Source organism: Ceratosolen solmsi, unplaced genomic scaffold (assembly GCF_000503995.2).
Source record: "Ceratosolen solmsi marchali unplaced genomic scaffold, CerSol_1.0 scaffold10, whole genome shotgun sequence".
Taxonomy (NCBI): Eukaryota; Metazoa; Arthropoda; class Insecta; order Hymenoptera; family Agaonidae; genus Ceratosolen; species Ceratosolen solmsi.
In genome coordinates, this window is record NW_011948412.1 from 9,719,813 (window position 1) to 9,791,901 (window position 72,089).

The 72,089-nt window shown below is 39.3% G+C and overlaps 3 protein-coding genes across 5 annotated transcripts in view; all 3 read left to right on the forward strand.

Annotated features, from left to right (window-relative positions):
• Window positions 1-6,162: 6,162 nt before the first annotated feature.
• On the forward strand, window positions 6,163-14,294 carry Sara (Smad anchor for receptor activation). The gene is made up of 16 exons (XM_011502893.1): window positions 6,163-6,581; window positions 6,698-6,960; window positions 7,034-9,424; window positions 9,501-9,721; window positions 9,790-9,889; window positions 9,980-10,050; window positions 10,631-10,808; window positions 11,227-11,430; window positions 12,079-12,201; window positions 12,291-12,455; window positions 12,537-12,696; window positions 12,788-13,203; window positions 13,292-13,535; window positions 13,620-13,740; window positions 13,803-13,952; window positions 14,090-14,294. Exons 2-16 carry the CDS (start codon window positions 6,903-6,905, stop codon window positions 14,249-14,251), a joined length of 4,764 nt encoding a protein of 1,587 aa, XP_011501195.1. The 5' UTR covers window positions 6,163-6,581; window positions 6,698-6,902; the 3' UTR covers window positions 14,252-14,294.
• A 4,845-nt stretch (window positions 14,295-19,139) lies between these two features.
• Window positions 19,140-30,857, forward strand: LOC105359220 (cysteine string protein). Of its 3 annotated transcripts, none has more exons than XM_011495754.1 (7): window positions 19,140-19,565; window positions 20,706-20,844; window positions 20,906-21,052; window positions 21,217-21,336; window positions 24,317-24,367; window positions 25,617-25,794; window positions 26,875-27,088. In XM_011495754.1, exons 1-7 carry the CDS (start codon window positions 19,546-19,548, stop codon window positions 26,892-26,894), a joined length of 675 nt encoding a protein of 224 aa, XP_011494056.1. In that variant the 5' UTR covers window positions 19,140-19,545; the 3' UTR covers window positions 26,895-27,088. The 3 variants fall into 3 exon arrangements, with proteins under 3 accessions (XP_011494056.1, XP_011494046.1, XP_011494064.1); XM_011495744.1 differs by lacking the exon at window positions 26,875-27,088 and adding an exon at window positions 30,394-30,857 and having other exon boundaries at window positions 19,154-19,565; XM_011495762.1 differs by lacking the exons at window positions 24,317-24,367; window positions 26,875-27,088 and adding an exon at window positions 30,394-30,856 and having other exon boundaries at window positions 19,159-19,565.
• A 27,931-nt stretch (window positions 30,858-58,788) lies between these two features.
• The window catches only part of rau (RA domain-containing protein rau), a 31,067-nt gene continuing 17,766 nt past the window's right edge, over window positions 58,789-72,089 (forward strand). Inside the window, exons 1-2 of the mRNA XM_011495774.1 lie at window positions 58,789-59,033; window positions 59,632-59,884. Of these exons, the coding sequence (XP_011494076.1) occupies window positions 59,681-59,884 (204 nt within the window). The 5' untranslated portion in view covers window positions 58,789-59,033; window positions 59,632-59,680. The remainder of the gene's footprint in view (window positions 59,034-59,631; window positions 59,885-72,089) is intronic.

A 72,089-nucleotide genomic window follows, 5' to 3' on the forward strand; every position in this document is an offset into this window, starting at 1 on the left:
GAAATATTGACGGTAAGAATTGACACAAATGAATTGACGCGACTATAAGGCTATAAGTTACTACACGCGAGTAAAACTGCACACGAAAAGAATGAAAAAAAAAAAAAAAAAAAAAACAGAAAAATATCGACAAGATACGTATATAAATTTGATAGAGCTAAGTAAAGATCGCAATAGCAGAGTAGCAGTAAATAAATGAGTTATCTGTAAAAAAAAAATTAAAAAAAATTAAGAGAGAAGAAAAAAAAATAAAAGAAAAAGAATAGGCATTGCAAATAATCTACAGTTAAGAAAAAGGAGAGACTCACTAGTGTTACCGCATTTCGAATTTCTTTACACTTCTTACAGCTCTTATGCTTAAATTATCGTCTATTACGTGTCAATGAAAGTGTTTTTTTTTTCCTATTTTTCATTTGCTTCTTCAAAATTCCTGCAAGTTTCGCGAATAATACAAAAATTCTCGGCAGAGTATTTAAGTATTTAACACTGTTACCGCAAATATCAATATAAATAAAGTAATAACTAACTGTTTGTTTGTCGAAATATGAAAAGAGCGAATGTCAATTGTAGATGCTAAATCGTGCTGAAAATGGATTACAAGAATAACAACAATTAGTATAGCAATAAAAATAATTCTATCTTAAATGAATCAGACGATCAATCATATAACAATGGCCACCGACTTAACATAAATAAACAATAACGCTATTAGTATGCCTACTTTAATTTATGCCCAAGTTATAAAAATCATCAACGCCGAGCAGATTAAGACTATATCACTATAAAAATCATTTCTTTAATAACAATAGTAATTAGAAAAGACAGTTTTAAAAGAGCTAGAAAATAAACCACGCTAATCATTACGTAAATAAAAGTCGTAGATAATTGTTCTTAATGAGTATAAATAATGTTGACTTTATCGAGATCATTATTGATTTTATCGAGATCATTATCTCCTCTTAATGCACACTTTAATGAGATACAATTTTAAGCGACTAAATAAATTTGAAAAACATCACACTTTAATAGAATTTTTCTTTTAATTTGGTATTCAAAATTATGCCCGCTTGAGTTTACAAATAATAATAATAATAATAATAATAATAATAATAATAACAACAACAATAACAACAATAATAATAATAACGATAACAACAACAATAACAATAATAATAATAATAATGACGATAACAACAACAATAACAATAATAATAATAATGACGATAACAATAACATTAACAATAATAATAATAATAATAAAATATTTAAAAATAAAAAAAATAAAAAAAAAAAAATGATAAAATTGGCAAAAAGAATTTGATACTCAGCAAAACAGTAATAATGAAAAGGCAAAAGAATATAATTATTTTTTTTTTCCATCATCGTGATTGTAGAGATACAAAAATATTCTAGAGAAACTATAATATTTATTATTAACTGTTAGAAAATTAAGATAATAAGCAAAATGAATAGTAAACATAGGGCATCGGTCAATTTAAAACGCCATTATTAGCTTCTTTTATTAAAATTTTAATTTATTGAATAATTCTTTGAAATTACGAGGTTTGAAGAATATATTGTTATATAATATCGAGAATAAGCGAATTATTTTAGATTTGAATAAAATTTGCTTTAAAAAATTTCACATAACATTGAAAAACAAGTAATGACTGTGAGCTCGATTTTAACGAACTGTCGATTCGTTAAAATAATATTTTGACATTCTGTCGTTTAATAATAATTAAACAAATACTTAATTTCATGAGAATATCTTCATGAGAATGATGCTGATATTTAAGAATTGTTGTAAGATTTGTAGAAAACTCTCTCGGCCGTTAATCTACTTAAAAACAAAAAACATAAAACACTGACTTTGTTCCTATCATTTTTTTTCATTTAAATACAAATATATTTTAAACATAGTGGAGTTCAAAAACCAGAGTATTTTAATGTGAGTAATTATATAATTTTTTACTACCGACATGTTTAAAATCCAAATTTGCACGAGTTATTTTGAATAATGATCTAGTGATGCGTTAAAAATTACTTGGCTATGAAGAATGAAATATTTTAATGGAAATATCGCTTAGATAAAAATGAGATTTATTAAATTTATTAAAAAGTAAAATCAAACGCATTAATGTAAAATATACTCGAAATATTAATGCCCCTATTATTGAAAAAAATAAGAATAATGCTCCATGTGATTTTTTTACTCTCTATATTGTTAGTAATTAAGATGAAAAGAACAATATTATATTTAACAATATTTTAAAAATGTACAATGAAAATATTTGCAATAATTTTCGTTATGACACATAATATTTGTAAATTCAAGAGCTGCAGTGAAGACGACAAGTATTTCAAATTCAAGTATCTCCGAACTGCTCCGAACGTGCAATTTTTTTTCTGCAATTATCTCACCTCTGTATTATTATTAATAATGCGTATATAATATATCCATTATAAATAATAAAATATTAATGCGAAAGTGAAGGTGAAGCAAAGGTTAATAAGTTTTGCATAGATGCCAGTGGAGGATATTTAATGCGATTGTTAACCGCTTGACGTTAGAAAATGTGTAAAATATAAAAATATCATTTTACAATCTAATGGCACATAGTGTATGTAAAATTATTTTATCCTAAAAATTCTTCTCCGAAACATTGATTTCTTCGCTATTAAGGAATATGCCAGTAAAATATAATATGTTTATTAATAATTGTTCGGATTAATGAAAATTAGACGGGAAGGTAAGGTAAATTATTTAACAGCTTGTGATATCTTCAGATTTAATTGATAATTAAGATTTGGCAACGACATAACGCTTGTCTGATTGGTTCTGCTGGATTGGTCGAACGTTGAAAAAATCGTTATGTATCTTAGAAATATTTATGTTATAATTAATATGCCAAATTTTGCATAGAAGGCCGAGATATTTATCAGCGGTGGTGTATAAATATTCGATTACACGCAACTTTAATTACAATTATAAACATTATAAATATATAGTGATTAAAGTTTAATAAAAATATCTATTAAAAAAATTATAGACGCACGTAGTTCTTTAGGAGATTGTTGAAAAATGTATGATTACTTAATTAATTAGTTTATTTGACTTGACTAAAAATATTTATACAATTGCTGATAATTGTAATTATAAATTACAAATTCGATTGTTGAGAGCATTCGGATGAACAAAGGACAGGGCGTCTAGATATTTTTCTCGATTGACGCGACTTTCCTTAATCTTGCGAGCTTTGATGTAAGTAATAAGCGAGTTATAATGGACTTTAATATGCACGCTATCTATAATTAATTATTAGTATGTAATTAGTGCGAATTAATGATTAATATCACAAAAGTGCTTAATGAGCTTGGAGTATCGTAATTTAAGTCCTCTAATGGCAAATCTCGTGTGCTTAATTGACAAATTAATATCTCACACAAGTTGTAAGAAATTTATAACAATTCGAGATTTCAAATTCAAGTAGTCAATTGAATCGATCCATTTCTTAATATTATATGTTCTTCAAGCGAAAGCAATTAAATTTTTTTTTGAATCTATAATCGAGCTCTTACACTGCGGCTTTAACTTTTTTTACGGCATAATATTGTTACGCGCGAAGAGCACACTCAGAGCTCAATATACAATTATCTTATCTGTATAGGCTTTAGATCACGCGTCAATGTGATCTATGAAACTAACTTAACAGGGAAAATGGCAAAGAAGCCGATGTAAACATAATGCAGTCCAAGATGGCGCAGTATAATGTTGTGCCCTATAAGTGAGAAAAGCTGTAAGGAGCGATCGAAATAAGTAGTGCAATTTGTTTATTGGCCGGCGTAGATTTATTTGAAAAGCGAGAATAGAGATAGATAAAGTGGCTAGAAAGAAAAATATGAGTGAGATAGCGAGAAAGTCAAGTTATCATCTCTGGTAAGAGATAGCGTAAGAGAGATGGAGAAACAACAGAGCAAACTTCGTTTGTAAATAGCTAAAAATTATTATTAACTTTCTGAAATAATAAATCACAATACTCCGTGCTTATTGAGATAATAATTATAAGTATTTAACATTGAAAAGAATTCTAAAATTTACGAAAAATAGGATTTATTCGCCATATGAACGTAATGTAACCTACAAATATAAAATACAATAATTTAAATTTTTTACTCCAAGTTTAAATTAACTATAATATTTATGTTATATTTATGACACTAATCGTATGTGTTAAATTAAAGCCATAAACAATAGAGAAATTTTCAATTTACTTTTTTTTCTAAGAATTTGTTTTATAAACATTTATAATAATTAAGACTACGATCAAAATTTCAGTTGGTAATGATGATTTTTCGAAATTTTTTAATTATACAAATAGCTCTTGCTAAATTATAGTAAACGAGCGTGTTAATTAAATTATACTATTATAAATTCTATTTAAGTCTTACTTGGGCAATACATTAAAAAATTCCTGTATTATTTAATAACATTTATTAGATTATAATATCATAAGACAAATAATAATATATTCATAATACTCGCATTGTACATACACCAATGATACAAACAATGTCTAGATCATATGAGAGATAAATGCAAAATAAAATTAAAATATAATCTGAGAATATCGTTAATGATAATAATGATAAAATATTGAAACCTATACTCGATAACATTATTTCAAATGCTATAAAAATTGATTATTAATAGCTATAATTGTTTCAAATATTAAAATTTTGGTATATTAAATGATTTTATGTAATGTTTTAACAAATACAATTATTATATTTATGACCTATGGAACAAAACAATCTTATTAACACTATACATTTAATGATATTTATAAATAGTGTTATAAAAATACTTGTATTCTGTACTTGGATCTTGCATCTTATCGATGCAATTATATTTTTTAATAAAGGAGAATTTAAATCATTATAATAATGAGAATTAGACAAACTCCATAAATTCAATGATAATAAATAAGCTGAAAATAAGCATATTACAATAGATACAAACCATGATAAGTCTTGAATATTAGATGAAGTATTTCAATTTCTTAACGGCTGTCTATTAATTGATAAAAAAAAGAATAAAAAAAAAAAAAAAAATTAAAAAAACTAACAACGAGCGAATATTTGTTAATTAATTGTTATATTTGTGTTTTGTATAATTATTGAATATTATAATTTAATATAATTTAATATTTATTATGTATAAAACATATCATTGAAATCATCAAATGATATATCATATGCTTTACGATATAAGAATATATGAAATGTAATAAAGTTGAAGATAAGTTTTTAAGATTGACATTAATTTTTCTAAATGTTTAGGTATATTTAGTAGCATTTGTGTAAATGCGAATAAATGCTTTCATTTGACATGTTTTTGAAAATAAAATTGAATATTATATTTGATATTATACATATATATATATATATATATATATATATATATATATATATATTGTTGAAAAGATTGAAATATTAAACAAAATCATTATTAATGTTATCTTAATCTTTCTTTAAAAAAATAACGATTTTAATAATTAAATTAACTTGAATTAATATATGAATTCAATTACCATTATCTACTCTATATGCATTTGTTTATGTGCGCGAGCGTGCATTTACATATATGCATGCATACGAACACATTAACATATATCTTATGTAGCAGATGAGACAATTAAGCGTATGAAAATGTACGTTAAAGATTTTCTAAGAAATTTTAATTACGATATTAATGAATAAGAATGTTGTAATAAATTACCAACTTATTGCAAATATATGCATTTTATTAATGAACAAATGTCTTGAATATATTTTTATAAATTACAATTATACGCACGGATTATAAATACATGCAACTTATTTTAAGATTATAGGCTTTCCATATATTTGCACAAATACTGAAAGAATTTTAGTTTCATAAAGTGCTATACAATTTAATTTGACAGTAATCATCAAACTCATGCTTTTATCGCATTATCAATCATTGAAATAAAACGTGATATATAAGACGGTCGATTATTAATAAAATATTTACAATTGTATAATGTGCAGAAATATGAATATAAATGCGTTGGAATATGAAATAACATTTCCGAGGTGAATGTATATTATGTTAATGAAAGAATTCAAATTTTACCGCTAGACAAAGCATTTCCGGTTCTGATAAAAATGGCGACGGGTATTCCGATCACTCCCTGGAGGATCATCACGCTCCGGAGAGACAAAGTAACGACTTATGACGAATTGGCAGCTTGCAAGTCGTAGTTGCCAGATTCTTGACTCCGTACGGATGCGCTGCTGCTCGTTGTCGTCAAACATCATCCGTGAAATTTCTCGCCAATGACGTTCCCGGACATTCTTTGAATTTCTGAGGGCGATCTGGACGAAAGTTGAAGTAACCCACCGGTTTGCCGAGCTCAAGAACAGCGAGAAATAGATCGAGGACTCGCAAATCCCTGCTCTGAGCTATTACATTATTACACGTAAGTGCAAGTGACTGTCAAAAGGATACTCTTGGCTTTCGAGACAACAATCGCACGCACAGCTGATGTCACGAGGTATAAATAAGTTTTTGACAACTTTACTCTCATTTTTATTTATTTTTCCTATTTCCGTGCGCTTCGACGATATCCCCGAGCCTTTTCATGATACTTCGTTCGATCGTTCGTTTTAGAAACGACGTGGATGATACGGGCGCTCCTTAATAAAGGCTTCAGATGCATTTGACTGGGAGTAAGATTTTTTCTAAATGCTGTTGCCCCCGTCATTTTCTTGTTCGTTATATTATTTAACGACAAGTTTCTGGAAAGCTTGTAGCCGTCTAGGTTAAATGACAGCACTGTTTAGTAAATAATCGCTGCTCTGTTATCTGTCCAATAATGGAGAAATTCACTGTCGATTTGGACAAAGCCTTCGATGAATTTGAATTTAACAATGGTAATGTAACTTGATCGTTCGTTATTAATATTCGCAATTGTACGTTATGTCTCATTTTGAATATGCGTTCTAGATCAAGCGGAACAAATGGCATCGGTCGCCGATGTCCCAGGGCACGTTAGATTATCTCTGCAGCGTGGTACGTCAAATGTTTTTCATCAACCTTCGGCACCCAGTACAACGAGTGAGTTAGGAGCAGGAAATATTATAGATGGCACGGACGTAAAGAGCGAGGAATTTGATATTACAAAAGAACAAGAATCTATATCTATGAGTATTGATAATATAAGAAAATCAGAGATTATACCAGACAGCCTAGATTCTATAAATCACTTTTATACACATGACAGCCTACATAATGATAAAATACTACATAAGCAAAGCATAAATATCGAAGGAGCTGAATCATCTTCTTTAATCGTACACAATGACATATCTCAAAAATTATTACAAAAGCAAGTTAATGATAATGTTGGACCGAACCAAAACAGTTGTAATAATAAACTAAATCAACCAAACGTCAACCCTAGCGCTAGTAATGTTTTTAATAATCTCAACGAATTCATTCATAATCCAAATGTTAGTTTAGTTAATTTAGATATAACGAGTGATTCGAAAGAAGTACAAGAGAGTAGACAGAATAATGATATAATTGATGTAACGGATTCATTTATAAAAAGTTTTGTAAAAAGCGACGGCCCCGTTGAAAAACTCTCGATCGATGAACTACTCACAACTCAAGAAGAATTTATCGAAGAGAAAAAGGACAACAATACTGTACCTCCAAAATATCAGAATATTTTATTACCTATTATATTAGATCCTTGTACCCCAGAGAAGTCTAGCGAAATTAATACTAATAAGCTTGATCAAAATATAATATTTCCAGACTTATTAATAGAAAGTAGTTGTACTGCAGATGTTTTTGATAAGCCGGAAAAAATTATTAAAAATATTTTAGACGAACCGGAGCACGTATATGAGAATGTATATATTGGAACTGATATTCCCAAAACTCAAGAATTTTATCCCCCAATTAATACAACCAGGCAATTGTATTCTGATTTTGAACATACTTATGAAAATGTTAATTTTGGAACTCGCAATGTTATGCCAATGCAACAGCGCAACAATGATGGAGTGTACGAATGTATTTACACAAGTAAGTGTCAAAATTTACCAGAAACCAATACTGAGTTAGAAATAGCAGCAAAAAAAATGTCGGATCAATTGTTTCTATTGGAATCCGAAGTTCAGAATGCATGTGCAAATATAAATATAAGTGCAAGTGAAAATGCAAGTACAAGTACAAGTACGATTACGAGTGCAGGCGCAGGTGCAGGTGCAGGTGCGAGTGCGAGTGCGAGTGCGAGTTTAAATACAAGTACAGGTACAGGCGCAAGTACGAGTACCAGTAGGAGTACGAATACCAATACGAATACAAAACTCTTCAAGCCCGTTCAGTTTGAAAATGCTCAACTTCAAGCTCAAGATCCGAAACACACTGTTGGGTTTAACACAATTGATGATATGTCGGAGGAGGAATTAAATAAGTATTTAGCAGATCTTGAAGCGGAGGAAAGAGTAAACGAAAAAAGTTCGTCCACCTATCAGAATATTTCTATTAATAATCCAACAGAAAATCTTAAATCAAAATTATTACCAATTCAGCCCGACGATGAAGATGCTAACGAAGCACCAATATTCGAAGCGGTAATCATAGGTGAATTACCTCAAGTTCCACAAGAAGACCTTCAAGAAAAAGCAAAAAAATTCCCCGTAATTGATTATAGTAAACAACATTTATGTGGAGAAACGTCGAAAGAACTTTCATCTATTGTAAAAATATCTGAAACAAATAAGATTAGTTCCCAATTAAAAGATGATGAAACTAAAATAAATAAGAATATAAAAGCCCAAGAAAATGTGAAGAAAAATTCAGATAACATAGAATCCGCATCTCAAAGTTCTAGTCATAGAGATGAAATTAAGATAAATAAAGAGGATGATAATGAAAAAGATAAAGAAAATAGTAGTTATGGGTGTACAAGTAAAACAGATAATAAACAAAAGAGAAAGGACATTCAAAATATCGTATCAGTGGAAAATAAGAATTTAAGTGATATTGAAAGTACCGCTGTATCAGAGGGCGATATTGATAATAAGAATTTGGCAATTAGCGAACAAAGTACCGATAATTCTTCGGATGATAAAGAATTAGCGATTTTGAGAACACCGATTAGGAATACCGAGACAATTTCAAGGTTTTCAGTTACGAGGAATGTCGACGTTAATGATAAACTAGGTGGTAGAATTAAACCTAATCACTCGCATAGTAGAGAAAAAAGTAGAGATAATAATGCGGAACATACGGAAAGTGGCGATGACGATCCTAATCGACCAACCAGACCTCAAACTCTAGATGTTGTCTCTGCAGTTAATATGACAGATTCGTCATCAGCAGGTTGATATATTAAGCACGAACGCGCGCGCGCGCGCGCACACATAATTATATAAGTAATGATTTTCGGTATGCTTAGGAGCTGCGTACAGTCAAGAGACGTCGGATGTCGAAGGTGATAAAGATAGCGGAAGGGCTCCATCTCCGGATGTATCAGAGAATTCTTCCATGGAATCTGGCACCGTCCTTGGAAAGCAGCCACCATTTTGGGTGCCCGATAGCGATGCCCCAAACTGTATGCTTTGCGACATAAAGTTTACCGTTATGAAAAGAAGACACCACTGTAGAGCTTGCGGAAAGGTAAAAATGTCAAAATCAATATATTTACAATGACGAATGCATTTACAATGACATTTATGCTGTTTAAGGTGTTGTGTAACAAATGCTGCAACATGAGATATCGACTAGAGTTCCAAAGTAATGCCGATTCCAGAGTTTGTATACCGTGTCATCAACTTCTTACCAAAGGTTTTGCTTTATTATTAATTATTGCATAATAATCGTACGATCGGCTGTTTTTAACAATCTTTTCAACCGATCCCCGTTGCTTCCTTTTAGCTGAAAGTGATACGGGATCGGGAGACTACGCGGGATTCTTAAACGCCAGTGCTGGGATAAATTCACCCCAGGTAATTTCCCATTAGACTCGCATTACACTTACATTTTGTAACTCGTGCGTTGCAGTTGACACTGCAAATTGCATAATTATTTAATTAAATAGTAGCTAGAGAATGCACAAGCATACACCTGTAACAACTTGTTGAATACCTCATATCTCACAGTGCTAGTCATTCGAGCATGAACAATTAAATCCAACTATTACCTAAAAGTCTATAAGTTTATTTTATTGACTATCCAGACGATTAAATTACGAATTATTATTATCGCGATGAAAGGCTAATAATGCCCCTTTAGCGCGTTGTCAGTATAACGATTGCCCGAGCATTGTTAATCGTAGAAATTGCAAGTAACGCGCTGGTCTGGATAGGTAATACAAATAAGTTGATTTTGAAGAAATGCATGCATGACAAGACTTCCATTAAACGTAAAGAAATGAAAAAAATAAATAAATAAAAATAAAAAAAAAAAAGTAAATAAAAATTAAAAAATCGATAATAATATCTCTATGATAATTGCAAGTCTAAATTATCCACTAATTTATAAAAGCGAAAGTATCAGAGTTCTGGAGTATTCGACAAATGGTTATAGGGGAGACAGCCTAACCCAAATAATCCAATGGAGTACTGTTCAACAATACCACCTTTGCAACAGTTGGCAGGTGGCTTGCCACCACCTCCTACAGTCATGGTGCCCGTAGGTGTTCTGAAGCGAGAAAGTAGCACGAAGCAGCGTTCCGAGGGATCCAAGTCTGTGATGTTCAGCGACGGTAAGTTTTGATAAAAGACTGCGTGGGGCGGAGTGAGGGGCGGGGGAGTGGGGGAGTTGTTTACCGCCGTGCTCCTACTTATCTATTAATTGATTGATTTTCAATGCGCGTCTTATAAAAACCCCAAATAAATACAAGAGTTACGTATTGCGTATTTGCGCCATTTTATATACGGCATATAAATATATAAATAAGTAGTAAGCGTATTGGCGCGCGTATACTAACACGACGCATACACAACACATACACGCACTCACAATTTTCAAAATCTTTTTTTGTTAGTTTTATGTTTTATTAAATCTCCTATACAATACAAGATTAATTTTTATTTACTTCCCTCGGAGCGTGTAAAAGTGCTTCGAGCCCTCTTCCATCCCGTATGTTTTGTTTTCACACGCGTCTAATAAAAAAAAAACAGGAATAAGGCCTGGCTGTGACCTGACAGAGCTCGATACAACCTGGGACTGGATGCCGCCGTCCGTAAGAAATAGCAGACGAATGGTGGGTGGTTACATGCTAGCATCCACTAATAAAAATTGTCCACGACTTGACGCCGTAACAAACAGTTACATACCTCAGGACCCCGCGGCTCTACCACCCACGGTTACCGTACACAAAGGACGTGAGTATTATATCCCATTATATACCACGTTATTTATATTCAATCCATATATTGAGGATTAATTTGCAATAATCGAGTGTGCATCGAAGTTATTATGAAATTGCTGATAGATCGGTAGGATTGTAAGATTTTTTGTTATAAGTGCATCGGGTAGGTGATTGTTTTGAGCGAGTGCAAGGATCTCGTCTGGCATATTCATTATAACAATGTGAATATTGTGGAAAATTTGTTCGAGTATGCGTAGGGCGCGTTAACCTGTTAAATTTGAAACTTTTGAAATTAAATGTATAAATGGTTATAATGATTTGTCGTTATGAATTAATACGTCATAATTGATTGTTTATGTAACTTTCAAATCTACTTAAATGACCATTGAATAGCGAGAGCTTAAGGGGTTAACCGATTTGCATTCAAATTAATTAAAAGCAATTAATCCGCGCTCCCCTCCCTACCTCCCTCCCTACCTACCTACCTACCTACCTACCTACCTCCTACCTACCTACCTACCTACCTACCTACCTACCTACCTACCTACCTACCTACCTACCTACCTACCTACCTACCTACCTACCTACCTACCACCCTCCCTCATCCATCACCCCAGTTTTACCTTTCATATCGTTCACTAATTTTATCTATTATTTGTAGAGGTTACTTATCACGAAATTCTCGATACTGCCAGCCTATACGTATCATTGAAAAACGAATGTGAGCCTTCGACTATGTTCGCAATCAATCGCAATCTATATGCATACGTAAAAATAGTGAATTGTGAGTTTGAAGATGAAATTACCGTATGAATTCCGTAGGACGACGTTAAGAGGACGAATTAATTAATTTTGAGTTGTTATTCATTACAGTAAACTGCTGCGTCAACAGAATATGTTGGAACGTAACGTCCAAAGGTCTGGCTTGTTTTGGCCAAGATGAAGTGGTTTTTTTGGTTGAAATGCTACCGGATGAAACTCTAGTGCCAAAAGATCTGTTATTGCACATTAATCAGCTCTATCATGAAGCTATTAGAGGTTATACATTAAGGCTATCTAACGAATTTAATAATTAAACATTACGATTGATTTGTTTTTATCGCTTGATGTTGAACGCAGGTAACCAACTATCCGAATATGGTATGTCGATACATCAGAATGGAAATTTATTGGGATCTCGTGAACACGCCGGATTTCTGTTTATAAGACAGACTCTACAGTGCTTACAGAAGATCGTCGTGCCGCCAATTCCCTTTCTCATTGGTCTTTTAGTCCACAGGTAGAACGAAATAATTATAAAAACAAAAAACAAAGAACCTAAACTTCTGCAAATTACTATGTTATTAATGAAATGTTGCACGATCATGCAGATGGGAGACACCGTGGGCGAAAATATTTCCCTTGCGACTTGTTTTACGCTTGGGAGCTGAGTATCGCTATTATCCGTGTCCTTTGGTATCCGTTCGATTTCGAGAAGCCGTGTATTTTGAACTTGGTCATACGATTATAAGAGTACTGGCTGATTTTCGTAACTTCGCCTACTCTTTGCCCAAAGTGCAAGGCTTGACCATTCATATGCAAGATAATACTACACACGTACGATTCCCGAAAAATCGATATAATCAAGTAATTAAGGGCTTAAATAATTCAAACGATCATGTATTAGCGTTTGCGTCAAATTTTAGTATTCAAGCCGATTCGCACTTTGTATGTATGCAAACAAATTCTGAGGTTGAAAGTACTTATCAAACTCAGGCCATAAATATACAAAATAAGCCAAGAAAAGGTGATTATTTATTATCTTTCATTTTTATACGAATGATTACGAAGTGATTTTAACGATTATCACTATTACAAAATCTTACCGGTTCTAGTTACCGGTGCAAGCTTTATCGTTATTAATGGTGCCCTCAAATCATCTATGGGTCTTTCGGCAAAATCAAGGATCGTAGAAGATGGTATAACTGTTCAAATAATGCCCGAGAAAATGGAAGCATTAAAAGCTGCTCTTAAAAATATGCAAGACTTTACGATTGGTTGCGGTCAACAAGGTGCTCCAGAGCCAGATGAAATTGTGAATATTAAATGGGTCGAAAATGATACGCAGTTCAATCTTGGGTAAGCAAATTTATATTACATGTATGCACGTCGTGCGCGCACATACGTATACACAAAATTGATAATTATTATTATTATTTTTAGGGTTAAAAGTCCTATCGATGGTAAGCCTATGGATGGAATACCGTCAATACGAGTTCATAGAATAACCAATTGTGTGGGAATGAGTAGGTTTATACGTTGGACGGAATTGTTTATAATTAAGGTGAATATTTTTAATATAATGTATAATAGATGAATTGGTTTATTAAAATGTTGATAATTTAGTCGGATGATGACCAAGCGTTTGGAATGCATTATAAATTGTCGGAGAGTATAGCTCGAGCCACTTGCGTGGCACTCGTTAAATTATTAGATTTATTGGCAAATGCAGGACTTACGAAAATTGCTGTGCGAACTACCATTCATCCTGATAATGTAAGAAAAATAAACATATTAAAGAGAAATAGAGTTAAAGAAATGAATAATCAAGAAAGCAATAGAGTATTATGAAATATATTGTATCAAAACACCGTATATTTTACATTTTACATATTATTATTTTGCAATTTTAGGTTGGTTATGAAGCAGGAAGCGAGGGAACACGTTTACCACCGATTTATATGAATAGCTTAGATAACGAACTCATTAAAGTTTTACAAAAAGCTGTACAAGGCTGTGAGGATACACAAACTGTACTAGAATTAATATTTTATATACTAGAGGATGAAATCTAGTAAGTTCGATTATTTTCTCAATCTCTGATTTTCAAAACGTAGATTCCACGTATAAAAAAAAAAAAAATTATTTATGAAAAAAGAAATTCATTTATTCACTAATAAAAATAATAATTTTATACAAAAATGTTATATAATCGTGCTTTATCTTTATGAGAACAAAAGAAAAAAAAACAAAAATAATAATAATACAATAGTCTACATCTTTCAAAAGGTCAAATAGTCGAAGCAGAAGTATAAATTATGCTTTTTGGATGTCATGTTTTTTTTTTTTTTTTTTTTTGTAAAACAAAATTCTTGTGGCAAGTGCAATGTAGCGTTTTTATTGATATATTTATGGTATCAAATGTACGTTACCTATATTTATTAGTAGAAGAAAAAAAAACCATAACATACACGCTTCTCAGTACAGTATAAGCATGTTTCTGTGACTAGTAAGACCTTACATATTATAAACATACGCATACACAGAGTGTAATGATATATATATATATATATATATATATATCAACACAATTTCTACATATTATAGATGGAAAAAGACAACATGTTCAAAAATTTATCTATAAAAACAGGGTCACTTTTTAAATTTAACCTTAATTTTCATCATTTTCTTTATTTTTTTTTAAGTTTTACACTTAGACAATTAAATTGTAAAATACAGTGAATTATTTGATATCAAGATTTTTTTATGATATGCCATATGTAACTAATTTTTCTAGTAAATATCAATATGTATATTTTTATTTTTTCCTCTATACGACCAGTGTTGTACAGCTTTTCGATATTTTTTAAATTATAAATATAGTAAAAACAAAAACGAACGAAAAAAAATTTTAGAAAGTCTAAAGGTTCGTCAGTACGAAGGGTAAAAGGTTTGACAAGTTAACGATATTATTAATAAGTACAATCGTTAAAGAAAATAATGTACAAAATAGAAGTCTTACCTTTTTCTGCGAAAAGCTTTAATTTGCCAAAGACTTGCAGAAAGATTGTTGTATAATCATAATTATGTATATTTCAAAGCAGGATAGTTTCTTGGTAAAACCATTTTGAAAGTTAAGTACTTGAAATTACTTGAATACGATATGCATAATATTTATGTAAATTAAAAAAAAAAAGTAGGTATTTTAAGGTAAGATTCTTTCTTTTTTTTTCCTTTTTTTTTCCTCTTTTTTTAACCAATGTAAAATGTTTAACGGCGTGACAAGAAATCAGATCAATTTATATGAAGAAAATTTGTTATGTATAATTTGTTTAAATATATTAATTCTAAAATAATTATTTTTAGAACTAAGCAGAATTTTGTAACTTTAAATACTCAATTTTTTATGTAATTTTTAAAAGCAGCAGATTTCTTGACTTGCTGTGTTTAGATGATTAATTATGTACAGTTGTTTAAGAATTTCACGTATGTATTCGTTATAATGTTAAATTACTGTAGTTATTATACTGTTATTGATAATTGTTGGAACAAAAGATATTGTAAACTGTTACTTAACAATGAAGAAAAGATTGTTTAAATCATGTAATGTTAATTCTTGCAAAAAATTTCTTGTAAATTTAACTTTTGAATGCACGAGCTTTACTATTAAATATTGTATCATTTTCACCTTTTTATGATTGTCATTGTTGGCAAAAAATTATAGATTTTATATTACTTCTTTTTTTTTTTTTTTGTTTTGTTTCTTATTTACATTTTATTATTATATTTATGCGGTGACGAAGAAATCGCCTCGTTATAAAACTCTCCTCCAGGTCTCAGAATATTGTGTATCATTAATACTATTTCGTTACAGTACTAGCGCATAAGAGATAGAGATAGAGATAGAGAGAGAGAGAGAGAGCAAATGATACGGAGAAAGAGCAAAACCAATGTGAAATATCTTGAAACAAGTAGCTTAATTTTTAATATATTAACCGTCATACATTTATGTTTCTTAAAGTGTTTCCAGATTGCACGAATTCATGCAAATATATTATGTGCACGTTCCGAGTATCGTATAAATCTCCTCCCCCTCCTCACCTCCATCGCGCCTATCCTTCTCCTACACTCTTCTACTCACCTTCTTCCTCCCCAACTTATTTTCTCTCTCTCTCTCTCTCTCTCTCTCTCTCTCTCTCTCTTACCGTACCCAACATGAGTGCACCGTGCAAGATCCGTACATATTATTACTTTATCTTCTGTTATCGTGTATGGTTTTTTTTCTTTTTTTCTTTTATAAAGAAGAGCAAGTTCAATCCGATTTCAATTTTGTTTAGGCAGTAAAATAAGATGCTCGAATAATTATGGAATAAGAATGAGTCGATATTAGCTTAGAGTCGATAGAGTAGACGACAACAAGATCTAGGAAAAAGGAGAGTCGAGCCTCTAATAATATTTAGCCTCACATAATCAATTAAATGATTATTATGTTCGAGAAACACATTGCGTGAAGCAACCAATTTAGGGAAATTACGATTGGATCTCGCATTTAATGTTAAATAAGCGCATAAATTATTGAAGTTTAAACGCTTAAAAAAAAAAAAAAAAAACATTCTATCGAATAAATCAATGAAAATGATTTGTTTTTCTTTTTTTTTTTTCTTATTGCTTTATAACCGAGAAGGAAGGTACGTTATTATTGTATTTATTTAAATTTGTCAGATATTATAATGAATTCACATAATATGTGTTAACGGGTGATTGAAATGTAAATATTGAACAATTTAAGAATTCTTATTGTTTTAGCTTCCACAAACGAAGTAACTTTTATGTAAAAATATCAAATTAATCAATGAATATATATATATATATATATATATATATATATATATTATACATGAAATGTATAGTTAAAACCATTTACATTATGTATTTTAAAAATAAATAAATAAATAAATTGTATATATAAAATTATATATACGTAAATACACTCACGTAAATATTTTATTACTTTTTAGAACATAAATACGTTAATATGTTTCACGAGTACAATAACATTAATGTACGATAATGTTTTTGCATTTCATTTGTAATTTTGCGCATAACATTTAAAATGATAATTGTCGTTATTGTATTTTTTTCTACCAAATTAGGTGTAATTGCTTTGTAATATACTCAAAACGAATAATTTCCAATCCTATTGCACGCTATTGTTTTGACTTGATTTCTTAAGTCGAATTCACATAAAATAAATATAATATATTTATTTATTATACAATCAAACTCATTTTAAAATATTTGAGGTATTTTTTTCCTTTTTTAATATACGACATTAAATAGTGTAGTGTATTAAAAAAATATATAAAAAAGCGGTGAAGAAAAAATTCGAATAGAATAGAAAATGATCAAACGTGGAATGAGAGTATTTAACGAAGGCGATTGTAAATGTATTATTTCATTTAAATGCAATAATATTTTGTCTATTATCCTCTTAATTATTTTTCTCAAACGTGTTAAATGTCGTTCGACTTATAGGCTGTATGATAGTGCATGCTGAAATGAAGTGAGAAGAAAGAAGAAAAATGACGAGGATAAACGCATGAACAATACAGACAGACAGGATAAGAAAGACGAAGATGTTTAATCGACGCTGCAGTTACATACCAACAAGTGCAAATGTAAAAGCACATAGATTTATAGAAAAAGGATTGCTGGGCTTGACGATAGAGTAAAGAATGTAACATAATGCAGCTCTTGGAAGAAAAATATGAGATTATTGACACGAACGACGAATTGGTATAGGCGATAAATACAATTGCGCTCGCTCGTACATAAAATATTTCACATTCCCGTGCTCTTTGGGTTTGCTCTTCTGACTCTCGCCCCACATATATAACGCTATTGTTTGTACGCTGCCAACCGTCTAATTTGTATTTATTTTCTCTTTAGTGCCCATTAAACTACACTACTTTATCATTAAACGCATTTTCTGTTATTTTATTACCAATGAGACTGATATTGTCGTCGTATCTACAATCGCCCTTTCTCATATCAGGCTTGGAAATAAAATAGCCGAACGATAATTTTCGTCCAAATTTACGATTAGATATATATATATATATATATATATATATATATATATATATATATAAAAAAAAAAAATGAAATATCAATTAGACACTAGATTTTCTCCATAGCCATATTTCCTAACCAGGAAGTGGTGAATCATCTGAAATATAAAAAGGTTTTTTTTGTCTTTTGATTTAATTATTGAAAACTTGATGCCGTCCAATGGCAACCCCGAAAGTCTAATGTGAATATAAATCGATGCGTAAAAAGCCATTGGAACGTCAAAGTTTTTGGGTCGAGGAGAGTCTCGCAAAAGGTCTCTCGTCATTCCAATGTAGCAGCATCGAAGTACGTCAAAGTACGAAAAATTCCAAAGTATTTTGTTTTACCATTTCGCTGGCGTCAATCCTCGCCACGATTTCGTATTAAATGTCCCGTGCAACGATGCAATTATTTTATCTGGATAGAGCCACCGGGGCGCCACGACCGTCACATCAAAACTTCTTCATATCCATCGCAATTTAATAGGCTGTCTACCACCTGCAGCAATGCCAGCCTTCATCGGTCTATCGACTAAGCGTTAAAAATTACAAATTCACTAGGAATTTAATAACGCCCGACCGCGACCGCCACCGCCACCTTAACATCGCCTCCTCTCAGCCCCAACAATCCCCTAACCGCCTAACCGTCGCCACCACCCCCACCCCCAACCCCACCCTTTCGTGGCCAATTTAAGAAGTCGCAAGGCAACCGCATTACAATTAATCAATCGTCCGTTCACCATTGTACTAAGCAACTACGTGCAGCCTGTACGGTAGGGATTTCATGAGAGATTAAAGTGAGCAGGAGCGGATTAACCGTAGTCGTGGAGCGCGTCGTAGCCGCGACAACGTTGATATAATATTGAAACGGGGTTCGAGAGGGCAGGGGCGGAGGTGGTGCCGCGCGCGGCGTCATCTCGTACTAAAATATTGAATGGGTCCGTTGGCTCATTGACGTTGCTGCTCATCGCGTGCGTATATGCGTTAACGAAAGTGAGGAGACAGACGACAGTGACGAGCCGATAGGAGGACTGGTGGTCGTGCTCGTCTATGCTCGCGAACACACATTTTCTCAGGAGCACGAAGCCCACGTTCCAAGATGTTCGCGTAACCGAGCGAAGCCCCGAGGCCGTCTGTGTGTGCGCGCGCGATAACCGCATCAGCTTCGTCGAACGAATTCCAACATTACACATCGTGTAGGCAGATAAACCACAGGGAACGAGTGAAGCTGCCCTTGAGCCACCCTGGCGACCGAAGAAATGGATAAGAGAAAATTGTCGTAAGTATGCGGGTTTTGCGTGGTCGAGGGCGAGGGGGAGTTAAGGATTCCGTGGAGGCTAATTCTCCTCGCGGGAGCAGCGCGAGAGTGTTCGTTTAATAGGGTAATTGGTTTTGCTCGACCAGCACCTTGGGCATCATCGTTCTGAAGTCGGCTCGTAGCTCGAAACCGCTTATTACAGACGTGGATGGTTGGTCGCGACGATTCGGTCCGAAATAACGAGTAACCCCTACCTGTTTATCTACTAACGGTCGATGCGATTTACGTGACTCCGCCCGTATTTACTGCTTCATTCCACTTACCTTTTAATTGATTGATACGTACGGCTTTCTATTTGCTCTATATGCTGTGGTACGTGTGAAATGCTTTTCTCATTATAGCGCTGTGACACTTTATCTCTTATTGTACATGGGGGCATGGCTTAACAATTGATTGATACGGTAAACACGAGACATGTATACTTTAAGAGCTCCAAGTCTTTTAGAGAATCAACGAAACATGCTAAAGAATTTAGCATTACGAGTAACACGTTCCAAAACTCCCACTTTATTCCTCTTGTCTTGCTTTCTGCAACTCTTATCTATGATTAATCAAATATTTGTGTATCTGTAAGTAATAGAGAACCGTGGGTATAAGTTGTCAATCAATTATAGCCAAGAGTTTTAACGTTTGTTCTTTCGACGCTTACCCAGGGACCCAAAACCTCGATTACTTCCTTATCAGTCACGAACATTGAAATTTTCTTTATCTAAGATTAATTGACAAATAATGTTTCTTGTTAGTGGTATGTCTGTATTTTTTTATATTACACGACTTGAATGCCAATTTCATTAAATAGTTTAATGGTATGTGGAAATCTTTTTTGTTAAGGTATACGCACTTTCGACGGTACGTGTAATCTATTTAGACAGAAATAATATTTTATGGAATTGTAGTTCAAAAATTCTTGGACGTTTAATTGTATTTTTTTAATTGTTTAAAGCATATTAAACTTAGTAAATTATTTATGATAGATAAAGCTTCGAGGGGAAAGGAAATTTACAGCGTGTCTAAGTAATTGTTGAAGTGAAATTTAATTAATCGCAACTTAGATGGACTGCTTATGGATAATTTCTTAAAATTTTGCTTTGCTTTTTACAGAACATCGGGGGACTCCCTGTACGCTATACTAGAAATTCCAAAAACTGCAACAGCCGAAGACATAAAGAAGACTTATAGGAAACTTGCGCTTAAATATCATCCCGATAAGAATCCCAATAATCCAGAAGCAGCTGAAAAGGTAGGTCGATTAATCTAATATTCGCTTCTGCTTTAAAGTAATAATATGTTTTGCTTTGCAGTTTAAAGAAATTAATAGGGCAAAGAGAATCTTAACCGACTTAAGCAAACGCAACATATATGATAATTATGGATCCCTTGGACTTTACGTTGCCGAACAATTTGGAGAAGAAAGTTGTTTCTTCTTCCTTACATCCATGTGGGCTAAGGTATGACACCTGTTTATTACTTCATTATCATCTAAATTAAATTACTGATATTATTATTATTAATATTTTACTTTTATTTTATATATTTATTTACTTTTCTTTTTTTTTTTTATTTCTATTATTGTACGAAAATTTGGTTTTCATGAAAAATCTTTCAATTCTAGTTCCTCTTAGTATTCTGTTGCTGCGTCACCGGTTGCTGTTGCTGTTGCTGCTGCAACTTCTGTTGTGGCAAATGTAAACCAACGCCGCCAGAAGATAGCGGATCGTATCACAATCTACAGGTTGGATCATATATTTTATAATTTCTTTTGTCATTAAGTAATTTATTTTTTATTTGGTAGCTGATGGCACGTTTTCACTACTCGAAGTAGTATTTTATTGTATTTTTTTTTTCTTTTCTTTTAAACCAAATTCAATAAAGTTTTGACAAGTTTCAAAAATAATTATGAAATTTTAAGGTACTGGATACTGCACCAGAAATTTATTAAAAAATGAAAAATTTATGAAAACTAATGTTTTCACTTGCATGTATCTATTCCTTAATATTACTTTACAGATAACAGTTTAATAATAGTCGTTGTTAGGTTAATCGTTACAGATTTATTTCTTAAATTATGATCCGATATAAAGTTTATTATTTTATTAGGAAGACTTACATATGCACGCATTACCATATTTGTTTAGTGTTGTGTTTTTTTTTATTTGTTGTAAGTTACAGTGGATTCGTAGGAAACAATTATGAATTATACATCGATAATGGGGAAGATCCGTATGTATAAATAATTATTGCTTTTATCAATGGTTTTTCGGCTATGCATGTTAATCGATTTTTTCAAAAATATGCTAAAGAACAAATATAATTTTACAATTTGAATAATTAACAGTAATTAACTTTCATTAAACAAAATGATCAAGTTTATTTTAAAAATTAATCATACACAATACATGTGATTTAATAAAGGGATGCGGAGAGACAGAGAAAGAGTGAGAGAGAGAGAGAGAGAGAGTGAGAGAGAGAGAGAGAGAGAGAGAGAGAGGAGATGGGAGTGCATATGTAAGAATTTAAAGTTACCGATTGAAATTCAAACATCACATGAAAAGAATTAATGAAAATATATTGCATATGTTGAAAAAAGATTTTTCAAAGAGTTTTCCAAATATTCATTAAGCATGCAAAGCTATAAAGACACGATTCAACCTTCTGCTTTATTTGAGAAAGTTTCACTTCAAGTTTTCTAATACACTGCACCATTATCGACACTGTATTTATCATTGATTTTAATTTCTCTTTCATATGCTACAAATGGAAATCATTTCTACAATTTCTACAATTTCTTCTATATTATAAGCTACGGCGTCAATGCCACCAGACGCAAGACACAGCATAATATAATAAATCAATTAAATGAATCGAAATTTAGAGATTTGTCCGCCATTAGGCTATTCTTTATTCAATATTATAATGACAATAATTGTATTGACCGAGTTGAAATGTTAAAGCAGAAATCTATTATTACTCGATTTGTATTTAGAAGGCGTTTCGTTTATTATGGTGAGTATTCTCCTCGCCTATTATTTCCATATTTACAATTATCATTATAATAGTTGTAAAATGTAGATTTTTGCACATTGTATTGTTGAAAATTGCTATCACTGTTCTTTATTACTTCATTACGCCTTTAGGATTATCAAATTTTTTTAGTATTTATTTTTTTCACCTGTATACTCTTATACATTTTACCATTAATTATACGCATTATTATAAAATATATTTCCTCTATTCGTTACTACATTATATTTCGTCACCATTTCATTTCTGCATAATCAATTAGCTGAAGTCACCGACAAATTTGTTGAAATATATTCAATTTCAGAGTGACACAATGAGATGTTGCATACGTGTGCGTGCGTGCGTGCGTTTGCGCGCTTTCTGTACACAAATCGTATCGATCTTATTTCACTTTTTCATACATTTCTACATTATTGCATTGTTTCGTATTTCATAATGAAATATAGGGGAAAAAAATTTGTCAATTATATGTTTCATAATAATTAAGATTTGTTACAATGATTGAATATTTATTTAAATTTTCTTCCAGTCCCAAACACTTGTACATTACTTCTTACATCTTACGACTTTTAATTTATGTCATTATTATCATTACATTTATTTCAATATGAATCTTGATAATCCTTTCACTTAACTTAAAGAATCAAGTACGATTAAATATATTATATTTGAATTGTATTCGCATTTTGTAATTATACTTCGTGCCTTAGCAGCAAATAATTTATAAATGTCATTGCTGCATCAATTATAAATGCATAATCATGTAATAATAAATTACATGCACATGTTTGGTCGAGTAGAACGTAAATTTTTTTAATATTATAATCGAATTAAGTATGTGTCAATTCAATGACCGAATTAAGTACAAGAAGAAATAATTAATTTAATTATTGATGACAGAGATCATTCAACATTTTCCAAATAAATAGCGTTGATTTAATATTGATACGATATTATAATGCAAGAACTTTACATTCTATCTCCGAAGGATTAAATTTTTTTGGCAATGCATTCTTGGCACTGAATTATCGAATTGACGATTAAATTACAACCTTAAGTCACATCACTTAAGCATATGGACAATCACATACAATCAATCATGTTTATATTTATATTTTCTCTTATAAATAGAATCGTTCCCATAAGTAACATATAATCTCGACAACATTAAATTTAACAAATATTTTTTAATTTTTTTTTTTTTTTTTTTTTTCTGTTTTTGCATATTACAATCATCGTATTAGTATTTTTGCATATGATCACCATAAAATTCAACATAATTTGGAGAGAAAGAAAAAAGAAATTAGATAGAATCAGAGAGAGAGAGAGAGAGAGAGAGAGAGAGAGAGAGAGAAGAGAGAGAGAGAAAGAGAAAGAGAAAATTAGTAGTAGAAAAGAAATGCTTGAGATGTATCGATGTATCGATGTAACGCAAGGAAAATTATATTTTGTTCTATTTCAGGGTACCGCTTTCTTGTTGCATATTTGTAAGAAATGTGCAATTTAAGGAAGCAATACCGAAAGAAAATTAATGCTAAGGAATTGATTTTTCTTGCGTATCAACGATTTGAACATTGCAAACACGTTTATAAAGATGCACGGTAACGTTTTCATTGCCAAGCATGCCGAGCCTATTATTTTGAGAAAGTACATAGTTTAGCAGTTTTGTTTATGTTGTTGTTGTATTATAGTGGGACCAGATTAATCCAGAAGCCAATGTAATGACAAGTCAACCTCAAAGTGTTCGTAAGTTTTTATATGCATCCCGTTTTCACTTTAAAAATTTATTTGCACGCTTCCTTGATATTGTATTTGAAGTCCACTTTATTATTTACAAAATTAACGAAACAGTTCGATATTATCTTTGAAAAATATGCGGTTGATCGGATAAAATTGATTTCAAAATTCTACGCGGAACAGTGAAACAAGCACGAATGCAACATTCTCGCAAGCATGAAATTATAACGAATTCGATTAACGAATGCCAAAATAGTTTATCAACGTTTGCATTTAAATGGCCTCGCTAGTTTTATCATACAAAGTAATTTTGTAAATAATGAATTCCCTGTTACATTTATTTAAACAACTATCCATTTATGTTAATTTGTGCATATAGGGGTCAAAATATATTTCTTAAAGAGCTTTACGCTATTGTGTTTCGCAAGCTAAGCTATATAAATGTCGTTATTTTTTTTTTTTTGCAATTTTATTTAAATGTTGAAAATGTGTTAAAAGTTGTCGGGCAATAACACACGAGTGGGTAAGTTAAACATTGATTTTATCGTCCAAACATTGCTTGACATATATTCACAAGTATACGTATATTTTGAATAAAGTTTGGTTTTCCGCGCAACCAAAGTTGCATTCAAGTTTTCACAAGTTACCAATCCGCTATGTTATCTTATGTCCGTTATTATTTAACCTGTAAACAAACGTGCGCCCAGTAAAATAACCCTCGATCGGCAAAATACACGTAGATACAACAAGTTAACCTACCCACCTACCTTGTAGCTCATTGCTATCCATAACTAAATCCTTATCATATAAGCCATGCATCTATTTTCAAGATGAACAAGGACTAGTGAATAACATATTATTTCAGCGTGGAGGCCAACGCATGATTACGTGGCCAATGAAAAGAAAAGCGAATGAAAGTGGCATGCCGTCGAGCCAGTCGCACGTAAGATCGCGAAGTTTCTCTCTCCAATTACATTGCATTATAAACATCACGCTTAACATTTGACTCATCGCACTAATAATCGCGAGCATCCCATTCGCCCGAGTATCTACTATTTTCCGAGTAGCACGTAACGAAAGCTCATCCGCCCGTAATCCTGTCAATCTCCCAAGCGAGCGAGTAATAAAAGAGGCGAGAGGAATGGCTGAGCGAGCGCGCAAAGCCACAGTGACGAGTCTAATAGTTTTAAGGAGCCTGGCCCCAGAAAAACCGCAACCCACTGACTATCGCTTTGTTCTTCATTGTGTGAGCAGGAGGAGGAGGGAGAGGAGAGTGACTTGGAGGCGGTGATATCGCAGCCGCAGGCCGCCCCAGCCCCAGGAGGCCCGGGACAGACGAGCCAGCAGCTGGCGTTCGCGATGCCGGCACCACCCAAACCTGACGAGAACACAACCCTCAACAGTGGACGGGAGCGCGTCGTTTACACCCCCGGTATTTCTAGCACTTGAAACTGACATGCGATTGCCCCTGTGCTAGAGCACGACTCACGACTACCGCCCGCCTGCCCCGTTCCTACCCATCCCACCGACCGATCGACCGACCGACCGACCGACCGACCGACCGACCGACCGACCGACCGACCGACCGACCGACCGACCGACCGACCGACCGACCGACCGACCGACCGACCGACCGACCGACCGACCGACCGACCGACCGACCGACCGACCGACCTTCGCACGTGGGATTCGCATGCCATTATTACATTATTACTTTTATTATTGTTTTGTGATCGATGTTGTGGAATCGTCGAGCGCGCCCTAGTGCTCAGAACTTTTATTTATGTCGGCATGCTTACCCTTCTTTCTTCCGTCTCTGTCTTAATCGTCCTCGTCGTATACATCACTCTATCTATCCATCCATTCATCCACTTCTCTCACCCCTTTGTCCCTTACTTTCAACACCTGACTTCTAATGTCCTCTGCTACCAGTCGTCTTCATACGGCCAATGAAACCCACCTTCTGGCATTCGAACTCGCGCAACTTCGCTATCGTACGTTCTCTTCTTCTCCAATCCCGTTATTTATTTATTTTTATTGTATTTGCGTTTTGTGGCGCGAGATTGGCAACAACGATTTATTATACGGTGGGATTATTCTCGTACTTTTATTTCTCTTATCGATTCTCTTGGCAACGATATTATACCGAATTAGAAAAAGTATATATTATATGCGACGCATTGGTAGGGGCGGCGATATGGAAAAATTATCGAACGATTTGGAAATTGTGCGCTGCGAAAAGACGACCGTGACCAAAGCCTAACGGAATTTGAATTTAACGACCCTCTGTACGACGAGTGCTTATCGGATTTCTTACGCTCGCTTTCTCATTAGTTCAAATTACAAAGCCTTTCTTCTTATCTACTACTTCTTCTATTTCCATTTTCTCTTTTTCTTCTTCTTCATCTTCTTCGTCTTCGTCTTGTATATGAGCCGTCGTTTTGTATCTATGTGGTTTATAAGGATGACATTGTTGTTGTTTTTTTTTTACTATTATTATTTCTGTTTCTAGTGGTAAATCACTTCGGATAATAATGATTGGCGATGTGGATTCCGTTTGTTCATGTGTAGTTGATGTTGATCGATATTTCAACGGTGTACATATAGAATGGCATTTAGTTTAAAATCTGTATGATCATCGTCACCCGCAATTTCATCTAAGGAGGTTCATCAGCAATATAAAAGTTATTATAAAAGTAGCTCAGTTATCGGAAACATTATATTTATTTATTAATTTGTAATTTAGCTTTTGTTATTCAAAGTACATGGTTTCGATATTACGAATCTTAAAATAATATTAAATTTAATAGATTTGGGTAGACGAAATGAAGCATTTGACATTCAAACGATATTATGTGTGAGATCGAAGGTAGAAACGATAAGGCTTAAAAATAAAAACCCACGTCATGGCTGAATATTCAAATTGCTTAAATTTATGTGCGTGCGTATGCCCGTCGGATCAATATATAAATTGACAAAATAACGAAATATGCATATTTTGATGAATACTCATTTGCAAACTGTATAAAGCGTGGATCGTATATTAGCTATGAATTGAAATCTTGCGATGTCAATAATTTATTTCAATTTCAAAGATATAAAAATTCGAGATAAATTAGATATCATCGAATACATTGACGGTTAATCGCATACACTATCCTATAAAAACAAAACGAAAAAAAAAAAACACATTTTACTGAAACATTTTTTAACTTAAAAAATGATCCAATTATTACTTAATTTTTATAATAAGCATATTATTTGCCCGTTTGATCTTTTTTTTTCTTTTAAAAAAATTATCGAGTCTTAATAATATTTAAGAAAGTTAAAAAAATTGATTCATCAACCAATTATATTAATTATATTGTCGATTATATTATTTATCTAAATATGCTAAAGAGACGTATTTTTAAAAAATAAATCATTCATTATTCAGAAATAAAACGAATAAAACGTGTTATAATTGCAATCACGTGTGTTGTTGTTGTTGTTGTTTTTTTTTTTTTTTTTTTTCCCCTAATAAATTGCATTTAAAGCCTAAACAATACCACCAACTCTTCAATATCATTAAGCGACAATTTAAATTGCATTTGGCCGCGTAAATTTCATCCGCTATCAACGACTAAGTATTTTGGAAATAATTAAACAAAAGTAATCGCTTGTATAAATATAACAGTCTAACCTCGCTTAAGAACTCTCAGAATATATTATGTTGTGTACATATAATAAGTACTTAACTACGTGTATTTTTCATTTCATTCGGTATTTAACTGATCTATTTATTTCACTGTGAACTTCATAAATTGCTGGAGTAATACGTAAGTAAGAGGATGGTTGACTTGGCTTAAAATGTGAAAACTATTGCTCGCATCTTAACTCGCAATAAAATAAATTCTTAATGAGATGCATAAGATGTAATAACGCTAATACGGTATATTTCCTTTAAAAACTAATATATTTTCGAGAATAATAATAATTGAACGGGCTAGCCGATGTAATTATGAGCTTGCGTATTAAGATATGTAAATAGAGGATATTCCGAGAAATAGCTTTTGGTAAATAAATTCGTTTATTTTTGTATGCCACTTGCTTTCCGACACCGGAAGTTTCAGCATTACGCAGTTAAAGAAAATTCATAAATTAGATTTTTCATGTTTGTAATCACATATTGTATAATAACAATAATAATAATAATAATAATAATAATAATAATAATAATAACAATAACAATAATAATTAACAATAATAAGCAAGAATAAAGCTTATTTATTTATAAAGTGTTGTTTAATTTGTTTCCAATGCTTATATCATCTTCAAAGTGAGAACGGTAAGATTCGATGAGGAGTGCAGCTAATAACCGTAAAATCTGCAGTAATAAGCTTGACATTTTATTAATTTCAAAACTAGTATATCGAAGCTCATCTCTGCATAAAATCACTAGTAAAGGATTCGCCATACACTGTATATTTATGATAAGCCAAGCATCTGCCCCAGTCCATTATCAATTATTTTGTATATTATAATGCAAACGATAAAGCAGAAAATAAATAGATCAAAAAATGGGAAAGAATAATGTGAATGCGCGCGTATATGGGTATATGTATATGCGCGTGATACCTGACCTGATTGATACGAGTAAGTACGTAATGCTTATGTGGGAGATGAGATCCTGTATATCCTGCTGACTAAGCTTATACATTCATAATGTTTCCCTAGCAAAATGCCCTTCGATAATGGAATCATATTATATATTATATATTATTTACGATTATTATTATTATTATTATTATTATTATTATTATTATTATTATTTTTATTTTTTTTTTTTTTTTTGAAACGCAAACATCAATTTTTTTCATTATTTTACTTAAGTTGATTGTCGAATTATTCGTAATATTTGTAATTCGTCGTGAGAATTTGAATATACAGCATATAAGCGTTGTCTGTAGTTGGAACAAATCTGATGAACTTCCTAAAATAGACGGATACTCCTGTCTTTTTTTGTAATTGCACATAGTTATTAATAATAATAATAAATGTATTCTGAAGGTTACGTTAATATTAAAGCTGAATGTTCTCTAAGAGTATAAAGAAGAATAAAAAATCTATTTCAAAGGCCTTACGTAATCTGTGACTTAATGCTTGTTGACCAGGCTGCGTGAAAAGATTTTTTTCATTTTTGTAATTATTAATAATTTAATAATGTACTAGTTAATATAGACATTGCTGTAAATCACCAATGAACATATTATTTTTAGTTAGTAATAAAATTTATGATAGATAAATAGAGACAAACGAATGCCGTATTTTTGTGAGTAATTAAACATAGATTTTAATTCGACTACGAATTTTATTTTTTCCTTTTATGATTATCATTGCGTTTAGTATAAGCATGTAAAATGAGAATATTTTTCATAAAGACGCTTTATAAACGGATCGATAAACCATATATATATATATATATATATATATATATATATATATATTGTTAGTAACATAAAAATACGGCTTTTTAAAGATTTATAATCACGTAGTTTTTCAATTTAAAAATGACACAAGTGACACAGATTTTTTTCACAATTTCTCTTTATTTTACGTGAAACTGTTAGTGGATTTTTAATATAATATGTGGATATTTCACACCTCTATCATATTCGAAAATGTTTATAATATAATTTATGTAAAGCTCTTAGCATTTCTTAATTAAACACAATAATGTGCACTTTAATTTTTGTTGTATTATTTATTTGGATTATATGTTTAACCTATTATTCATACTTTTATCAGACATTATTATTAAATATCGTTTAACTTGCCATTTGTTCTTTCGTAAACCTGCACGTAGAACAATGCATTTTTTTTTCTTTTATTTTTTATCATTTAATGTAGTTATGTTGAAGTTTAAGGACTGTAAGTTTACAAGCCTGTTGGCGTATAACGTGTAGTCTAGTCGAGAAATACCCATTAAATGTGTTTCGACGATGGTTTATTATCAATTCCTATTAAAGCATGTTTTTATTTTTCAACATAGCATCTACAAATCCATTCGTGAATCCCGATGTAACAAGCGCTTCTGAATTAAACAAGTGGTAATCGGTGAATCGAAGACTAGCCAACGTTAACGATCAAACCCGACAGGAATATCGATTCGTTGGACACTATTCAAGTATTCGTCCACGTAATTACTTACAAAATATATACACGCAACATCTGAAGTAACAATTATTACGTTAATAAATGCAATGTACGTGCGCGTTTGCATGTGTGCTCGCGCGCACACGCGCACAGTAACAGATAAGGAGGCATTTATGATTGTGCGTGAGTATAAAATTATACGAGCACACGGGCATTTAAGCGCCTATAATAGCACGCGCGCGCATCTTTCAGAAAATGAAGTGCTAAATAGAACGACCAAGCAGCATGTGGTGGAATCATTACAATAATTGTTTCATTTTTTTGTTATATAAATGAATATATTAATACGTATATGCATCAACATAAAAAAGAAAAAGAGAAAAAAAATGAAGAAAAAAAAATAATAATAATAATAAATAATTACGAATTAAAGTTTATCGTTAGTTTATGAGAGAAGTCAATTTATGTGTTAACTAATAAATATAAGATATCTCAGGGTTTTGAAGATCCCCGAATGTTGAAATTGATGTTGGTTTAAGAATATGTTTTGACAAATTTCTGTACATTAATATTTACGTTCCATTAGTGAAAATATCTGTTGCGATATATATTTTTTGCCGAATGATGTTCGTATTATATTGTGAGAAGATGGCGATCTGGAAATGATTTAAATTTATCCGTATCAATGATCGTTGGATTGCGCATTTAAATTGCAACATTAGGTCGCATAACGTAACATTAATCCTTTTGAGCAACATTGAAAAACGACTGCGCGTATCATTTACACGAGTAAGACAGCTAAGCTAATATTATAATTTGTCAATGTTAATAATTAAATGCTTAAAACAATGTACGAACGATAAACGTATTCACGATCTTCTTACAATGCTAATAAAACATCATGACTGTTCCTAGTAATATAGAGAAATACCAACTTCAGTATACTATTTTTATTGTTGCTAGCAGCGTCGAAAATAAATAAACAATTTAAAGTATGTATTTAATAGTGTATAATTCTGTTGATATTCTAATGTCCGTAATATGCATATGAATATATACATATATTATATGTGTGTATATATATATATATATATATATATATATATACATATATATATGTGTGTGTGTGTGTGTATGTGTATGTATGTGTATATATTGCAAATTTATGTAAAATTCAAATTTCAACGGGTATTGAGGAATCAATTTGCGATTAGAGAAGTTAATTGAGAATCTTGTAAAAAGGAGTATCGAACAACAAAATCTTTATGTATTGTTAACAATTATTGATTCCTGTCAAGATTATTACGATCGTAATAAGGTAAATTGTTACCTTACTACTGGCTTGAGTATATTTTAAAAATCGTACATAAATGTGTATCATAAACTATAATGTTTATTGAATCACACTTGCTTTGCTAAATCCATTTATTCTCTAATGTTCGCTTTCATTCTGATTCAATCATCGTAATTTATGTAATTCTTGTACGTTTAATAATAATATATTCGAAAAGATGAAATTACAATAAAGTATTTGTCAACATGTCGAATTGCGAGATTAATAAAAATTGCAGGGAAGCGAACGAAAACCAAAGTATCCAAGTAGCGTTTGTTTCCTGCAATAATATAAACAATTTTATATAACCGTACGATTTGAATAGTATAATTTACATTAATTTCGAGCGCGGTGGTAGAAAAAAAAATAAAACAAAAACAAAACAAAAAACAAAAAAAGAAAGAAAGAAAGAAATGAAAATAGAAAACTACTGATATGAATATGATGAAAAAGTAATAATAATTGTGTGTTTTAAAAACGTAAGATATTGTGTTATCAATCGATGCAAAACTATTACAATAACTATTATGATTTTTGTTTAAATTGAAAAATCAAACGAAAATCTCAATCTGTATATGTGAATTTAATAGTGTACATAATAATATACGCTTATTAAAATTTAATTGTAATTCCTTAATGATGCGGCCTCTAAATGACTATTGTAAAATGCGAATTGACATCTCCTATACAATGACATAATTCACTTCTTCGAACTCCCTATGCACAATGTTGAGTCTGCACACTTAAGTATCATATAATGGAAAAAGATTTTTACGTACGCCAATACCTCGACGTTTGGCTACTTCATTCCCCATTATTTCATTATGTCTTCTCAAACCACTGCTTTTTCCTTCTGTTATATTTCAAATATTGCGTTGAGCGCATACATAGCCATTGTGCCTGTATTGGGGACCGCATATGCACTGTTACAGACACTACTAATCTCTTCAAAACTACTATCTAAATATAATTGAATTCTTGAATAAATAGAAAGAAATAGTTTTGGCAGATAATAAATTCAGCCTATCGTACAAAGGCCATATAATCTAATACAATTATTTTTAATATTGTACATAGATGAAATTTAATTTTCAGGTATACATTTATCGTTGTTCTTCGTGTCGTCGTTGTTGTTATTGTTATTGCTGTTGTTGTGGTAGAGCTCTAATTCGTAAATAACAGCGTAGTTTACTATGCAGTTTAATTGACACGAAATGAAATACGTAATAAGAAAATTGCACGCTGGATTCTTATTTTCTTTCGTAATGTCTTTAATGTGAAAGATAAAATACATTACGTATATTAAATGAGAATTAAGGCATAATCAAGTCTATGAAATAATAATTCACATTTTTTCAAAATTATATTCGTAATTGCCGTTACTCTTGGACATTTAATAGATAAAAGAATTGAACATGGAAAAAATTTCATAATACATTCTATTTTTAAAATAAAGCGTTCATTTAAAAATAAATCGTTTGAAATAATAAGTCGAAGATTTTAATCAACAAATGCTGTCGAAGTCTACGAAGCCGCCGATAATATATACATTATTTACTTGTCATTTATGTAAATATCTGTTTTACGTCGATTAAGACAAAAATATATTTTCTATAAAGGATTACTACCTTACCGGCCACATGCGCGACACCGCAAGTAATACTCATTTCATTTGCAATGCCATCGTATGGCAAAGTATATTACATATTACAAATTGTATTTACATTTGCTTTATATATTAAAAGTAGTGATTATTATTATTGTTATTATTATTATTGGTGATTAATTAAGGCGGTTTAATTTTACTGTATTTTTTATCGGGGGCAGCTTTAACTGAAAATCGATGTACGTATATGTGGCTTACGATTTCAAAGAATTTCAATAAATTTGCATGAAAATTTAATGTAATTCTATTAAAACAATTAGTATTAATTTCTCTCTCTCTCTCTCTCTCTCTCTTTTATTTATTTTTATTTATTTATTTTTTTTTTCTAGTCGTACACTGGATATTTAGCGATAGTTTTAGAGATAATTAGCAGATAATGAAAAGATTAGCAGTGCATCTATAATGAATTGTATGTAAAATTTGTCATATGCACAATAAATCATTAATTAAGTGCACACGCGACATTACGTTCACTCGACGATTATATTTATGATGACAAAAAATGATGCTTTACCTTTGTCCCCATTGAATTGTTATGGTCGTTCCTTTTCAATTCGCAATGATCTCGTCTACCTGTACGCTATCTATAATAAACCCCATAGCCATTTACAATGATATATATATATATATATATATATATATATATTTACGTAGCCATTGCTTTCGACTGTTGCATTTAGTTTCCTAGTTAAGGAATTAATTACCAAGATGATGTTTGATGATCGTAATACAGTTTAAGAGAAGCTATTTTCTTGCATTAATCGTGTATCCCCAGAGTTAAGATTAGAAATGTTGAACTAGATCAAAGAATACTATAAATACGAAGATAAGATTCCGATTAAAGGGAGTCGCGTAAGCATTGGGATATTCATGTTAAAATTTGTCAACGATAAGGTAGGAAATGAAATAGTGTAATATTGTAATCGGCCCCTATAAAGCCGAGAATGTAACAAAGAAACAGAACAGTTGTAAATAAATTGAAATTAAATCAACCACTACGTGTCTCCTAAGCCGCCGCCCTCCCCCCTCCCCGCAACCCTCCCGCAATGTTCACTGGAGCTGGAAAAGCAAGCGGATGAATCTCGCCTTCCGTTCCGTCTATTTTTTACGACTCGAAGAGAAAAAGAGTCGAGGCGGCGCCTATCTACACCATCAAGAACCGCGCTCGCTGCGCTTTGTCCTCACGACTCCCCGCAGTGACGTCTCCCCCGTCTCCCGTGTCGCGTATTATAAGGGCACCGCGAACGTGAGCGCGGTAAAGCTGTGAGCCGAGGAGGAGGAGGAGGAGGAGAACGGATAATAGTCGGGAGAAAACGTGTCTCCCCCCCCCCTCCCCCTCCCACCATAATGCGTATAATGCATCGTTCGAGGTGTAGAAACAAGCGTCACGAGTCATGTTGCATCTCAATTACTTCTCTTCCTCCCCAAGATTATCTATCTCTATTCCTCGAAGACCCGGGAGGACTTTGCCAGACTTTGCCGGGATATTAATTGGATGTTTGGTGTTTTGAAGGCGCGGTTGGCCGTCTCACGTACGTTCCTGCGGATGCGCGTCCTCCGTGCGAGCTTAAAAGAATCCGCCGGCGGCCGATTAATGCCTCGAGGAGAGTCCTAACGCGCAGCGACCGAGGGATTCGACAATGATGGACCTGTCCGGGGCATCGATTAGCCCGTTAACTGCGTGTTTGTGTGTTTAGCCGAGTTCGGGTCGTAGGTCCTAGGTGGGCCAGTCGACATTGGATATCTTTTAGCGTCGGACGCTGTGCGTAGGGATTTTGATTTTAAGCTGCCAAACGAGTCGCCTCCAAAATTTGTTTTTAATCACTTTATCGCAGTCGTTCGTTTGGCAATGTGCGCGAGCGGGCAAATATTTGATCGTAATACAAGAGATGTAAAAAAACAAAACAAAAAAAAAGCAAAACAAAACAAAACAAAACGTGCAACGGCCCCTGAAATTCTAATTTGTTTTGATTTTTAAATTGAGATGGAAAGCGCTATTTGATCGAGTGGAAGTTTGGCGAAAATCGCAGTGCTTGATCTCGTCGCGATTCTTTGATCGAGCCTTGTTATTATTATTGCGCGAACGTCAAAAATGAATTGGCGGTTGTTATGGTCGATTCCACCCACGGATGTCCGGCGCGCTCGTCTCACCATCGAATAAGCCGTGTCTCCCCAAGGCTCTCGAAATCGGAAATTTTCTATTATTTCATTTATTGATAAACGGATGCTCGACATCGCATCCCCGGCCAATTAACTGGCAGCGTTCGAGAGCGAGAGTTCTTGGAGAAGCTCCGCGAAACGGGATGGAATGATTGCTTAAACGGTAGATGAACATTAAGAAAATGGAGGAGCAAAGTGTAAGCTTCTTTGCCTTTTGTACAATCTACTTTATTCTTCTTTTGACTTTCAAGTTGCCGATTGATGCCCAAGCCTCCCTCGACCTCACCGCTCACGTCTTCAATCTGTCTTCGACAATTAATTACCTTCAAATTCCGATAATACAACGCTTTTATGAACGAACAAGCAAGACAGCTCTACGAAGGAAAAGCAAAATCTCTTTCACGTAACATAAGTACATAATTTTTTTTTAATACGAATCAGCTATTATTTCATTGGATTACACGTTGCCTATAAATAAACTATAAATCAGCAGCAACGTCTCGTGTTAGGTTGTATTTAGCATATTTATCATACTTTTTACTGAAAATGAAAAACAAAACAAAGAAAGGAATAATAATAATAATAATAAAAAAAAAATAATAATAAAAAAAAAAATAATTAAAAAATAAAAAGCTACTTTTGTCACAAGCGTACGTGTAATTATGCGACGTAATTTTTGAATTCGAGAGACCGAATTAACTCGAATTATTATGCTTTTAATTATTATATGGAAAGCTAAACAAACGCCAGCCTTCCGTCCAACTCCTTATCAAAGTACTAATTTGTTTATTGTTTGGATTTATTTATTATAAAAATCAATGTCATCGCGTTCTATTATAATAATTTGAATATCTAATTAAAGAATGGTCCAATATATGTTAGACACATACATAGGACTGACATAAGGTCACTCGATGTAGCGGGAAATGCCAGAGCTCTTGGGTTACAACGATATCTAGACACAACAGGTAATTGAGAAAAGAAAGCAAACAAGCACGCAAGCATGCATGTACGCGCGCACGCACGCACGCACGTACGGAGGCACTCGTGCAGGATGTTAATGCTCTTCTTCTCATTGGTCGTCCTCACAGTTCAGGATGCACGGGAATAGAATGACGTTGATAATGTTTGCCTACGTACATTTACTTAAATGCTTTCCTAATTATCTTACGCTCATGACTACACGTATCTAGATATATTGAAACTACAATCGCATAGTAAATTAATTATATATATGCATAAAAAGAAGAAAAAAAAAGAAAAAAAAAAAGAAGAAAAAAAGAAGAAGAAAAAAAAAGAAAAAAATAAGTATGTTCGCTATCACAATTTTTACCGCGTTTATGTTTTACTTTATCGACCTTCACGAGACTTTCACGGGTATTTATTGTTCAGACTTCAAGCGTTCAAAATTTGCAAGTAAAATCATACAATTATCTGTGATATATGGTAGCACACGTTTTTATGTCATTAACATTGAATGGCGCGACTCAAAATTTTGCTCATTAATGCATTGCAGCCATGTTTGCTTTGATATCCCATTATGAAATTATAATTAGAAGCCACACTTTTAACACAATTAATTAATTGAATACAATTATCGTTAATAATTATTAAATTAGTAATATGTCGTTTTATATCGTAACACTAGTGGTGATGGTTATAATGATTAAAAGTGTGTGTGTGTGAGAGAGAGAGAGAGAGAGAGAGAGAGAGAGAGAGAGAACGAATTTAACCACAATATTTTAGCATTGCCTAGGGAATAAATAAACTTTCGAAATAATTCTCTTCGAGGCACACAACACCACATTCGTATATTTCTCATTCTTGCCTTCGTAAACAATAGACTCATGACAAAGAAATAGCTTTCCTTTCTCACAGATGTAAGCCCCTTTGAGTTAAAATTATATATGGAATACGGGAATTTTTATCGAATTAGCTAGATTTTTCACGCAAGAAGCTTAATGAACGCGAAATACCTTCTAATACAATATAAATAACCAGAATTTTCCTTTAATCTGAAAACAAAATCCTTGCTTCCAATCGTGGAAAACAATCGATAATTAAGCTTAGCAAATTTATAAAACTTTGCTGTGCCAAAGTGTGCAATGCTCTTGGTAATCGATTACCAAATAATATAAAGAAAATGCATAATAATTTGTTAGGAGCGTTAAATTAGAAAAAAAAACGCGACTAGAGAATGACGAAGGCTCGTACGATTATACTTTATATAGAGAAAGGATAGACTTGGTAGATAAAACTCTAATTAATTAAATTGATAATGCCAGTTATTTTGATGAAGAATTTTCATAATTTTAAGTAGGCTCTCCTTTTCTTCTCTCCACATCTTCTCTACTTCATTGTTTTTTCAGCTTTTACAATAATTTAGTTAACTAGTTTTAACTTCGTTAAACGAGTAAATGATGAAATAAATATTCCTACGTAACATTGTGTGGCCTCGTGTTTTTGCCATCGGAAATCCAGATTATGGCCGAGCCAAGGTAGCAAAGAGAATCCAATGCAGCAATTGGCAAAGCGGTTTGTTAATTCCGGTTAAGGGCGTAAAAATAAATGTCTTACGCGATTCTCCGGAGCTTTGAGCGCGCGTCGAAGGAAGCCTTAATAATTGAAGCAAAACGCCCTTAAAAACATCAACGCTACGTCGCGTCGGCGCGTGTAACATCCTCCTCGGCCTTTTTCTACTTAAAATGCGCGGCTAAGATCGACAGTGCGCACTGGCCGAGATCGCAAATCTGTTGGAGACGGGGTGTGGGCAAAAGCCCTCGTGGCTCTCATCGCCTGGGACGCGGACATCCGTCGTTTTTTGTGCCGGGAAGTAGGGTCGGGGCGAGTGGGGCTGGGCCGCGCGTCGTCCCAAGAAAGGGCGGCGGCGTCGTTGGCAAAAGCTCGCTCTCGGAAGCCATAGGGCTCGTAAAGACACCGGGGTAATGGTAACGTCGATATCCTCTCGTCGCCTCCAGAAGGTTTACGCCTCGATGGCGGCGGCGGCTGCGCGCCTCGAGACTCCGGCCGATCGATGCGCGACGAAGTTCCCTCGGCCGTCGACGGATGCCCGCCGCTATTTTAGGCGCGGCTCTGAAAACACGTCCGAGCTAATAATCCGCCCCCCGACCGCGCCTCCCAAATTAAAATTCAGCCTCTGTTTACACGAGCCATCTATTTCAAGCGTGGCCACCGCACTTTATTATTTAAAATTAGCCGGCTTTGAGGTGCCTTTTCATTCGTACGGCCTCACGGCGCTTTACGATTATCCCGGTCACCTGTGATCGCCCATAAACATTGGCATACTTTTACGTTATAATTGGCATGGGGGTGATGGTGGTGGTGGTGGTGGTGGTGGTGGTGGTGGTAGTGGTGGTAATGGTAGTGTGACGACCAAGGGACCGAGCTCGATTTCTCGCGAAGGCTATAAAAGCGTCGCTAAAATCGCTCCACTTATTTGTAAATAATTCGTGCAAAGGTCCGTGGGCGCTCGCACCTTTCACGCTTCGCTACATAAATAAAGGCTGCTTGCTCGGCGACACGTCGAGATTTAAATAACGCGAGTCCTCGTTTGGGATTCGGTGTCCAACCCTCGCCGACTCCTCCACTTTTACGTGGAAAGCGCTCGAGCGCATTTTACACCAAAAACAAGCGGTTATTTCAGTTGGGAGATGGAGTAATAATAATAAGCGCTTGGGCATTATGGCAGGAGAATTATTAAAAACGGGTATGGTGGGTGGCTGGGGGGGGGGAGGAACGCAACAATTTGCTCCTTAAATACATTGCACTATGTTGTCCTTGGTGTTGAAGGAATATGAGAATGTAAGTCTCGCTTTTGTGAATTCGGAATCCCTCGGTCGATCGATCCAAGGTAACGTTCGATTTCCTGTGTGGCGTGAAGGTTTGCGTAATGGTCGTTTCGATGTCGCACGTAGCGATCGTAGCGACGGATGTTTTTGAAAAACTTCTCGAAAAGCTGCTATTAGGAAAGAATGCCTATCCCGAGATTTCACGCCAGGAAATATATATATATATATATATATATATATATTAAATGAATAGAGACTATGGAGAAAAGGATGAAAATGAAAGATGGCAAAGTATGGCAAATACGATTGGACGATTTCTTCAACGCACTAACTTTAACTCAGGAAACATAAAGTACGGAGGGAATAATGTAAATTCCAAGCACCTAACGTTTCCGCAGTCTAATGCTACTTACTTATCTTTCTTACAAGATATTATGTTTTTTCATTGTTTTTCCTTTCTTTCGTTATCTTTTTTAGCTTGTCTTGTTTCTTACTTCACTACGGCTTTACAAATTAATATTCGCACTGGCGTAGATATGCAATATCTTATCTCTAATGACTCGAAAGATTGTTCCTCCTATTATTTTTCTTATTCTTTCAAATGTCGAATTATGTCAAATAGTTTGTTAAATGCTTTTGAGTTTTATTGCTTTTCTAAATAACTTGGCTATCGTTGTAAGCAAATTATTGGACATTTCGAATTACTTTTTTTTCATCCTTCTCTCTCTCTCTCTCTCTCTCTCTCTCTTCTCTCTTGTCTCTTCTTTTCTCTTTCTAACATCAAGTGAGAAATTCAATATTGGTTTTTCTCTAGCAGCTCTGCTGATTTTTGTACTATCAAGACATTCATTATTTATCTGGGATCAACATATTTCGTCCTTTTCAAGTCTAATGTATCTTTCATATTGTCTTCGTATTCCTTAATAGGCATCTTAATAATCAAAATTGATTAATAAATAAATGGCTTATAATGTCGCTATAATCATAAAGCCATTAATGCAGCCTGTGATTATTAATCGTATGTAAAAATCCCAATATTCAATGGTAAAAGCGTATATTCAGGGAGAAAAAAAAATGAAAATTAATTCTACGAGGATCTGTAAACGGAGCTTGGAAAACAAAAACGTTTTGCCCATAAAAGTTTGACTTTGAACTTGAGCAGTACACGCGCCAGTTGTAGGGAAGATCAAATTAATTTATGAATGTAGACGGAGACTTCTTGTTGTCGTACATGAAAGTATCAAAGCACTCGAATGAAAATAAATAAATAAATCAATGGATGAAAAAAAAGGAAAAAATGGGGGGAAAAAAAAGGAAAGAAAAAAAAGAAGGAAAGGCCCTACTTGAGATACGCTTCCGCATCCCAAGAGAATTTCCAATTATGGATTATCATGTAGTTTGAAGAAAGGGAGAGAAAAAACTACCGAACCTGTCGTCTCGAAAGCCGTCGGCCGGAAACGAATGTTGAAGAAGTTGGTCGTCCTACTTGTCGTTTAGTCAAGAGCTTGAATTTCCGGGTTAAGAGCGCGTGCGATCGATGGTGGTTTGTCTCTTGCGCCCAAGATACTTTATCCGCCATACAATGCTCGTCCAGAAAGACCCGCGCACAAAGGACAAACGTAGTTTCAATGCAGATGGCACTAATTGGGATGACAATAATTGAGGGAACAAGAATCTCTCTAATTTACACTAAACACGCTCGGTGCGATAAGACGCGGTGCTTTCACATGCAAAGGTCTTACGGATTATCGGACTGGCTTGAAGCATACGGGAACGGACGAGCAAGTCCTTCGATAATAACTCCTTTTCATTCTTTTCACGTGTATAATTGATAAAATTGATATAAAATATAATTGAGCCGCGTGGATTCTCATTGCGTATAATTCGAGTATTTTGAGTGAGCGCATCGATAATGATCAATGCATCTCCTTATTAACGAGGATAATCGTTAGTTATAAGAGGAAATAAATACACTCCCCGATGCTGAAAATCAAGATGATTTAATGACTATTATAAAACACCGGCACGCGTGTAAAATATCGCATTGATTTGCTTAATGGATGAGTGCGAGCACGAGCGCCCATTCGTAAAAGGTGACCATGATTTATGGAGGAAAACAAAGGGTGGCTGGACGCCGGCAATCACCATCAAGCCTAACGTAAGTTGAATTTGACGCGTCTGACGGCATCCGACGAAGCCCCGGAACTTCATCCACGGCTAACTTGGCTGGTATCGGTGATTCGGTAACGGAATATTAGCCCCCGGCTACGACGTTCGATGCACCTCGGCGACCTAGGCGCATAGGACGGCAATGTCCGTTGCTCGCACGATGCATTTCCCGTGGCATGGTAGCGCACGGATTACAACGGAATAGCTATTGAGTCGTAAGGAACGGGCCCGATGTACTCGTCGCGAGCGAAATTACCACGGGACAGGATAAAAGGGTCAGGGATGCTTTCGCCGATAATGCGAACGTAGCAGTACTCCGCCTTAGCAGCGATACGTACGAGTAACTCGGACTTCCTCCACTAGCCGATTTTGCTAATCGAGGCTTTTCGTCACGGACAGGTGAATTCGTAGCGGAAATGTCGAGTAACTTGCACACGGTGGGTGCCGGGCCGGAAATGCTCGAGTATTTCTCGCTCGACCAATATGCTCGAGGGGCTTCGAATGAGAAATAGAGCGACGACGAGGACGAACGTTGCCGGCTGAATCTCGATCATCGCCGAATGGTCCATACAAATTTTTTTGCCTCTAATCGACGCGGCCCTTTGCCTCGCCCACTTATTGACCATACAGTCCATAATGGATGGATGTAATCAGCTTATTGGGCTATTCGCCCACGCGACGATAATTTCTTGCGTTCGCCGATAGGCATAATAAACGCACGCGCACACGCATTGTGACGAAAGCGTAGAATAAAGATGATAAGAACAAATTGACGCGAGAGGCTGGTGTAATGATGGGCGCATGAGTTGTTTTGTCGCAAGGTACAGGGATTTTCGTAAATGCAGCGACCCTCGACCGAAATCTCAGCCGGAGATTAGCGGCTTTTATACTCCAAAGGGAAGCCCACTACCAACTTGGACATTCTACGGACTTTCTAGGAGACGAGCGCTCGAGCCATGTGAATTAAATTCGTTGCGATCACATCAAGCGAATGGCAAATAAGTCCCGGAGGCCCCTCTTTCTCCACCTTCCGCTATTCGTACCCCGTCTATTCTTGGAATTGATCGAAAAGTCGAGCTATTTCCAGGGCGCGCATTGTGTGCGCCGTTCGATGCAGTTTGTCGGCCGGTTGGGGGAGGGGGGGGGGGGAGGGAGAAATTAGCATACAGCGGGTACGCCGACCTGACCCGCACGCGGGCGGATCCCGAGTCGCGATCCAACACAAAGCGCAACACCCCTTTAACCTTACCATTAATAAATGGTAGTGCGACACCCCCTGCTCTTCCCTTTTCCCTTTCTATCCAGCCGCTCTCCTCTCAGCTCAGTCCCCCAACCACCCGTCACGCTCAGTATTGTCTACCTGCGCGTGAAATTTACTTCCTCCTATTGCCTCTCGACCATAATAGCCTCATGTTTTAAGTGTGAACCTTTTGGCCAATTCCCCCCGCCTCCGCCACGAGATTCAGTCTGATATCTGGACGGTCTCTGCTAACACAATGCTGTGTATGCAAGATGCGATAGCTATATATTTATAGCGATTCTTTTTTAATTTGAACCCGAGAGGCAAGAGCCTCGGCCTATTGAGGATTGATAATTGATAATTCATCTGAGCTTCGGGTAAGCAGAAGCGCGAGGATACGCGCGCCTCATCGCCGTCGACGAATGAGAAATAGTCGAAGTCGAGGCTTGTCGGAACACCTTAGCCCCACCCAACACTAGCTCTGTCGCGATAAAGAAAAATCCCTCGGCAAAGTTTGGCACTCAAGGGCCCGAGTAATTCGAGTCGATGCACCGGGTTACGGAAGGGGATGGGACTCGCGGGGATAATAGGCGTGTCGGGGCACGGCTATGGGCTTGTAACACTAATGATAACGTAAATGAACAAGACAGGGAAAAAAGAGGAGCGAGGGGAAAGCGAGGTGGCGCGAGAGGATGAGCCGTCGGTGCTGAAATGCCCGGGAAACCCCTGGTGGGCGTAGAGGTCGAGAAGCGCTAATGAGACGAGGGGTTGCTAATGTCTATCTTGGCAGTTATTAACCATAGGGCGCTCCCTAAAAACCGCGCCCAAGGAGTGTCCGACACTTTTGCGATCGATGCGCTTTATTTAACGGGGCCGACGCGCGTTAATGTAATTGCATCGGCAGGACTCGGAGCCGCGAGAGGGGGCGATGTGAGTACCTGGGTTATCATGCTCGGTGTTTGCTCGAGGGAAAATCAAGTGCTGACTCTATTATGGTACTATCGTGACTGCAATAGGAGTAGTCGTGCGTGATGTGTGCACGTACGTCGGTAGATGTGTGCGTATCAGTCGGGTACTCGTATGGATAAAATAACGCGATAATTATTTGGCCGCTGAATGTTTGGTCAAGGATATGAAGGCTAAATCGAATGATATTCAATTTAGGTTTGTTATTTATTCGTCTTTGTTCATTCTGGGCGAGGGCTTGGCTTGTAAGCGAATGTATTGCTTTTGCTATGGCCCATGTTTATTGGAAGGCGAAGAAAAGATGGCCGTGAGGTATGACTTGGCACCATAAATTGGGATTTGCTCGACCGAAGAGAAGGACATTGAGAAAATTGAATTTCAGATAACGTAATATGTTTATACCGTGCAATCAGGTATATTTTTAATGAAAATTGACCATTCGTGTAGGTCTAAGATGAAATTTCTTTGGCTTACATAAGAATGTGATTAAGAATGTGGTTTACAATAATTTTTTGTAAAATCGTAAGCAAAGTCACTAAAACCTTATGCCCTTTCAGACAAATATAATATGACTTGAGAGTCGTTTGTACATTTTTATGCTTATCTTTAAAACAGTTTTCTAAATTAAAAATATGCTATTCGTATAACGCATCCAAAGCTCACTCTCTCTCTCTCTCTCTCTTTCTCTCTCTCTCTCTCTCTCTCTCTCACTCACTCTCTCCCAGCTTTTACGGATATTATCCGTGAAACATTGACATTTTTCTTAAAGCATATCTTTACATGCTAGACCTTATTATCTTTGATATGCATTTACTCAGAATAAAATCAATATTTATTTAAAGTTGCTGAAGAAACAAGTAAAGATACGAGATAATGGCAAAAATTCTTTTTTAATTTTTTTTTTTTTCAAATACGTGTAAATCAAGCGGTCGTTGGTCTATGAGAACTTTTATCATAACAAAAATTAAGCATTGATAAATATATTCTCTATTGTTAATTGAATTGGGGAGATGCAGTGTAAATATTTTTTCACTCATTTAGCTTCATAAATGCCGGACGAAATGTGAAATCATCACAGTTTGCATTTCAGAATTAATTTACTAATCAATTATCTAAGATTAATAATACCTCACGATATAAAAAAAAATAGTCCAATAGACTTTTAGATTTCATAAAGTAGAGAAAATTAAAAGAAAATTTGTAATAACACGTACGACAAGGAAATAATCCAAAATAATAACGAAAAAAAAAATAAAATCATAATAATATGGATCAACTATAAATAAAATTATTTTTCTGAAATTGCCAAATGCCATTGTGCGGATAGTGATGATGAATAAGACAGTGGATCGTCTATTATTGGTAATGAGCAAGGCCCAAGGGATAGGGCCTGACAATCCAAAAACAGCCAATCCCCAAGCCCTTGCTTAGATCCAAGTATCTTGGATCTCCGCTTACCCTCCCGTCTTCCCACTCCACTGGAAATAGCACTTCTCGATAATTCCAGGCCGCTCGGGTATCCCCATAAACACCGTCGTTCGGCGCCATTCATCCTCGAGTGCGATAATAAAACTCGAGCGCTTTCCCCAGGGCTTTCCTGGGCAGCTCTCATACACACCGGGATTGTCAACATACTTAAACAGAACAAAATTGCAGTTCAAAGTATATTCACCCCTGGAGAAGAGTTTAGTCGTGTTTAATCTTTGGTTGAGCACGAATTGCGAGGAGGCTGGAGGCGCTTTGATTGCCACTGGCCCAACGACACGTGTCTTACTTACGGCTACGAGTTTAGCCGTAAAGCTTCCAACGTCACAAGTACCTACATAACTCATCCAAAAATATTCTACCAGCATGGATTAGATTGGTATCGGCGGTTCACGGGAAAAAGCTGCGCTTTGCAATCGATAGCGCTGGGCCTCGCTAGTCGAATAAATAATCTTTATTTATATATGAAAGCTCGAGCGGTATTGAAGCTTTAACGATGGCTTTATGAGACCCGAATGGAAGTGCGCAGTTGGTCGATACGTTACGTTCCAAGTGTGGGAAAATTTTTCCGCTATTCGATAATCACGATATTATTTATAAATCACACACTCTCAAAATATAAGGCCGATTTTCGTTCTAACTGTCGCGCTCAATTAGCCATGTCAAAAGTGGCAACATCGCAAGGATAATCGTCATGGCTCGACAATGGCAAATAACGTTGACGACATTTCCTTGCGACGCGCTTATATTATTACACAATGCACAGAGAAAGTTTTAATGCTTGCCTTTATCATTAATTCGTCTGAGAAAATAGAAGAGGAAAAAAAAAGAAAACGAAAAAAAAAAAAATTAACCGAAAACTGAAGAAAAATAGATAAACGAACATTTACCATCTCGACTCCATTGCTTAATATTCCAAATCTACAAGTTAAGATAGATAGATAGATAGAGAGACAGAGACAGAGAGAGAAAGAGAGAGAGAGAGAGAGAGAGAGAGAGAGAGAGAGAGCAAGAATATAAGATGCTCTCGTTGAAAAGATAAGATAATCAATTTACATAGAGATAAAATATGTTTCTAAGAAAAGCCTATCTTATTGAACTTGACATTAGTCCAAAGCATCGTCGGATTTTCAACTCAGCGATCCAACAACTAAATAAACGAATCGGACTATCGAAAAGAACAAAATTCATCCAAAGTTATTTCAATATTATTAGACTTAATCGCATAGTCAAATTTTCAATTGAGTGGGAAAGCCTTTGTGAACATCACCGCGCTAACTTTCCTCAATTTTTTCCCTTAACATCATAAAACCTCATGATCGACAAATCCGAATAATAATCGCGAATCGTGACTTGCGCCATTCGACTTGTAACGAGCGAGCTAGACATAGAGAGAGAGAGACAGAGAGAGACAGAGAGAGAGAGAGAGAGAGAGAGAGAGAAAACAGTGACGCACAGCATTGAAGCGCGTTACCAACATACTTTACCTCTCGACATGCATTGCGGCACCAGCGCTCCGCTAGGTCTCTTGAGAAAAACCAAGGAAAGAAAATAACTTGGCGTGATTTCCCGCGCTTCACGCAAATGAATTTATCGCGTCTCGCGCTGACAATGGCATCGCCAAAACAATCGGCTATTCCCGGCCCGCGACGGCTCTACAACCTTAACAACCTTACCCACGCGCGCGACTCACTACCCCGGACCATAAAGGAGAAAGAGCCAGGCTCTTTCGTCAAAAGGTAATTTGCCGGAACCGGTTCCGAGGCCGGTCGCGTGCGACCTCCTCTCCCCAGCAGTGTCCGAGTCAGCCTGGCGACGCGCCTCCAACGCCTTTCCCCATCACCCTCAACCGTACCACGAGGTTACCTGGGCAAGTCTCTCGGCTCTTTAGCTCGGCGTTCATTTTTAACGGCTCCTATGATGTTAAAGATAAGGTTGTTGATAAGTTAAGATAATTAAGATAAGCGTAAGGCATGCGAGGGGGCAGCTTTTATTTAACAGATCTAGACCGACGGTCGGCCCGTTCGCCGATACTCTACGTGTCACGCGATGCTCTAGCTGAACCGTCAGCACGTATTCCTTCCTGCCTTTGCAAGGATACGAATTTACAAAAAGAAGAATAAAGAAAATCGAAAACGAAGCCGCTTATACGGTAGCCCCGTCTCTTGCATTCTTACCTAACACACACACACACACACACACACACATTAAGCGAGCGCACGCTAGCAGTGCCCCGAAAATTTCCGGTCGGCAAATGAAAGGCTCTATGCGGCTTTCTAATAAAGAAATTGGTTGCATGATCGGCGAAGCTTTGTTCCGATCTCTCCTAAAGGTTGAGTAGTATTTGAATGAAGGTAGGGTGGGGCGGGATGGTGGGTGTGAAGGGGATGGGGGTGGGGTGGGATACGGACCAAACAATTGTTTAGCCATCTCCGCCAAAAAGGCAGTGTGAAGAAAATGTAGAGTCGCTGGGAGAGGCGAGTGGCTGACGATAAGGGGGACACGGAGATGCCGATGGGCGGTGTGACTCGCGCCCTGCGTCATAAGATCCTGGTTACAGTAAAGTAAGTGCGCTGGGACTCGTTCTCTCTCATTGTTCGCGGATATTTGATCCGTGGCGGTGGGCGATCGCGAATCTGCGCTTCCTCCTCCTCTTAGTCATAAGTCAAACGTCACGGGCCATTCGTCACTCGATATCCCAACATTAAAATTCCCTCCTACTTTAGCATCGGCTATCCTTCTCTCCTCATCCTCCTCCTCCTCCTTCTCGCTTTAAAAGCTCTATGGATAGCCTCTCGCTCATCATGCGCTATCTTCGAGAGATAATTCAGCCGGCGATGAAAAGTCGCGCGCGCGAACAGGGATAGCGAGTCTACGCCGATGACTAGTCGATTAGTAAAAATCGAATGACCATATTCGAGCGCCGAGAATGTATCCTTATTGAGGTCTTACGGTTGGACTCGTAATTCCTCGATCCCTCCGTAATTCCGGATAGTCGTCGGACTTGTCCACCTCCCGTCATAAAGCGAGACGTCGACGCTGCCGAATTTTGGAGAAAAATAATCCCGAGATCCGACCCACATATTCGCCGCTGCCACTCCCGTCAGGAAGATGTCTTTTTCCTCTACCTCTTCTTCTTCTTCTTCTTCTTCTTCTTCTTCTTCTTCTTCTTCTTCTTCTTCTGCGTCTTCCTTGTGCGCGCAGTAACGTAACGCTTTTGCTAAAAGAACAATCCAGTTCCATAAGTCACGCCCGAAAGTAATTTTTACAGAAGAAGTTCACCGGAAATCGTCGCATACATTTGTCCATTTCGTACATATGCCGCAGCTTTGAAATGATGGTCGAATCGATGAGAGGATTTTTCCATTTTATATTGGGCTGGGGGCGCTGCTCGCACCCTCGGGATCTCTCTGCTTTTAGAACGACAAATGTATTTCGTGCCTTTTGAGTGGGGCGTAAGTGGCGCACGATGGTGAAACGACACCACGCACCTAAGACATAATGTATAATTAGCTTTATTCCATCCAAAACAATTTTTGCAGCGACAAACTCTAGGCGGAGCATTTTTACTACGAACTATATGAATGGAATGGCAAAAAAGAAGGAAGGAACGAAGGAATGATAAAAATAAAACAAAAAGGGTAATTGACGTAAAATGGAAAAGCAGTGGTTACTTGTTACAAAATAAGATTTCTTATTCGTCTATAAATTGCAAATATTGAATTATTATACGTATAAATAATTTTCCATTTATTCTTACAAGTTCTTCTCACGCTGTAGTAATCAATTATATTTTTCATTGTATTTCATTGATTCTCAAAAGGAAGAAAACTAGTGCTTTCGCTGATGATTTTGGAAAGTTGAAGGTTCAGCATTACTTGCAAGAATTCTCGTGAATTCAGCGAACGATGAAACTTTCTTTATTAACATCTAAGAGAGTGTTCGATATAATTGCACATTGTTGTATCGAGAAGATAAATAAATTTGCGACTATTGTGCCGTAAAGTCCGTAAAAGGTACTGTGAATAAACGAAAAGCGGCAGCTCCCGTAAGTTATACGTCACGAGCAATGTATTTCCGAATCGCATTTGTCGACAGTTAAGATGCGAGGAATACCAGAACCAAGAACCACGGTTTTTTTAATCACTCGAGGCCTAAATACAAAGAGGCATAACGATATTTATGATGAGTCGATCGACAATGAGGAGGCAACCTCGGTGATTAAATATCAGTTACCGTAATGCGTAAACTCATTCGGATACGCGCTAATACACATATAAACTCGTCTGGCAGAAGAAGAGAGAGAGAGAGAGAGAGAGAGAGAGAGAGAGACAGAGAGAGAGAAAAAACAAAGACACAAGTAGAAATAAAAAAGATAGAAAAAAGAAAAAGCAAACAAAAAAACAAGAAGAAAAAGTAGATGAAAAGTCTCTAAGAAATCTCCGTTAGCTCCTCGAGCTAATGATTATACACGTACGAGTTGTCACGCGCGCGGCGTCCCTCCATATTTTCACAAGGAATTCATACAGTATTATAATAATCCATAAAGGAGCCTCGGTACTAAGATCCTCTAATGACGTGCCTGCCCCTGGGAGCAGCCGAGAGACGATCGCCTGGATTCGCCTGGACCCCGTGTACGCGAACGCGTCTTTGTTCTTTTATGGGAAATGAGAGATTAGTAAGGAGGATTGTTGGTAAACTCGGGCGCTTGTGCGAGAGATGATGACTCGCTCATATGCGAGGAGGCGCGCGGCCGCGCGCGTGTGCGTGGACCGTCGGCCTCCCATCTGTTTGGTGGTTTTATTTAAAAATCCATCCTCCCATCTTCCTGATTAATTTTCTCCTCTTCCGTTCCCATACGGCAATGTGTGCGCCGAGTTAACAGCTTGCGTCGTGTTTAAATAAACCTTTCCAACCTTTTTGTTAGAGCTCGTCGGCGGCATTGTGCCGAGCGTCGGTGCGCCGACCTTTTTCATACCTTTCATCGCACTTTGTTTCGTTAAATGGATGCCGAGGAGGCGAGAGGTTTCGCGCTCTTCTCATACCTTTTGGCAAATGCTCGATATAAGACGGGCGATTTTTCAATCGCTGCCCCTTGACAATTACATCTTCTCTCTCCTCTTAATAACATTGGGATGCCACTGGGCAGCCTTTAAGCAAGCTTTTTACATTTTATTTTTATTCCCCTTAATGAGACATACGCAAGAAAATACAATATCTGCTTTTGTATATGTACAAATGCGCCCCAGTCTTGCCAAGACCGATTACAATCTTTATATTCCACGGGACTGTTTGTCCACGTGTTATCAAGGCAAATTCTCAGCCGTGCACGTCCATGTAGCAACGTAACGATAAAAGAAAAAAAAAAAAAGAAAAAGAAAAAAAGAGTAAAGAAATAAAGAACAAACCAGAACGCACGCGTAGGATGAAATAAAAGAAGCCGTGTGCACGGGAGAAAAAGAAGAGAAAGAGGCGCCACGAGGGTTTTATTACAACGTTAGGCCCGTGATTATTTGCACGCGGAAAGGGCTTGAGCCTTATCGTGAGCACCTCCCCCCCCTTTTTTTTTCCCTCGGCTTCACTCGCCTCTTTCAGCCGGTCCCGAACGAGTAAAGCGAGCCTTCCCCCCCCCCCATCCATCCAATCCACCCACACGCCCTCGCCACGTTCGTACGTGCGCGAGAGTTGCGTTACGCGGTGAAAAAAAAAAGGAGAGAACCGCGTCCTCGTTACGTGGAAATCACCGAATCTTAAATGTCTTTGCAAAAATGCGAGAGACGACACTCGCCACCAGATTTTTGGATATGACGGGCCGCGCGACGATTGCAACACTCGAGCCCATTAATCCATACAAATATTACCGTAGCCTCTTATCTGCCATGGATGACGTACGTTGCAGCAATAATGCAATAATGCCGCTCTCTCATCAATGAGCATTGGTATTGGCCTTGGAGAAAAGGAGCCGGGGATTACTCACTAAAAAAAAAAAAATAAATACATAAATAAAAACATGAAAAAATGAAAAAAGGCAAAGTTTATGTGAATAACGATTGGATTATCAGCCAACAATGGCTACTTCATCCAAGCTAAACATAATGCCACGGAACGTTAATTGGATCGATTAACAAATTATCATTGGAAAAGTTGAAAAATTGATGGCTCCCTACTGCCGAGGTACGCGCAATTACACATTAATTACGTCGACAATATTGCCTCGTAATATTACTATTTGCCATTATTATTATCATTAATATTTATTACGAAGACATTGATCGAGATAGGTTAAGGGGACGTGAAAGAAGGGGGAATGAAAGAACGAATGAAGTAAAAATTAATAATTACAAAATGACGTAAATCGTACGTTGTTGTTGTTGTTGTTGTTGTTGTTGTTGTTGTTGTTGTTGTTTGCCGGTAGCAATAATATTTATAATATCGTGTCAATGATATTATATGATCTTGGGATTTAATTTATTTCATTAGCAAAAACACAACTCGGTACGATTTATTAGCGCGCGAGATTATTCAGCGACGGAGTTCATTGATTTATCGAATACATTCAGCGCGAGTGCCACTCGCCTCGCCAATCGCACCTCCCTCCGACATCGTCCTTTAAAGTGTCTCGGCTGCCCCCACGCACTCGATATTTGTCCAACACGCGATGCGAATGGGAAAAAGAAAGTAGCGACCGACGCGAGCAAATAATTGTGCGAAAGGGAAGGCGCTCGACGGGAGTTACTCGGCCACCGCAATCACGCGATCAATTTGCGATCGATGTCCTGGCGAGATCGTGACGAGAGACTCCTTTGCTCTCCGATACAAAGGCTGCGAGGTTCCCTCGAAATTTAAGGATATTTCACGAGCCAATTATTACTCAAGGACCGCGCGATACGAGCTCTGCTGCAGAGGGCATCGCTATGAGCAGGTTCGCCTTGCAAGGTGAGATGTGCCCTCAACTCCCTTCACCCCTCCGCCCATCCACCCTTTGTGCATATATCTCCTCACCGCACTCACGGTTTCTCATTTTACTCAGCCTTTTCTTTACCGTTCTATTCTCCCCTCCCGCGACTTCACCGCCGCCAACGTGACGAGCGGCCATCCTACTCCTCTCGCCGAGTACTAACCACCAAGGGTTACATCCTATCGGCTATTTTGCCTTTTATTCTACGTATCCTATTCATCTCCCTCCCCCTCTTACTACACTCCCCCTCCCCCTCTCTCTCTCTCTTCCTACTTCGTTTTTTGCCATCGGTTAATCAGAGGCAATCGCGACAGTTGGAAAATCTTGAGCGGAGAGGTAAATTCACGACAAATCGTCTCGTTGGCGTTGTCGACAACACTCGCGCATCCCGAGCTCTCCTGTGGGAAAGATGTAAGGACGCGGAGGAATGATGGAACCGACCGCTGTGCTTCCGATCGCACGCCATGCTATTGTTGCGAAATTTAAAAAGCTGACTCGAGTTTAAAATACAGCCGCTATTTTAAATCCGCGCCCCTCCACGACAAACCCGTGCGCTGTTCAGATCGGATTGCGCCAAGCTATTGGCCGGCCGGATGCGTTACGCACTTCCGCCGAGCGAGCAATTAAATTAATCTCGCGTTAGGCTGAAAATTGTTTATCGAGATCATTTTAATCGATCGATCGCGTAGGCTTTCAAGGCTATTGCTCGAAATTCCAATATCTCCGTGCGTACGCGCATGCGAGTGTCGCTGTGTATATCTGCGCGTGCGCGTTAGCTCGAACGAGCGTAAATGAGAGAGAGAGAGAGAGAGAGAGAGAGAGAGAGAGAGTGATATCGCATTCCTCGCACAAATGATAAGCGAATATTGTTTTGTGAAATATGTGCCAAGTGTTATATATTATTACTCGATTATTGCGAACATTGGAATAATTCTATGGTATTTCAACGTAGCAGCTTTTTGCAAATTGCATGCATGACATTCTTATAATAAGAGAAGAATATCGAGATTGAGAAATTGTCGAGATAATCGAGCGACATTAATACGGCGTACGGCGATTGTTTGCAAGCAGAAGCTGATCTACCGTTTCTCTTGACTCTCCTTATAAAATTTCATGTTTACCTTTCGACTTTAGAGCCAAACTGTAAAATTATCGTCAACTTGTTTACCTTATGGGATTTGCCAATGTTGTGTAAATACCACGTGTTTTTATTATCGATAACACGGAATTTCTTCATTTCAATATATAATCTATTAATCTTTGAACGGCGATAACACGTGAATTTTGCTATACACGTAATGTTCAGCACCAACTTTCCATTTCTCTTTCATTCCCCAGTTCATGAATATTTACCACTTCCACGCTTTATAATATTTTCTCCATTTTTCTCTCTTGTTCTCTCCTATTTTGAACGTAAATATCGTACTTTTTCCCTTTCTTTCCTTCCAAATTTTTTTTTATTTTCCCATTTACTGTTTTTTTTTTTGTTTTTTCTCTTGACATTAAGAAACGGCAAGACAATGCTTGAAAGGCCTGGATTTAAGAGTCGACGGTAATAGACATTTGCATAATACATCCTAAAATTGCTGCACGAAAACAAAAGATGAATAATCGTTATGCAATCAAACTGATAACATTCATTACACCTAGTCATTCAATTGTAATTCGTAGTTAAGCGAACGAGTGGATTACGAAAGCGCGCACACGGCTGAGAGAGAGAGAGAGAGAGAGAGAGAGAGAGAGAGAGAGACGACGGTTCCGCTCGAAAATGTCAATCGCGCAAAGGGGAATAACAATGCTCGAGCTCACATTTACATATATTTTCAAAATCCTCGCGCAATGGTCATATAAACGCTTTCCTGTCACGGTTACTCAATCCAAAAAGTGCGCACGAGGGCAATTGGATTTTCTTCCCGTACCCGCTAAACAGGAGACTCCTTGTGCGCGAGGGAGATAAGGTCGACCTCCGTAATCCCCACGGTGCGGTGAATATTTATTTCGGTCGGCGAAAATGCCTCTCGCGGAACTCGAAACTCGTGGGCGCCTCGGTTAAGCTGAAATCCAAGCCATTGCGGTCCGGTTTATACATTTGTTAGTCACACGTCTGCCTCACTTCTACGCACTCACATCGACATCCGATTTTCCTTACGATCTTTCCACCTCCGTTCTCACCTTGTCCCACCTCCCTCGAGTCCTCCCGCCGCAGTCACTGCCAAATTCTCAAAACGACCTGAACTTTGGTTTTAAAGCTTACGAGCCTGCTTTTGTCGTCGCGTAAAGGCCGAGCGAGCACGAGGGATCGATGCTTTCCACCGGAAACGATACGCACGCTCGCTAGAGCGGCATAATCGAACTTACGCATCGGCGAATTAATTAAAGCACCGAGCGGATAAAGTCCGCATTCTCCATTCATCATGAATTTTTACGTAATTTCAAGCACGAGATAAAAATTTGTCACAATACAGAGGCGACACGATTTGCTTTTAATTTTCCTTTTCTCCGTTTATTTACCATCGCAATTATCTTGTTTATCAGTTGCTTTTTCATGCCACTGTTATTGTAAAAAACAATTGTGCCGACGCCCGTGAATGCGAGCACACTGTGGAAATTCCAACAACCGCCACATTAATCTTTCATTCCTCACCAACTTCACCCCCCCCCCACCGCCACCCGCAGTCCAAACCCGTCTTCTCGGCTCCTATAATAAACAGACGATTTGTCCATTGACAAAAAGCGCGTCTTTGTCGCGAGTGAGCAATATGTTGCCCCGACTTCCTTTTGAGCGCTCGGGCTCATTGACACCGCTAGAAAGGCGAATCACCGCCGAAGCTCATTGAGCCCGACTCAGAGCGTGTCCCGGGTGTGTGGTGTGTACGTAACGTCGATCCCGTGCTTACCCCCCCCCCCCCCCCACCCCCCCCCCCCCCCCCCCCCCCCCAATCCCTCCCTCTCTCTACCACTCCATGCTTTCGCTGTGAAAGGTGTAATTTTGGAATTCCTCGGTAGAGGCAAAGCGCTAGACCGGAGGGTTCCGGTCCGCGCACGCGCTCCCCCCACACACGCACACGGACATGTAGATGGAGCGAGCCACAGCGAGCGTTTCGAGATTCGCTTTAAATTGCCCAGCGTGACCGCCCCCGCATCTTCCTCCGCAGTCCCGATCCCACCCAGGTGTTTAAACGCGTCGTGGTTGCTCTCTCTCTCTCTCTCTCTCTCTCTCTCTCTCTCTCTCTCTCTCTCTATCGACTTTTCCGCCGAGTCTCGATCGAGACTTTCAGCCTTCTCATTTCACTGACCGGACTCTGGCGCATCCGCATTCGCGTTTACTTCCCAGATCCACTTACGTCTCTGGAGAGGGACGACGGCAGCGGAAAGTGCCGGGAAGATGTATATTTCGTTCTTGCTGGACTTTTGCTTTCGATTTGCAGAGCTCGAGAAGACGAGAGTTAAGAAAACACCAGCGGGCACCCCTTCCCTCTTCCCTCGACTAATACAAAAGCCCATGGCAAAAGCACCATTAATTAATATAATAACGAGGCGCCGGGAGTACGAGAGGTTATGCGTTTGAAAACTGGGCCAATTTGCCAGCGGCTTTCCCATCAATTAGCTAATGGTGGGGATGGGTGGTGATGGGTGGTGAGGAAAAAACCGTCGCGAGTTAGTATAGATGAGCCGGAACGCGGACTATCCTCGACTTTCATCGCCCCGTTCCCAGGCCCGTGGAAAGGAGCGCGAACGAGGCAAAAGCGAATCGCGCCTCGCGGCGAACGAACGACGGATTCTCTCACGCGCGCCTCCGCGCGACACCTCCGGCTTTTATCCCGCACGTTTACAATGGCGAGGGACGAGGGGCGGAGGGGCGCGAGGTCGAAAAATCGACGCCCCCGGCGGATGATGGGAAGCACTCGTTCCCCGAGATCTCGGCCCTCCTCCACGAACCAGACAATGGGGCTCCTGCAAAGATCGGCCATTGTCGAGGGGGTCCCGGTCGATCGGAAAATGGTCCGCCGATCCTTTGCAGCTCTTTTCCGCCTCTCTCTCTCTCTCTCTCTCTCTCTCCAAAAATCGTCTCTAGCATTCCTTCTCATCATCTTTCGCCGTCACCTACAGACGCACTCGACTCTGTGTTTGCATGCGAGGTTGTTCCCCCGCCTCTCGCCATCAGATCTCGCCGATCCGGGCGTTTCGCACCTTATTAGGCTGGTAGTACGTCACGATATCGCGCGAGTATCTCTCTCTCTCCCGCTCAATGAATAGTCGAGTGCAGACAGTGATCTGCCATCGAAATTCATCCAGGATTAAAGTCAACGTGGCGTCGAGTACCGATCGATTATCATCGGACGTGGTGTGTCGTAAGGGGCTGGCCCATTCGGAAGGACGGAATCTCTGGTCCAAGAAAGCCGCGTCGCAGGTCCACCCCGGGCTCTGGCCATTACCATAGACGTTCACACGAACGGGGACCGAAGAAGCCGTCTCTAAGCCGATGTACGTGCCTGGGATGCGTTCGCGGGGGCATGGCAAGGCTTGGATGCCGAAGCGACCGACCGCTCATTCTCATGCGTCCCGTAAAAATACGGGAGACGCGTGTTTCTGTCCGGGCGACAATGTGCATGCGTCGCCTTGGGCCAGGTATGCGTCGCATTATTATGCATACACCACGCAAATTCGAATTTCGACTTTCTTTCCCTTTTCCTCCTCCTCGTCCTCGTAGTAATATTAGTACTTGTAGTGGTGGTAGTAGTGGTGGTGGTGGTGGTGGTGGTAGTAGTAGTGGTGGTGGTGGTAGTAGTAGTAGTGGTGGTGGTAGTAGTAGTAGTAGTAGTAGTGGTACTAGTAGTAGTAGTGGTGGTATTAGTTATTGTTCTGGCTGTGGTTGTTTTGGCTATTGTTGTTGTTTTTGTTGTCGCTGTGGTAATCGTGGCTGTTCTTGCTGTTATTGTTGTTGGTGCTGTTGTGGCTGTGGTTGTTCCTTCTTGGCCTTGCTCGCTCGCCGCTTCGCGAGGGTACCAACGATCGCTTGCCGATTCGTCCAGTTCTTGACCAGGAGCCCCGAGATCCGCTGAAGGGTGCCGGTGCTGCCGAGGAGTTGGCGTAATTTTTTATTTTAACACCCGATCAGTCACGCGATGCACTTGAACGTGAAACACATCGAAACTCTATCTTGGGAGTAGCCGACCGCTCTCGCGATTGTCCGGGCTTTCTCATTTTTCAGAGCCTCGTGAGAATGGGGATGCACCCATAATGGAGGAGAGCAATATTTTATGTTGACTGTGTTGGCGCTCGTGCGACCGCATCGGTATGGACGAGTCCCGTCCACGCCATTCCCGAGATCACGACCAATAATTCTTCAAAATGCTCGATTTTTCTTCTCTTTTTCTTTTTCATACAATAATAATAATGGACGGCGTCGGCGTCGGCGTCGGCACTCGGCTCGCGTCGAACGAAATGTCGCGCCGCTGAGATATGAGAGGCAAGTAGTGACGCACATTAAATCGTGTACAATGTAAAGAAAGAGACTCTTAAGCGCTAATAGGCCGACATGTCTGCTACGTACGCATTGCACGCAACGACTAACGTTTAGTTTACTTGCGGAGAAAGCGAATGAATATCACGTATGTGGAATATCCATCGAGCCTTCATTAAAACAGTGTTTTCCAACTGCTTTCGAATAATAATAGCGAGGGGAGTGGCTATTGATCGGGCTATTCCTTCGCACAAATTGCATCACTTTGACATTTTCATTGGAACGTTAAAGCAGTGTTAGAGTAATTGTGCCTCCTCCAGCCCTTTTCCACCCGACCCACGATACACACTCTATTTACGCATCTCGTAATCCTTTGGCCAACGCGTGAATTTTCGATTTCGTCGAATATTCCAATCGGAGGCATTGATTACGAGGGGGTAAAGCCGTCGATGAGCCAGCGTGTAATTAAAAGTGCAAGTGTCCGGAAGTGCGTAAAGAGGGATAGGATGTGATTGGGGGGTAGGTGGTACGGGGTTAGAGCGTAAGGGAGGGAGGTGGAGAGAATAACGATAATCGCAATGACGAAAAGAGACGAGCGAGACAGCAGGCGAACTTTTAAAAGACGGTATAACGCGCAAGGAGTTGGAGCGATAAGTTTATTAGGCTACCGCGGCCACGTTTATAGCGTCGGGGCGCACCGAAGGAGCCAGCGACGAGCGTAGGAGGTAAGCGGATCTATAAAAAAAAAAAAAGAAAAAAGGAAGAGTAGCTCTCGAGGGCCACTCGTTCCAACTTTCGGTCCACGCGCGCTCTACCCCACTCCCTTCCGCCGCCATCGCCCTCGCCCCCACTGCGAATTGCTGCTGTTGCTGTTGCTGCTGCTGTTGCTGTTGCAGCGGTGGCGGTGGCAGCGGCGGGAACGGCGGCGGCGGCGTCTATAGTAGTAGCAGTAGTGGTGGTTGTAGTGGTGGTAGTGGTAGTGGTAGTGGTAGTCGTAGCGACGGTCCCAGACGCCCCCGCCAGGAAGGTCGGCGTCGGCGGTGAAGGCGCGCTCGTACCTCCGGCGTGGCCTCAGTCGTAATCGAGCGCCGCGCGAGTCCGGACTACGCGCACACGCACCGCCAGTCGTCTGAGCCAGTGATAAAGCGCGCGACAACTCGTCATGGTCCGCCGTTCGATGACGCTCGTTTGCCAGGCAAACACGAGCTGCGTGCATTGACGGGCGGTTGTAACGAGGAGCTTCGACAGAGCCGGCACCCGGGACCTGGACGCACGCTTCGGTGACGGTAAGAAAGAGGAGCATCGACTGGGCCATATAACACCTGTCTTTCGAGTGTCCTTTCGTCATTTAATCGGGTATTGTCGTGCGATTGGTGGTGCAGCCAGCTGAGGGACGGCGATAAGTTCTCCGCGTGCTCCTGGGCTGCCGTCCTCGGCAATCGTCCAATTGTCACGTGATCGCGAAGACCACTAGCCCGCGTGGCGCGACTTTCTCGCGCTCCCGTCCGTCACAATAACGCCTACGCCTACGCGTAACGTGACTACGTGAGCTAGAATCGCAGGAACGGCGACGGAGTCCCGGGTTATATGGGATGCTGAGATGGTGGGTGATTGCATCGTGGAAGGTATAAGCATAAGAGTGAATAGGCGCTCTAAAGTGGGAAATCGTGGGCGGGGATGTTTTTGAGGACGATGGGGTAGGATTTTGACGCGCCCCTTGACCGGTGACAAAGCTTTCCGAGGAAGCGAAACTTCCGCTTCGGAGCGAAAGCTGGACGGTGATGAAAGGGGCCGCTCGCGATGCTCGCTCGTACGGAAGACAGGGTGCGCGAGGTCCGTCGTATCCTTGGGGATCTCGCTAACGAGGCGATCACGCTTTTACAGGGAGAGAGCGGCAGGAGGAACGTCATCGTCAACAGGAACATACGACGGCATGCTGAAGCACGTGTCGGTGTCGCCGTGGCGGGGTCGCGCCGACAGTGTGAGCCTGGCCTCGAGCGGCGGCGCCTCCAGTTGCGGAAGTGGCAGCCCCAGTCCTGGCCATACACCACCACCCTCGAGGGCGTCGTCTTGCGCCTCGCTCGCACCCCTCACCGGCCTCTCCAGCTTCTCGAGTGCCGACGGCGCAGCCCAGCAGGTCAGTGACAATATATGCCCAATGATTATGAGCGCGAGACCGCTCCGGCACCGGCGATTCTCCCGGTTTCCAGTGCGTTCGCTTGGGATGCGCGACCGAGCCGACGGGCTCAATGACAATGCCGCGTGTCTCGGCGCGTCCTGTTGAGTCGGAAGGTGGAGGAGGGGTGGGGGTGGGAGTGGTACACGAGAGGCGTAATGTTTAACGCGTATGCGTCGGAATATTAATCGGCTGACATCACGAGGCGAATAACTAGGCAAAACAGATTGAAATTAATTGAGCCAGCTGTACTTATTTACGATGTCACTAAGTGTTCTTCTCTCGCTTTGCGTTTATTATGTGCGGGCTGGGATGTGTGTGGTGTGTGTGTGTGTGTGTGTGTGTGTGTATGCGCGCACGCGCGTGGGTGTGGGTGTGGAGGAATGAAAAAACGTGTCGCGTTGCGACCCCGCTGGAATGTCGTTTAAAACTCTGAGAAGAAGCAGACGATCGGCGCGAGGGAGGAGAAAATGAAGAAGAGGATGAGAAGGAGGAGAAAGAGAGAGGGAGCGAGAGAGAGAGAGAGAGAGAGAGAGAGAAAGAAAATAAAAAAATAAACGATAAATCGGAAAACAAAGTCTGTCGCATTGGGAAGCCGAGCGGTAGCTGGGCTCTTCGATTTCTCACGATCAGCCGGGTGAGGCCAGTTAGCGAGTGCAATGTGTCGTGTGGTTTCGTGTCCTTTTTGCGCGCCAAGTAACTCGATCTCCTCGAGAACTCCCGCGCTCCTCCTCACTCACTCACTCACTCACTCTCTCTCTCTCTCTCTCTCTCTCTATCTCTCTCTCTATCTTGAAGCGTTGCTACTGGTGCCCGAGAGAGTTGGAGAGAGTTGTGAAATATATCCAGAGCGGTGTGAATCTCGCGTGTATATACATCTCCTAGGTATATAAAAGCTCGTAAGCCTCGATCTATCTATCTATCTATCCATCTCACCCTCGCCCACTTCTATCTTCCCCGCTCCCTTTATCCCACCCAGTTCCCTCCGCACGACCACCCTTCCACTCGCTCCACTGCACTCCACACGCATGTACACACGAACACGCCCGCATTCTCTCTCTCTCTCTCTCTCTCTCTCTCTCTGTCTATTTGTCTGTCTGTCTGTCTTTGCGTCTCATCGTGAGCCGTGTCTCCGGCTTTCGTTACATGTGTTGCCGCTGCCCTTTTTTCCGTAACTTTGCATACCGTATGCGCAACACGAGGGGACCTTCGAGGACTTTATTATATCGGAGGAAAGTGGGCTTTGATGGAGCAGAGGGGAGACAACGGATGCAGGATTACCGATGGCGTATTTACTTTTCCATTTGGAGCTTGGCGTGCGGCAGCTTTTGACATTCGCTGCTGCAACTCTCAGAATACCCGAGAGATAGAGAGAGAGAGAGAGAGAGAGAGAGAGTGAGTGAGAGAGAGAGTGAGAGAGTGAGAAAGAGAAAGATTTGTGGTAATGCCTCGAGAGTCAGGCTAATTAATAATGTGCTTGTGTGTTTTAGTGGTGGTCGGGGGTGCTGTAACTTTCGTCGTAATTTTCAATTGTTATCTTTATAGTAATAGTTGAGCGTGTAAAGACGTCGTTTCCGTAGCGTAAATTCCATTCGCGACGATTTGGCTGGTTACGCGCGCGAGTTTATTTGCCCATAAGATCATGGCCACGACTGCTTTCCACGAGCTTCTGCGTCGGTATAAAAATGTAAACAAATTTTATCGGCCGCTATTCGTCATTTGACGTAAGCTCGGCGTGGAAAGGACCCGCGATTGGGAAACGAAGGCGTGGAGGGAAAGGGCGATCGGACCGGAAGTTATGTCCGGCGCGAGAGAGGAGGAGAAACGCGAGTCGTCGCGTACTTTTCACTCCTCGAAATATACAAGTGCCTTTTCATCGGGAGGGGGAGAGGCGCAGAGGCGCGCGCGCAATACGCCGGCTCATCGTCGTTTTTGTTTCAAAGGGACCAGCGAGAAATGCTTTCTGTGAGAACTTCTCGCTCCGACTCGTCGCACATCCCAGCCAACCAACAGAATTAAAAAGGCATCTGGTGCTAAAGCTCTAGTTTTATGATCTTTTTGTTTACAGGCCCGATAAAAGTAATACACACACTGTTAATACCCTGTTTTTTAAGGCTACTCCCCCTATTTGAAAATTTGCGCAATTTAAAGCGAAGCCCGCGGCGGCATCATTGACAAATCGAGCGAAAGTCAAGTTTCGATGGATTAAAACGTCGAACGGGATGCTTTGCAGTTATTTCTCTCTCCTTTCCTTCGTTTCTTATCTTTTGCTTTGTTTTGTTTTGTTTTGTTTTTTGTTTTGTTTTCTTTTTTTTTTGTAGTTACTATTCGCTCAATTTTCGTATTACATTCCTATTCGTAACGTGAAATACTACTCGTATTCGAGCTTTGGTAAATAATAAATTAGTATTACGCATCCAGTGCGCAGCCTAATGCGCTACGTAGAAAAAAGAGAAAAAAAAGAAACATATTTCTTATCTCTTGCATCTCAAGTGATTATGTTTTTAGATCAGATCGATGCTACGCCGTGTTCTTACACTTATGGTTAAAGTAATGAAAAAAGAATAGTCATCGGATACATTTCAAGTGATCGTATAGCCTTATATTATGAAACGATAAATATAAAAACAATTGACCTATTAAATGCGAGCATACCATAAATAGATCGAATTAATTAGTGTGGCGGGGTGAAGGTGGTAGGGGGTGATTACGGTGCCAAATTTTTAATATGCAAGTTTCTTAAATGAATCATTAAGCGTATGCTTATTTACTCGAGATCGTAACAAAGAAACCACAAAGTCCGGCTCGGCTGTATACGAGTACAATGATTCCTACTCTCTTACCACTGACTAACACTTGTAAATATTTTCAATAAATTGCTCATTGGCGCTCGTACCATTAATTATCATAAGCAAACGAATATCCGAATCGAATATCTGAAATAATGCCAATGGGTCTCGACGATCTCACCCCTGCGAACGTCAATCAAGATCAAGATTTACAAAATGTGGAGCTTAAGCGATGGATTATTCTTTAACGATTGCACGCGGGCAATGTGGGCAATGTGGGCAAAGAGGCAAATACGATCAACGTGCGCTTACACATTAATATTCGCGGCACCTGTTGCCGATAAACGTCCTCGAGCCCCAACTGCGATTGAATCCGGTTGGCCTGGGGACAACGAGTTATGCCATAAGACCACGAGGCTTACGACCCAGTGGCCGTCTTGGACATTACGTAAATGGAATTGCCAGCACTTCTCACGATTCCCTTCTCCCGCCAATACTTTATTACGCGAATATTGGGAAGTACGCTCGCGTGAATTTGCGTCATGGGTTAAAAGAATTTAATGGCAGTTTCGAGAAATTCACTGGTATTACCGAGCTATTCTAGCATCACTGCGGGTGAAAATTTGACGTTCATCGAATCATCCAGTTTTCTTATTACCTATTTATTAAGCATTTTTTCAATGGTATATTTCAATTAGCCTCTCTCATTAACTCGATCGCGAATTAACAATTAGTTAATTTAATATTAGTTAAGAATGTGAAGTGGTATTACGATTATATATTACCAAATTGTTTATCGTTACAAATGACAAATGAAGAATCTCCATTGGCAGGGTATAAATTACTAAAGTTACAACAATAATACGTCAAACTGTCCGACGTCGTATTTGTCTTGTAATGTAAAGGGTGTGTGTGTGTGTGGGTCGATGGGCGTATGAGAGAGAGAGAGAGAGAGAGAGAGAGGACGACAAAAACATGAACTTGATTTGTGAGGGAGAACAACAGCCAGTAAAGTCGTATTACAGCATACAGTTGTAGCAGGCGCGATTCGTTCCGGTACTGATCGCGCGTAAGCAAGAGAGACACGACCTCCTTCTCCATCATACTCTCTCTCTCTCTCTCTCTCTCTCTCTCTCTCTCTCTCTCTCTCTCTTTCTCGTTCCCTCTGCCCTTGCAATATCCGCGCGATGAGTGCGCCGGCCCGTGCTTCCGGTTTTTCTTTTCTCCCTCTGTACGCGACTCCACGCCAACAATGCCGCCGCGTACATTACACGGGCAGATGTAGCGAAAAATATCTCGCAAGGATCGCGATGTCCTTCGCGCACTTTTATTTTAATTCTTCTGCATCCATGAAGAATCGCTCTTGCGCAATGCTAGCCTCCATTGTTCTCGCGATCCTCGATTTTCTTGATGTTGCCGTCGAGACCGGATTTTCGCGCCTAATGAAAAGCGAGTATTCAGTCACTATTTCTCCGGGAATTGAAAAGTCCTGAAGTCGAAATTAGCCGCCATGAATAAGCGAGATAGAGAAAATCCTAGCAGCCTAGATCACTGATTTCTCTGACAAATCGATCACTCTACTCTACTCTACTCAACTCTCTCTCTTTCTCTAATTTACAAGCGTTTAAAAATCTCGATATCTGCTACCCTTCCGCCATCCTTCTTCCGTCTAGTAATCAATAGGGCCCAGCCCGGCCCGGCCCGGCCCGGCCCCTACCCGCCCGTACTAGTTCCATGTTGACGACTGTGGGCCGGAAGCCGAGCCGTTGCGCTCCACTGGACCCTTTGGGGTACCTGACCTCCTGCCACTCTTGCATCCATCAATCGCAGAGTCGATCGTTGGTCCAGCATTCTTTATCTACCGCGGCACGTGCTCCGTGCACTGCACGTGCACTCGATGAATGACCGAGACGGACGAGCACGGCTGGATCTCGATTACCTCATCGATCGAGTCGCTCCGACCATGTGGCGCGCCTTTGAACTGCTAGAATACCTTTTGTGGTATGGCCGGCAGCATTACCGGACGCGAGCTCTTTCTCTTTCAGCCGAATCCAGTAATCGCTACGTGCGCCGCTACACCGTTGATCTACTTGTGCTGCTCGAGTCGGAAGCGGCGCTAACGCCGCCGACCTTACGGCTCCTCTACCCTCGGGTTTCCTATAGTTGACTTGGTAAGCGACATTTAGGGTCGACCGTAATAATCAGAGTGTCATTGGAGCAGAGCCTTGCTTTTCCGAAGCGAATGCCCGATCCGTCGTACCTGACCCACGATTAGAGCCCCGCCTTTGTCGGTACTACGTCCGGCAGAAGAATTTGTGGTGGAGAGTATTTGTGAAAGTGCGGGTGCATCGTTAGTACCAACGCTCGCCGACTGTTACATGGGATGAGTATCGCGAAGGTCGCTCAAGACGAAGGAAGGGCGAATTCCCAAGTAGAATGAATTCACGGGCCGCTGCACCTTGGAAATCGCACCGCCGACAGGCCCTGCGTATTATGCATTTTGCAAAATCAACGAGGCAGGAGACAAAGGAAGGAGAAAGAATTCGTCGTTCGACATTGGGAGCGCGAGCAATTTGCAAGTAAAAAAATTCACTTGTTCGCGATCGCGCTTCCTTTACCTCAACCTCTTTGGCTCGAGCCTCGGCCAATACCGTCTCAATCATCGTATTAGCATAATATCACATTGTACGCGAAATAGTCAATGCGCTCTTGTTGAATTGCTCGTTACGTCGCCCCTCGGGACTAATGTCCTCGATAATCGTCGTTTGACCTATTTGGCAAAAGTCTAAACAGAACACGAGAACGAAAATACAACGATAGCAGCACCAGCACCAACAACAGCAATGACAACAACAACGACAACAACAACGACAACAACGACAACAACGACAACAACGATACACATCATCCTCGGTGACTATTACGTATTTCGATGATAAAGATGATAAAAAGGGCTACATCAATCATTACGGAAGCGTCTAGTGCCGATGATATTTTTTTTTTATTACCCGTAGGAAGCAGGAAGCACAAGTCGATTGAATAAAGTCTGTTTGTCGCGTTCATTGCGCACGACGCACCCGCATCCCGGCGTAGTTGCGAGGCCATTTGCTGCAATTAAATGCCTCACAATCGCCACTAATCAGGATATAACTTGTATGCGGTGGTTCCTGCTCAGAGCCAAGGATGATCCCTCATATCGATGACCCCCAGGCTCAACGACCCCCCCCCCCTCTCACTCTCTCTCTCGCTCTCTCTCTCGCTCTCTCTCGCTCTCTCTCTCGCTCTCTCTCGCTCTCTCTCTTTCACTCTCGCTCTCTCTCTCTCTCTCTCTCTCTCTCTTTCACTCTCGCTCTCTCTCTCTCTCTCTCTCTCTCTCTCTCTCTCTCTCTCTTTCACTCTCGCTCTCTCTCTCTCTCTCTCTCTCTCTCTCTCTCTCTCTCTCTTTCACTCTCGCTCTCTCTCTCTCTCTCTCTCTCTCTCTCTCTCTCTCTCTCTTTCACTCTCGCTCTCTCTCTCTCTCTCTCTCTCTCTCTCTCTCTCTCTCTCTTTCACTCTCGCTCTCTCTCTCTCTCTCTCTCTCTCTCTCTCTCTCTCTCTCTTTCACTCTCGCTCTCTCTCTCTCTCTCTCTCTCTCTCTCTCTCTCTCTCTCTTTCACTCTCGCTCTCTCTCTCTCTCTCTCTCTCTCTCTCTCTCTCTCTCTCTTTCACTCTCGCTCTCTCTCTCTCTCTCTCTCTCTCTCTCTCTCTCTCTCTCTTTCACTCTCGCTCTCTCTCTCTCTCTCTCTCTCTCTCTCTCTCTCTCTCTCTTTCACTCTCGCTCTCGCTCTCTCCATGCGCCAAAGTAAACACTTAGTTTTCTCAAAGGTACACGAGCTACTTTTCTATCATCGAATCAAATATGCGGCCAAGTTGGAATTATGTAAAGCCGCGCGATAGCCGCGTGGGTGAATAGCGCACGTGTGGGCTTTCCGGCCTGCCCCGGAAGGTCATTTAAATTTCAAAAGGTGCGCTGAGCTACATAGGATATTGCATACGAGTTATATACGTGTGCTCGAGCAGTATGAAAGTGTGCAATCAAATGAAAAAAGAATATAAGAACAAGAAATAACAAGCCGTACAAATAATGACAGTTGACGAAGGAGTGTGTGTTGGTGGCGCGATAGGGTATGCGTTAATTGCTCGAGTGTCTCGTTTGCCTTTCATTCCTTCAAATTAATATTATTGAAATCGCTTTATTAATGGTTGCCGGGCCTCCCGTGGCAATAATTATTATTCATTTTATGCGCGATTTGTAACGTTATAATATCATTTGCGTATTAAAATAGCTCGCCGACCCCTACCGTAACAGCCACACATAAAAATATAATCACTTTGCCTCGTAAATTATCGTCGCGCCACTATATCTCGGCTCTTTTTAGTAATCTTAGTGAGAAAAAATCCATGTCGGCTATTCGCTTACCGTCGCTCTCCACGATTTTTTCCCCTGCAAAGATTTGCTCATCGCTAAAGGATCTTAGGTAAGGGCTTTCTGTAAGATGAGAGAGAGAGAGAGAGAGAGAGAGAGACCTAACTGTCTTAACTCTCACGGCCCCTGCGGGTGTACCACTGTTTACATATTGCCAGAGGTGTAGAAACCGTCAGCCTGTAGTATAAATCAGCGGGAGGCATTCCAGTGGTCCGTTAGCCTCCCTATCGCCTCTCCCGCCCGCCCAAACCCCGGACCAATTACCGACATCTCCATCATCTATTTCAAGCTCGTTGACTGTATGAGTGTTGGCGCCTCAACTCGCGCCGTCTTGGATTATAATTATGAGCGATTTCGCGTCATCCCATCTTATCGTCGTGCGTCATCATCCTTGTATTCGCGTTGAATTCGTCGTCCCTTAGGATGGCTACGTGTCCGCGTACGCGATACCTCCGTATCCTCGGTCGGAAAACTCGGCTGATTCGGCGAATGACGAAGCAGCGTCCGACTTTCTCGATTCTCGATGCTCTCGGCCGCACTTCTTTAACGGTAAATCCATAACCAAAAATGTCTCTGGCAATTGCTCGTCGAGTATTGGGTGGCAAAACCGGCGATCGTGACCGCGTGTTCGGCAAAGGGGCCACCGTACCAAGAGTGGGAAAAGGGACTTTTTTTCTTTTTTTTTCATTAACCACCGAGTCCCATTTAACTAAATCTCAGCGAACAAACGCTATCATAATCTCGAAATAGAATATATAGTTTCGGCCCCCTTCCGCTACTTCTTCTTCTTCTTCTTCATCATCTTCTTCTTCTTCTTCTTCTTCATCTTCTTCATCATCTTCTTCTTCTTCTTCTTCTTCTTCTTCTTTTTCCTCCAATTCTTTTGCTTCTTCCATTTATATCATCATTTTCTTTCTTTTTCTTGGCTCTTTGTTTTTTTTTATGTTTTTTTTCTGTTTTTATTCTCGTCCTTTCATTCCGTTATTCGCTCTCAATTCGTTTCATTGTCTTTTCTTTTCATTTTCTCCCCCGTTATCGCCGCCACCACCACCACCACCACCACCACCACCACCACCACCACCACCACCCCCACCACCACCACCACAACCACTACCGCCGCCGCCAACGCCTTTAAATTATTATTGTTTTTTTATATTAATTGGTTGACGCATGATCCCCGGTGCATGACAAATGGATAAATTAAACGGCCCTTGGCACTCACTCGCTGAAATATAGTTGAAAATCGGTGGAATGAGGGAGGCGAAGGGGCGCGAGTAAATAAAAATAATCCTGGCATTGGCAGTCTATTTGTCTATTCCCATGGCGTACTTACAACAACGCGTCATATTGTCCTGGTACGTCGTTACTGGGAAACGATCCAAGGTCAGCGGCTGCAGGTACCAGCGGCTAACGAATCGAGCGCGAGTCCCAAGCTGCTGCAGCGAGTATCGGTTCGACTTTGACGAATCATTTGTATTCCCGTCGGCTTTAACGTCCTTTTCGCCACGCTATTTATAAATTGCCCTGTGCTCGTATACTCGCTCCTTCCAATGCGACGCGAGCGCAAATAAAATCTTAACGAACGCTCGGCCGGCAAATATTATGTCGAATCTCGTCCCGAGACGCCAAGTTAATATTTCATCCCGTAGCGATTTCTTCGAATGTACATTTGTGCGAATGGAGCTTAACTTAATCTTCGCTTTAAGACTTTATTCATTTACATGGCCAAGTCCCCGTGGCTGGGCGTCTTTGTTCGATACACGACACCGGGACGCGCAGATATTTTCACAGCTCGCTCGTTGAATAATGCAAAACGCCACTTAACGGCCATTTCGCAGTGGCAATTAATCGACCGACGCGTCGGTCGATATGAAGACAAACCCCGGGCACGCGGGGATCCCAGCCGATCGGTCGGCCACGCGCACCTTACGAAATAAGCTCGCGGGGACGCGATCGGCTCGTCTCATCGTGTGCAAGGCCCCGTCTCTATTACGCGACCCAATTGCGTAACACGCGCGTCTCTCGCTCGGGCGCGGAGTCGTCGATGAGGCAACAAACAACAGCCTCATCCCGCGCCGGTCATTACTACGGATTTCTATGGCGGATGCACCATCGTCGTTGTAGTCATAGGGAAGACGTTTATGGCGGGGAGGGGGTTGTGGGGGGGGGCAGATGCGGAGCACGCGACGCGCTACGATGGCAACGTCGGCGACGGCTCTTTGTTCGTCGTCGACGAGACGCTCCTCCCGCACTCGCGGACGCTGGATTTCTCTAACGAGCCGAATTAGAACCAACTCATGGCTAATTGGCATTAATGCGCCGAGTGGACCAAGGTCCGCCTAAAGAGTCACGTAAATTGACATGTTGACGATGATTCTCGCTGTCCGCGGCGCTCCGTTGACACGCCAACGTCTGTGTCGGCCAATGTGCATTCGGCAGGAGCCACACGCCGCCATCAATTATCTGCGTAATTGATCGAGCGAACGGATTACGCCGATCGCCCATGGATCAGTAGTTCGCGAGAAAGAGAGAGAGAGAGAGAGAGAGAGAGAGAGCCGCCTCGACGTCCAGACGTGGAAGGATAGGAATAGTCATGAAATCCATCTATCCTATCCTTGGGCTTGGTTGGTTGCTGGTTCGGGGCGAGCATCGATGACGATGGGTTAGTTAATGCCGAGTATAACGGGGCCTGGAACTCGGAAATCGGCTCGCGCGCTTGTGTGAGGGCGGGGCGGAGATGGGACGGGGTTGAGACGCGTAGGGAAGCAGCCCGCGATCAGTCATTGTACTATCGGCGAGGGTACTTCCTGCGATTCGGCTGTTTATCACTGACAGGCTCCTTCGTCTGGAACGATTTACGCTCGTTCGTTGGACGTGCGGTCGAACTATAAACGAACACCGGCGAAATATTCTGGCGCATTGTCGTTAATCGAACGACACGGGAGTCTGGATAATTATCGGCGATGTCTGTCTGGACATCGGGACATGAACGCTGGTTTATTAAACCAAGTGACGGGGCCGGAGGAGCGAGGGCAGGGGGCGGGGCGGGGGTTGGAGGTATGGGGTAGGAGGGGAGAGCCGCGATGGACTTTTACGCGTCCTGTGTATTGTGCGAGCTGGTGCATCGCGACGCGCCTCTTTATTCCTCGAGTATTGGGCGGTCTTCCGCGAATAAAAGGAGAGAAGGCAGTCGGTCATTGTTTCGCATGTCGCGGCCATCTGCCTTTACCGCGATCGCTAAGGAAATAGGGTCGATCCGCGGCGTAACCAGATGTTGCGGGAGGCGGCGACGGGAAAAAGAGGAGGAGGGCACGAACGATGAACGCGCTGCACAAAAGCGGCCAGCTGGAATTTCGAGGGCACTTGCCCGGTCACGGAAGCATCCGTCTCCATAGAGAAAGAGAGAGACGTCCTTTGAATGCGGATCCACGTAATCCTACGGGCGCTACCTCAGCGTCCGTCATTCGAGTCTGCAATTTCAACGCCAATACTATAATCCTTATAAAGAGAGAGAGAGAGAGAGAGAGAGAGACAGTGACTGAGAGAGAGAGTGAGTGAGTGAGAGAGAGAGAGAGAGAGAGAGAAGGGCTAAGCACGTTTGAAAGCAAAGTTTTTTTCTTTTCTCAATTAATTAAACTTCTTGTCGAGCTTTCTCTCTCTCTCTCTCTCTCTCTCTCTCTCTCTCTTTTACTGGCGTCTCTAACTAGCTGTGGTAGTTACTGTTCGAGGAGTAGCGCTCGACGACCGATCGAGAACAAAATTCGATTTGGCCACTCGTTGTTAGGAGGGGGCCAGTGAATCGGGGTTTGCAAAAATGTAATCCTCATTGCCCTTTAATAATCATGAATTCGTCATGTTCGCGGGTAAGAGGAGCCGATATCGAGCAATGGCGTGTCTAATTTATCTAGAAAAAGGCCGTATCCATTAAAAAAAAACGTTATTCTCTTGGCGTGCATCGCCGCCGAGGCCGTGCATCTCGACATCTTGATAAAAATAACGATATTTTCCTAGAAAAAGCGAGCTGTCCCGTTTCTTGGGTCGGAGCGGGATGTGTGGGTCGGTGGGTGGTTTGTAGAAGGGAGGGGTTCGAGGGGTAGGGTAGGGTAGGGTAGGGGAAGAGAGCTCGAATTAGAGCAAATTGAAAAATTCTGTTATTCGTTTGGAAATTAATGTGCGCTTAGACTCCATCAACGTTCGAGACGACTGGCTACATAAATAAATAGCAGATTTTCAATTTGAAATGAGTTGCGCGACAAAGTTTCGTCAGAAGCTACGACTCCAAGGATAAATGATTCCCGGAATGCAATTGACTCGACCCACGCATAATATTAACGACGCGGCCAACATCCGATCGACGCGCGTCTACGCGTGAAGAAGCGCTGATGACACGAGTTCATGTTGTGCCGTTTACGGCTAAATCAATGGGTAATTTTTACCGTGCGAAACGACCTCGGTATTAAATTGCGTGGGTTCCTTGTTCTCGCTCTCTCTCTCTCTCTCTCTCTCTCTCGCTCTATCTGTATACTTCTATCGCTTCTTGCATCAAAGCGTATAAAATGGCTTTAAACAGTTATTATTACGCGAGGCAGCCAAACATCGGGGTTATAAAATTAAAATAAATAAGAAAAGGATCCTCGTAGCTTGTGCGGTGAATTGTGCGTCTGGATTTTCGCGAAGGCGGGGGGGCAGCTCGCTTAATTAAATAAGAGGAGCCGTTTTTGTAGATGGCCCCGAGGCGTTATAATTAATTTCGCCTTCGTCTTATAATTCATCCGTGGCTCGTGGGCATAAAAACTTTATATCGCCACTGTTGAGGAGGACGAAAAAAAAAGAAAGAAAGAGAGAGAGAGAGGGGAGAAACGAATAAGCGGGAGCGAGGAACGCGAAAGAAAAAGAAATCAAGTCTGGCACG

Excerpts from the sequence above, each read along its gene's own strand:
- Sara (XM_011502893.1), top strand. The coding sequence starts at position 6,903 with ATGGAGAAATTCACTGTCGATTTGGACAAAGCCTTCGATGAATTTGAA. Across the intron at positions 9,425-9,500 it reads GACAGATTCGTCATCAGCAG|GAGCTGCGTACAGTCAAGAG; the intron begins GTTGATATATTA and ends CGGTATGCTTAG. Across the intron at positions 13,204-13,291 it reads ACAAAATAAGCCAAGAAAAG|TTACCGGTGCAAGCTTTATC; the intron begins GTGATTATTTAT and ends TACCGGTTCTAG.
- LOC105359220 (XM_011495744.1), top strand. The coding sequence starts at position 19,546 with ATGGATAAGAGAAAATTGTC. Across the intron at positions 20,845-20,905 it reads ATCCAGAAGCAGCTGAAAAG|TTTAAAGAAATTAATAGGGC; the intron begins GTAGGTCGATTA and ends TTTGCTTTGCAG. Across the intron at positions 21,337-24,316 it reads GATCGTATCACAATCTACAG|TGGGACCAGATTAATCCAGA; the intron begins GTTGGATCATAT and ends GTTGTATTATAG.